General features: G+C 43.8%; 1 protein-coding gene across 2 annotated transcripts; it reads left to right on the plus strand.

The window, feature by feature from the left end:
- The first annotated feature begins 21,052 nt into the window (after window positions 1-21,052).
- LOC122929456 lies at window positions 21,053-50,564 on the plus strand. 2 transcript variants are annotated; one of them, XM_044283039.1, is made up of 7 exons: window positions 21,053-21,160; window positions 26,422-26,608; window positions 33,627-33,764; window positions 35,992-36,113; window positions 40,604-40,859; window positions 46,147-46,325; window positions 48,990-50,564. In XM_044283039.1, exons 2-6 carry the CDS (start codon window positions 26,440-26,442, stop codon window positions 46,320-46,322), a joined length of 861 nt encoding a protein of 286 aa, XP_044138974.1. In that variant the 5' UTR covers window positions 21,053-21,160; window positions 26,422-26,439; the 3' UTR covers window positions 46,323-46,325; window positions 48,990-50,564. The 2 variants fall into 2 exon arrangements, with proteins under 2 accessions (XP_044138974.1, XP_044138975.1); XM_044283040.1 differs by having other exon boundaries at window positions 48,993-50,564.
- The last annotated feature ends 21,525 nt before the right edge of the window (window positions 50,565-72,089 follow it).

The following is a 72,089-nucleotide window of genomic DNA, read 5'->3' on the forward strand; positions in this document are numbered from 1 at the left end:
TTCTGACTCAGATTGTTGTAATAGTGACTTATCCCTAGTGAGACCTCTATGCCTGGCCTGTATAAGCAGATAATCACTGCGGACAATCCTTATCAGATAGCTTGAACTCACCAACACCGAGTTTATCCAAGAAAGTTGCTTTATTCTGTAGCCCAGATACAGAGTACAGCAGAAACAGAAGGATTTTGTAGTTGTGCAGTGTTGTAGGTGGTCAAAAGATGATGCTTTTACAAACTAGCATGAAATACAAGTGTATGTACCTGTTGAATCCCAGGAGCAGAATGAAGACACAGGAAGTGAGGTACACAGAAGGGGTGGAGCAAGGAAATGAATGACAGATAAAGCAGAAAACAAAGTGCATAACCAAAAACGGCCACTAGATGGGAGCATATGACAACATATGAATATATGAATAGTTCAACGAAACAAAACTATATAGATTTAACTGCGTAGCAGCACACTCCCCGTCGGGCATTGAAAATGTCACTATATAAACATAACAGTACTGTAGTTATACGATTGCAAATAAACAACGGTATTTGCTTGATGTCCGAGGACCTGAAAAACATAAGAGAAGAGAGCAGGCATATAATGCAACATCAAACATTTAAGGCTTCAAGTGAATGAATTAAAGTTCAAACACTTCTTGCTTGAAGTTTCAGGTAAGATTCCGCAGCCTAGGCAATAAGTTCATTCTCCAAAGGGTAAGAGCAGAACACGTTCTGTGATAGGCCTGATGAAAGTCTATACAGTCCCTTGTCTTGCAACTCTCACCTCCACCTTGCGTACCTTGCCCCTTTCATGGTAGTGCCGTATGAGCAGAGTGGTAAAATGGTGATGAGCAGGTATTAGGAGAGGATTTTGTTCTTGTTCTCCCAATTCAGCCTTGTTTTATCGTCCACCAACTCTTAACATGTCATTATTGTCAATGAATGGTTTCAGGTTAGCAATTGGACTGTTTTTTGGAATGTCCCTCTTGTCACGGATACATTTAATTTCAGAGCCAAAGACATCCTGTTGTACACTGCGTATTATTATCATTTCACCTTTAGCAATGTCCTTTGTCGAAAGAGGCTTTTGACACGCATGCCAACCTTGACATTGAACATCCGTGGGCTTTGTGTGAAAGCAGTATGCAATATGGACTAACCTTGCGATGGTGCCTACAAGCTTTATCCACTTGGAAAAACGTTCAAAGCGTTTACAGCCCAAGATGAGTCTTTGTTCAGTTCTAGTGATGAGGGTCGTAACTTCAGGACGAATATCTGGATCCTTGTCAGGTTCTAGAAGACTAAAGACGTCAGCTGTGGTCTCTTCTGTGTGATCCAGCAGGAATTCAGGACCTGTTAACCAGGAAGAATTGGCAAATACACTTGCAGACACTGGCCTAGTAGCATGATCTGCAGGATTATTTCAGATGGGACCTAATGCCATTGTTCAGATTTAGATGATTTCCTGATTCTTTCTACACAGTTGCTAACAGACATAGAAACGTTTAGTCTGGTTGTATATGTAGCCCAAAACAACCTTACTGTCTGTGTAGAATTTGGTGTCATCTATCTGAAAGTCTAGCTGCGATTTCTACAGCTAGCACAGTCCCACAAAGTTCAAGCCTAGGAATTGTGTGCTCAGGCTTAGGTGCTAACTTAGCTTTCCCAAACAGAAACACTATGTGGGTTTGATTAGAAGAGTCTCTTACCTTGAGGTAGGCAACAGCCGCTATGGCCTCAGTAGATGCGTCTGAGAAGATGTGAAGCTATTTTCTCCGGCTCGTAGCAAGGGAAGCTGAGGTGTAGCAGGGTGGTATATGGATTCCATCTAAGGCGTGTAGAGATTGCTTCCAGGACTCCCACTTTGAAAGCTTGTCAGATGGCAGTGGAGCATTCCAATCTTTAATAGACTCTGAGACCTGTCTAAGTAAGGCTTTACCTTGTATGGTGATGGGAGCCACAAATCCCATTGGATCATATAGGCTGTTTACCACTGACAGTGTAACATCCCCATGCTTTCTTTGGTGTTTAAAGGATCCAGAACATACAAAGTCAGTCAGTAAAGGTTTTGCTTTGTGCAGTATTAAGTTACCTGGTTATACCAAGAGAAGGAAACTGTGTGTTGGGCACCTTACTCTAGCGGGCAGGAACCTCGGGAAAGCCGTTATATGTTTTGTCTATGTCTGTCATTATATGTAATTCATGCAGCACTTTGTATTTATTGGGTACCCAGAGCTGATTCCTTCACCCTCCTAGCGTAAGCCGAGGATGGCTTAACTTAAAGTAAGGGGGTATGTAACATCCCAGAGTATGTTACTAAACTCTATTTCCCCGCTACCACATGTCAGGCGTATATTTATTGTCATCTTGTGTAATCTAACACTGCATTCTCCATTATGTGCATTTTCTATACCTGTTTCATAAATTTGCTGTGATTTTCATGTTTACCAGAAGGTGGCAGCAATGTGTTTAGAGACAGTTTAGTATATCTAGACTGGAGTAGTACAGTCCAGTCTAGCTCTCCGCCCTCTTTGAGGAGGTGTGGAATGTTCCCACTTCCTGCCTCATGGGGAGGAAAGAAAGTTTTAGTTAGTGTACCAGCCACCCCGGCTAGGGGAAGGCTGTGTTAGTAGGAGCTCCCAGAAACAGGGATCCCAAGACAGGATCAAGCCTCGGCTGAGGCCAAGATCACTCTTCCCAGCCTGAGCCATCAGCCTCAGCTGGTTGACAAGAAAAGCAGCCACCTTCAGCCTCCAGACAGAAGCATTCCCTGTGAGCCAAGCTGTGAGTAACATTCCAGAGTCCAGGAGAAGCCAAATTCCTCCTCAGCTAGTCAGGTCCATTACAAGCAGAAGACAGACAGAGCAGAAGATAAATACTTGCCAGATTCTCCAGGCACATAGTATAGAAACAGAAGAGATATTGATCCCTGCCATACATTGCCTATACATGCTGGGACCTAAAGACTATTGCTGTAATTTGTATGGATTTAAAACTGCCATTCAGTAAAGACAAGTTGGATTATATTTCAAGTCTGGATCTCATTTACTGCTACCAAAGTTCCTCAGTTACTCCTATTAATAACACTCATTTTATTGCAAGTGAGCCAGGATCCAGGAGTCCAGCCGGACCAAGGTAGGAGACACCGTTGACACTACACAGAGACATTATCCCCCTCTGGCATTCCGCACCTGGTACGTGAGCTATAACATCTTAAAGGGCCCTGCTACAGTACCTGCACAAGCTGCAATTGGCATCACGAACAAATTATAGACTTATATACACATATCCTGACCCACTGCATCATTGGCCATTATACCAGTGTCCTGCTCATTGCAACAGAACACCACGCTTGGTAAATGGCTTGTCTGTAAGGCTGACTTAAAAGCTCAAAGTGTCATTTAATAAGTCCCACCGTAGGCCCAGTGTAACGGTCACGTACACACACACACAGGGGGGAGGATAGTGACCACTGCGCTCCACCCTCACCCCTGGCCCTGCCTACTTGCCTCACGAGTCCTGATGACAGGGGACAACTGGACGGCAGTCCCTAAGTACTAGCAATTACGGAAAAATTCATAATAAATTTACGATAGTAATTGGCGAAACCTAAGAACCGTTGTAAGGCCTTTAAGGATGAAGGTCTTACCCATTCCTTAATTGCTAGTATTGCTAGCCATTTTATAAGCAGATCCAGTTCTTCTTTAGCAGTAAGGTTGAGATCGGCAAGGTTTGACTACTGTCCAGAGAGCTACGGGGTCTGGAGATCAACAAGAATTAATGGAAAATAGAGATACAATTTCAAAATTTCACTTTTTTTCCAGATTTTCCATTTTTTTTTTTTTTTTACTTTTACAAAGCAAGGGTTAACAGCCAAACAAAACTCAATATTTATGGCCCTGATTCTGTAGTTTACAGAAACACCCCATATGTGGTCATAAACTACTGTACGGGCACACGGCAGGGCGCAGAAGGAAAGAAATGCCATACAGTTTTTGGAAGGCAGATTTTGCTGGACTGTTTTTTTTGACACCATGTCCCATTTGAAGCCCCCTGATGCAACCCTAGAGTAGAAACTCCATAAAAGTGACCCCATTTAAGAAACTACACCCCTCAAGGTATTCAAAACAGATTTTACAAACGTTGTTAACCTTTTAGGTGTTCCACAAGAGTTATTGGCAAATGGAGATGAAATTTCAGAATTTAAATTTTTTGGCAAATTTTTAATTTGAATCCATTTTTCCCAGTAACAAAGCAAGTGTTAACAGCCAAACAAAACTCAATATTTATGGCCCTGATTCTGTAGTTTACAGAAACACCCCATATGTGGTCGTAAACAGCAGTATGGGAACACGGCAGGGCGCAGAAGGAAAGGAATGCCATACGGTTTTTGGAAGGCAGATTCTGCTGGACTGTTTTTTTTTTTACACCATGTCCCATGTGAAGCCCCCCTGATGCACCCCTAGAGTAGAAACTCCAAAAAAGTGGCCCCATTTTAGAAACTACGGGATAGGGTGGCAGTATTGTTGGTACTAGTTTAGGGTACATATGCTTTTTGGTTGCTCTATATTACACTTTTTGTGGGGCAAGATAAGAAATATCTGTTTTGGCACCGTTTTTATTTTTTGTTATTTACAATATTCATCTGACAGGTTAGATCATGTGATATTTTTATAGACCAGGTTGTTACGGATGCGGCGAAACCTAATATGTATACTTTTTTTTATTTATGTAAGTTTTACACAATGATTTCATTTTTGAAGCAAAAAAAAAAAAATCATGTTTTAGTGTTTCCATAGTCTGAGAGCCATAATTTTTACAGTTTTTGGGCGATTACCTTGGGTAGGGTATGATTTTTGCGGGAGGAGATGACTGTTTTATTGGCACTATTTTGGGGTGCGTGGGACTTTTTGATCGCTTGCTATTACACTTTTTGTGATGTAAGGTGACCAAATTTTTTTTTATTTTGCAGTTTTTTTTGTTTTTTTTTACGGTGTTCATCTGAGGGGTTAGGTCATGTGATATTTTTATAGAGGCGGTCAATACGGACGAGGTGATACCTAATATGTATACTTTTTTTTATTTATGTAAGTTTTACACAATAATATCATTTTTGAAACAAAAAAAAAATCATGTTTTAGTGTCTCCATATTCTGAGAGCCATAGTTTTTTCAGTTTTTGGGCAATTATCTTAGGTAGGGTCTAATTTTTTGCGGGATGAGATGGTGGTTGGATTGGCACTATTTTGGGGTGCATATACATTTTTGATCACTTGCTATTACACTTTTTGTGATGTAAAGTGACAAAAAATGGTTTATTTAGCAGTTTTTTTTTTTTTTTTACGGTGTTCATCTAAGGGGTTAGGTCATGTGATATTTTTATAGAGCCGGGCGATACTAACGCGGCAATACCAAATATGTGTACTTTTTTTTATTTATATATGTTTTATACAATAACAGCTTTTTTAAAACAAAAAAAATTATGTTTTAGTGTCTCCATATTCTGAGTCATAGTTTTTTTGATTTTTTGGGCGATTGTCTCAGGTAGGGGCTAATTTTTTGCGGGATGAGGTGACGGTTAGATTGGTACTATTTTGGTGGGCAATCGCCTTTTTGATCGATTGCTGTTGTACTTTTTGTCATGTAAGGTGACAAAAAATTGTTTATTTAGCACAGTTTTTATTTTAAATTTTTTACGGTGTTCATCTGAGGGGTTAGGTCATGTGATATTTTTATAGAGCCAGTCAATACAGATGCAGCAATACCTAATATGCATACTCCCCCCCCCCCCCCCCTATTTCTTACCAATTTTTTTTTACTTTATTTGGAGAAAATTATGTTTTTGTTTATTTTTACTTGAAACTTTTAATTTTGGGGGGGGGGGAAACTTTATTTTTTAAACTTTTTTTTTTGTCTCACTTTGGGACTTGAACTTTTTGGGGTATATTCCTTTACAATGCATTTCAATACTTCTGCATTGGAATGCATTGGCTGTATGAGTAATACTGTGTGTATTACTCATACAGCTTCCGGGGCCTGTGAGATCCAGGGGGCTGGATCTCACAGGCTCTTCACCGGAAGGCAGCGCAGATGCCTCAAGAAAGGCATTGCGCTGCCTTCCATGCCATCGGGTCCCCCCCCACAGCCCCATGGGGACCCGATGGGCACCACCGCCGCACCAGGTAAAAGCCGCAAACCGCAGGTCTGACCCCCCCACGCATTTAGCCGAGGTGCCTGCTTAATGATTTGAGCAGGCACCTCGTTCCGATCACCGCCGGGCGGCGGTGATCGGAACAACACATGACGTTCTGGTACGTCATGGGTCCCTAAGGGGTTAAAAAGACGAACAGTGACTTAGACAGGTGAGGTAACACAGTACAATGTAGAGAAACTGTTTTGAACATTCACTTGAAGTGCAGTAAGCTTGTGCGACCATGTGCTTTCACAAGATGGCGGATGGCACTGAGCTTGATTGCAGATTAGGCACACACATATACACAGCAGGCTGTAGGAAGTCTATGCATCTTTTGACTGTTCTGACTCAGATTGTTGTAAGGGTCTATTCACACGTCCGTTGTTTGTTTCCTGATCTGTTCCGTTTTTTGCTGAACAGATCTGGACCAGATCTGGACCCATTCATTTTCAATGGGTCCTGAAAAAAAATCTGACATTGTGCTGTCCGTTTTTTTTCAGGACCCATTCAAAATGAATGGGTCCAGATCTGTTCAGCAAAAAACGGAGCAGATCAGGAAACAAACAACGGACGTGTGAATGGACCCTAATAGCGACTTATCCCTAGTGAGACCTCTATGCCTGGCCTGTATGAGCAGATAATCACTGAGGACAATCCTTATCAGATAGCTTGAACTCACCAACACCGAGTTTATCCAAGAAAGTTGCTTTTTTCTGTAACCCAGATACAGAATACAGCAGAAACAGAAGGATTTTGTAGTTGTGCGGTGTTGTAGGTGGTCAAAAGATGATGCTTTTATAAGCTAGCATGAAATACAAGTGTATGTACCTGTTGAATCCCAGGAGCAGACTGATAAGACAGGAAGTGAGGTACACAGAAGAAGGGGTGGAGCAAGGAAATGAATGACAGATAAAGCAGAAAACAAAGTGCATAACCAAAAACGGCCACTAGATGGGAGCATATGACAACATATGAATTTATGAATAGTTCAACGAAACAAAACTACATAGATTTAACTGCGTAGCAGCACAAGAATTTTCCACCAGAATTGTGGCAGAATTTGGGTACAAAATGTTGCATATCAGGCCTGCCCACTAAGCCGCATGCCCTTTTCAAGCAAGTCAGAAAGAGTTATAAAATTCTAGCTGCACCTATTTGCTCCACTTTTGTTGATCTATGCTACTGAGGAGGGGGTCAGGCCCCCCGAAATGCGTGTAGCTTTACCAGGAGCAGATTGGCCATAGACCTTACAGGGACATTTCCCGGTGGCCGATGGCCAGAGGGCCTCCCGAGCCCTCCTCACAGCCGGCCAGTGGAAGTTTATGGGGATGTAGTTTGTGCTGCTGGGGCAGTATTTTGTGATGGACTGTGGTATTTGGCACTGCTGGGGTGGTATAATGTGCCACAATATATGTTATTGCTGGCCCTGCCTTCCATCAATTTGGACCAGACTACAAAAATTTTAACATTTTCTCCAGGGCCACTTTAAGTTCCCAGTCCGCCCTTGAACTTGACCATTATTCCTGTGGCCTTAACCCCTTTAACCACAAGCTCATATAAAACAGGCTATAGCAGTGCTATAGCCCGCCCATTATTGCCAGAAGCCTCCGCATGGTAGAGACCAGGTACGTCACCGAATCTAATGAAAAAGCCTTTGTCCTGCGCGATCTGCTCCAATTCTCATATCAGAGGGGCTGCCTGAATGAAGAAGGGGATATGTCCAGGTTGAGCTCTGAACCCAGACAACCCCTTTAAACATATTGAGGTACTAGTACTGAGCCCAGTGAGTGACAGATTTGGATCAGTTGCGTATGTGAAAGAGCCTGCGCAGGTGCACAAGCAGCTTGTGTTTCCTTTTCCTCAGGGTATCACTGCACAGGCACAGTCCTCACTACTACGTATCGAAGGAAAGTGAAGCCAGCGCAGCCGCCCTGCAACCAGATGAACAGACTGTGAGTAATCAGACTTATTAGTGCATTGTTAATGGATCAACCACAGACCGGACCGTCCAGTTATCCTCCTATTATTACAAGCAAGCCGCAGCATTTATTTACAGCAGCGCACTGCTGATAGACTGAACCATATTAACAATTTTTACCATTTGCTTGTTCTTCTTAATTGCAGATTATATTCAAATATTCTGGTATATAGCCATATACAGTGATATATGGTATGTAAGGCACTAGATTTTATTTGTTTTTAACATTTTATTTACAACTGGTCTAATTATTACATCTTTTTGATACCCTTTTTTCCCTGAGGGCCGACCTTGTTATTATTTTAGATATTAAATATCGGGGGCCTATCCTCATTGGTCGGACTCCTGGCACCCCCACCTATCAGCTGTTTGAAGGTGCCACGTCTCAGATGAGCGCTGCGTCCTCTTCATACTATACCAAGCACAGCGTCGTACATTGTGTAGAGGTTATTCTTGGTATTGAAGATCCATCACTTAAATGGGACTGAGAAGCCTTGTGACCGATGGACCTGATGTCACTGGCCTCATAAATTATCCAAGGGGTTATCTAAGACCTATAATGCCCGGGCCCCTCGCAGAGGTTGTTCTTACCTCGTTCCCCGGCAACCGCTATGCTTCTGATGCCGACACGGCCACCGCTGCATCTCCCGCTGCATTATGGATGACGCTAGGGAGGCTCATTACCGTTGTGGCCTGCTATTGGCTACCCCTTACGACTACCCCTATCTTACGACTGGAAGATGCGGCGGCTATGACGGCATCAGAAGCAGTGCGTGCCAGGAAGCGAGGTAAGTACAACCTCTTTGAGGGGCCCGGGCATATGGGGGGGGGGGGCATTATACGTCTTAAATAACCCCTTTAATACTAAAATCCAGGAAAACCTCTATAAAATACCTTTTTAACCGCCTCCGGACTGCCTAACGCAGGATCACGGTCCGGAGGCGGCAGCGCTGCGCAGAGTCACGCAGAGCTATTATGCCCAGCCTTTCCGGTGGAAACCAGTCCAAGTTTCTGAAATTAAAAAATTTCTGGACCTCCTCCTCAACATGGGTCTAACCAAAAAGCATGAATTGCGGTCATATTGTTCCACGAACCCAATTCATCACATGCCCATGTTCTCTGCTGCCATGTCCAGGACACGATTTGAGGCCATCCTGCGTTTCCTGCACTTTAATGATAACACCACCTCCCGTCCCAGAGGACACCCAGCTTTTGACCAGCTCCACAAAATTCGGCCCCTCATAGACCACTTCAACCAGAAATTTGCAGATTTGTTTACCCCTGAGCAAAACATCTGCGTAGACGAGTCCCTTATACTTTTTACCGGGCGCCTTGGCTTCACACAATACATCCCAAGCAAGCGCGCCCGGTATGGGGTCAAATTGTATAAGATCTGTGAAAGGGCCACAGGCTATACCCACAAATTTCGGATCTATGAGGGAAAAGATTAGACCCTGGAGCCGGTCGGTTGCCCTGACTACCTGGGGAGCAGTGGGAAGACAGTCTGGGACTTGGTGTCACCCTTATTTGGCAAGGGGTACCATCTTTGTGTGGACAATTTCTACACAAGTGTGGCCCTCTTCAGGCATTTGTTTCTATTTTTATTTTTATTTTTTTTCAATTCAATCTTATTTTATTGTTTTCAAATGCAAGTTTACATCAATAGAAAACAGAACCATAGTACTCCATAAACAAACAATGGTCATCAAGCTTATCTCACAGTTAAGCATATTAAATATTGCAAACATCATATTGCAAATTTCGCAGGATGTCAATCAAAGAAATCTTAAATCAACAGGCGTATAAGTCAGCCCTTATAATATTCAACAACATGTCCTACCACATTTCAATATGTCATTACAACATTTCGATCTCTAGCCCACATAACTTACATATTGTCAACTGGTTGATCTTCCGTAGTTAGCCCTTCCCTTGAATTATGCTCCGTCATTCTCATGTCTCCATTTTTGAAAGCCCTACTATGAATTCTGTCGCCCATAGTGTTCATTGTGCCAATCTACCCATTTAGCCCAGTTCAAGGTAATTTTATCATGGGACAATGTCTCCCAACTCGTCAGCTCCTCAAGTTGACATATCTCCTGTACTTTATTTACCCACTCTCGTAAGCTGGGAACATTCGTTGAAAGCCAATATTTTGGTATGAGCAGTTTTGCTGCGGAGATCAGGTGAGCCGGCAGCGAGTGTTTGGCAAGTGTATAGTTGTGATCAGATAAAGGCATTTGTTTCTAGAACAGATTGGCTGCTGTGGCACCGCACGAACTAGTCGCGCGGGCTTCCCCCAACGGCTCGTTACCACCCGTCTTGCAAGGGGGAGAGGGATGCCTTGTGTAACCAAGAACTGCTCGCGGTGAAATGGAGAGACAAGCGTGACGTTTACATGCTCTCCTCCATTCACGCAGACACGACAATCCAAATTGAGCGAGCAACCCGTGTCATTGAAAAGCCCCTCTCAGTCCACGACTATAATTTGCTCATGGGAGGGGTGGACTTCAATGACCAGATGTTGGCTCCGTATTTAGTTTCCCGACGCACCAGATGCTGGTATAAGAAGGTTTCTGTATATTTAATTCAATTGGCTCTGTATAATAGTTTTGTTCTCTACAGTAAGCCTGGGAGAACAGGATCCTTCCTCAAATTTCAGGAAGAGATCATCGAGAACCTCCTGTATCCAGGAGGTTCCGTGGCCCCATCCACCAGTGTAGTTAGCCGTCTACACGAGCGACATTTCCCCAGTGTCGTTCCTGGTACCTCAACCCAACCGTCACCCCGAAAAAGATGTTGTGTCTGTAGCAGGAGTGGAATAAGGCGTGACACCCGCTATTTCTGTCCTGACTGCCCTGACCACCCTGCCCTATGCTTTGGAGAGTGTTTCCGGAAGTACCACACACAGGTACACCTAGCATAGGGATTGCATCTCAGAGGACAGGAACACAGGGCTATTAGGGCCCATTCACACACAGTTGCTGCAAACCTCTCCTTTCACCTGGGAAAAAGTGCATAACGCACTTCGCCACATCTTTGGGCGATTTGCGCTTTGCACATTGTCTTATGGCAGGCATGTCCAAAGTCCGGCCCGCGGGCCAATTGCGGCCCGCGGCCAGGAGTAAAACGGCCCCCCAGAGGTTTGATTGAATCGTTGGTATTCCGGCCCCCGGCCCCTCTCACAAGTCACCGCCAGCTCACCGGGAGCCCACAGCTTACAGGAAGAGGCTGCATCAGCAAAGGCCAAATCTCGCGGCGACGTCCGAGATCACGCGAGATTTGGTCTTTGCCTTCACAGAGAAGGAAAGCCGAGATCTCACAAAGTCCGAGATCTCGCGGGATTTGGGCTCAGGGAGAAGGAAAGCCCAAATCTCAGATGTCACGAGATCTCTGACGTCACGAGATCTCGGACATCGCGAGATCTCGGCTTTTCTTCTCTGTAGTAAGGCCAGAATATATATGTCTTACAGAATAGGTAGGATTATCTTTGTTTTACATTGTAAATTATGGGAACTATCTTATAAATGTCTACACTATGAGGCCCATATCTAAAGAGTTCTCCTCACAGTCTATAGATTGCACCCTTCTCAGGTTGGCCTCTCTGATTAGGTCAGTTACATAAATGGCTAGGCCAGGCCAGAAACCTAATTCCTCTGTCTTCTTACAGATTAATTTTCCTAACTAACTGCACATACACTATCTCACTATATACACTAAATCCCCAATACAGTTCAACCTCAACCTTGTTGCATAGTTTTCTACACAGAACCTATAAGAGAGAAAAGGAAACATGTCTAAGGGCTCTTTCACACCTGCGTTATTGTCTTCCGGCATAGAGTTCCGTCGTCGGGGCTCTATGCCGGAAGAATCCTGATCAGTTTTATCATAATGCATTCTGAATGGAGAGAAATCCGTTCAGGATGCATCAGGATGTCTTCAGTTCCGGACCAGAAGGTTTTTTGGCCGGAGAAAATACCGCAACATGCTGTGCTTTTTGCTCCGGCCAAAAATCCTGAACACTTGCCGCAAGGCCGGATCCGGAATTAATGCCCATTGAAAGGCATTGATCCGGATCCAGCCTTAAGCTAAACGTCGTTTTGGCGCATTGCCGGATCCGACGTTTAGCTTTTTCTGAATGGTTACCATGGCTTCCGGGACGCCTTTGAACCAGATCTAGCCTATCTGCTGCAGTCCAGATCTCAGTTTCACCCTTCACATTAGTGCAGCAATATTTTTTTCAGTTGAAATTAATACATTGTAAAATCTCAGTTAAAGGGAACCTGTCATCAACTTTATGCTAATCTCACTGAGGGCAGCATAAATTAGTGACAGAAATGCTGATTTCAGCGGTGTGCCCCTCATGAGCGAAAAGTAAGTGGTTGCTGAGAACCAGCATCATAATCATTGCAGCCCAGGCCTTGAAAAGAGTCAAATCTACCTGAGAAGAGTCATGGTTATTCCTAATCTCCTGCTCTCCCCGTCCATCTGCTGGTGATTGGCAGTTCTCTCCTAGAGAGAAAGGGAGACAACCAGGTAGAAGACTGTCAGTCATCAGCAGGTGGGCAGGAGAGCAGGAATTCATGAATAACCAGGACTCTTCTCAGGTGGCCGGGACTCTTTTCCAGGCCCAGTCTGCAATGATTGTGATGTTGGTTCTCGGCAATCACTTACTTTTAACTTATAAATGACAGACTGCTGAAATCAACTCACCTGTCTCTACTTTATTCTGCCTTTAGTATAGTATGGGCGGAATAAAGTTGATAACAGGTTCCCTTCAATGTCAGTTGGTCAATCAGTTATAAATATATTTGAACATATGAGTATACTTGGTGTTATGTTCCAGTTCACATTTTTGGAATTTAAAAGTTAACAGACAACCTTGTAATGTACTGTTTCCAACATATTTCTGCCTCCTGTTTTTTATATTGAAGGCAGAGTGATTTAACACCTGTTTAGATTTGTCATCCAAGTCACAAAATGAAAGGTATGCCGTTTGCAATAAAATTTGCATAAAATAGTTAATTTGCATGTAATTTTCATGGTTCAAAGAATGTTGGGCAAAATGGTCGGCCCTCGCACATGTTCAATTTATCAAATCTGGCCCTCCTCGAAAAAAGTTTGGACACCCCTGTCTTATGGGGAAGGAGAGGTTTGTCCTATAAAAGGTAAAAAAAACACCAGTAAGCAAAAAAAAGTTAACTTTCAGTTCCAAAAGTTAAATAAAGTTTATATGTTCTGTTCAAAGGTTATTATAAAGTTAATAAAATTATTGCGTTGCGGCCTGGACCTAGGCGGCAATAAAGTGTCACACATGTGGTATCTCTGTACTCAGGAGAAGTTGGGGAATGTGTTTTGGGGTGTCTTTTTACATATACCCATGCTGGGTGAGAGAAATACTGAGAAACACACAAGAAAGCAAATGTCAAACATTCAGAACTTACATACACTGAAGAAGTGCTGAGCACCCACTTAGGCTCCCCCTTAGGGCTCCTTGACACTTGCGGCAGGATGGATCCGGCAGGCTGGTCTCCCTGTCGGAGTCGTCCTTCCACTGTTTCGCCGTATGGCCGCTCTGTCCCCATTGACTATAATGGGGACGGGGGCTGAGCTCCAGCGCAGCACGGCGAAAGCCACTGGACTGAAAAGTCGGACATGCAGGACTTTTTAGTCCGGCGGCTTTCGCCGTGCACCGCCGTGCTGCGCCGGAGCTCAGCCCCCGTCCCCATTATAGTCAATGGGGACAGAGCGGCGGTCAGGCAGCTCGGCGAAACAGCGGATCCGACAGGGAGACCAGCCTGCCGGATCCGTCCTGCCGCGAGTGTGAAGGAGCCCTTAGATGTACACAGTGAAACGTATTTCAGGATACGGCTGTTGGTCAGTATCCACATTATGAGAGAAGTTTATAATCCAGTGTCTGGCACACAAAAATTGCTAATTTTTATGACAATAGTTGCGACTTTTACCTTTATACGCTGCTCTTGCCAATTCTGAGAAGTGGTTTAAAATTGGGGGGGGGGGCTTAGGTATGATAATTAGTTTCACAGCAAATTTATAATTGAGATTAATTTTTTTTAAAGTTGTCAAAAAAGTGCCAAAATCACTCCAATAGGGGAGTGGTGTAGGAAAAGTGACATAGCATTTCTAAACAAAAGTGTAAGGTTTAAAGATGCGTCAAATGTAGTAAACATTGTGCGACTTTTGATAAATTTGGCACACCTTTCCCCAAGTCAAAGCAAAACTCCCATCATGATACATTCCACCTCATGTTTTCTACATGTTAGACTTGATATATCTTTACTACGTCTGTATTGATTGTTTTATACATTCTGTGGCTGGTAGATGTTTATCTGACTGATGCCCTATACTCTGCACTTCACCTGGCATGTACAGTATGTGGGTGATTGGACCAGTAGCAGGAACGGTAATGGGTGAAGAAGCAGGATGGTACAATCAAAGGGCTGGCAGGATGGGCTACATGTGAAGAATGTGGGGAATAGCTGGGGAGAGTGCTGGAAAAGCAAGGAGGCAAAGTTGTGTGGGCAACAAACTTCAGAGAGGAGTCATGGTTAGGAGAAATCACTATAGCGGTCTGGGTCAGATAGAGAAGCAAATGACTAATCAGAGAAGATGTCACTTGTGAGTTATCAGATTTATCTATGTATTCACTTATTTTGCCAGAGTACTGAGCAGTGGCGTACATAGAGAAGTAAGGGCCCCATAGCAAGGATCAAACCAGGCCCCCCACACAGGACATAAGGGTTTCTGCCTAAGGCTGGGTTCAGACCTGAGCGTTTTACAGCGTGTTCCTACGCGCTGTAAAACGCTCAACAGGCAAGAACCAATGCTTCCCTATGGGAATGGTTCTCACCTGAGCGTTTTACAGTGCGTACGATCGCGCCATAAAACGCCCGATGCCCCAAGAAGTACAGGAGCTTCTTTGGTGCATCTTGTCGCGCGTTCCCGTACATAGACTTCAGCGGAAACGTGCAACAATGGGCGTTCGCTTGTCTCTGTATGCGCGATTGCAAACGCCCGTACAATCGTGCATACAGAACGTACGTTCAAGTACACTCAGGTCTGAACCCAGCGTAAGCCCTTTTCAATGACCCATTTTTCCACTGCTTAATTTGCTAAAAGTTGCACCTTTGGAGGGTGGAGTCCTGACCAAGTTTTCACCTCCAGGAGAAGAGGAGATAATCCCAACTAAGACTGCGCCCCCTCTTGCCCTGGGCCCCATAGCAGTCGCATGGTCTGCAGCTATGGTAGTTACGCCCCTGTCACTGGGGTAGAACTGGTGCTAATATCCATCTTTGTATGGTATTATTCATTCAGTAACAGTATGGTGGTATTCACTATGTGGTGGTAAGACGGGATCAGGGTTGAGCGAACACGAACTGTAAAGTTCGGGCTCGTACCGAATTTTAGGATTTTTGGACCCCGGGACCGAACCCAAACTTTTCAGTAAAAGTTCGGGTTCAAGTTCGGTGTTCGGCGAGTTAATTTTCGCTTTATGAAAGGCTGCAGAGCAGCCAATCAACAAGCGTTTAACTCGTGTGCCCTTAGAAGCCATCACAGCCATGCCTACTAATGGCATGGCTGTGATTGGCCAGTGCAGCATGAGACCCAGCCTCTATATAAGCTGGAGTCACGTAGCGCTGCATGTTACTCTGCTCTTATGAGTGTAGGGATAGGATGCTGCTGCTGTGAGGGAGAGAACAGGAAAGAATCTGTTATCAGAAGTGCTTGTTATATTCTTGGTTTAAAAAAACACCAATTTTTTTGCAAGACCCTACATCTGGGGCCTTTGCTGCATTTGTCACAGTCAAATACAACCAGTCAATACTGCAATTACATTGGACCGTGTAGTAATTGTATAAAATTCGCCTGGCACACTGTTGTGTGACCCCAAGAAATGTTTCCTCTTTATGACATCGGCACTGCCTTACTGTCAGTGAACTTACCGTAATTGTTGACTGTTGGCGGTTACATTGTCGCATGACAAAAACCATCTGTTAGTTTGGTGGGTGAACGCAAAGAATGAGGAGAGCGTCAAATAGGGGACGTGGCCCTGGTGCTGCTGGTAGAGCTACTGTTGGGCCTCTTTCAGACGGGTGCAATGCGGGAGGTGAACGCATTTATCATCTTAGCTGTCTGCAGCAACAGGACCTGTGGTGACGTCACTCCGGTTATCACATGGTCCATCACATGAGACATCACCATGGTAAAAGATCATGTGATGGATCATGTTTTTGACCGGAGTGACGTCACCACAGGTCCTATTGCTGCAGACAGCTAAGATCAAGACAGAAGGAGATGCCGGCTGCGCGATCAAGTGGATTAAGGTGAGTTAAATTATTTTTTATTTTTTTTAACCCCTCCAGTGCTATTTTACTATGCATTCTGTATTCAGAATGCTACTATTTTCCCTTATAACCATGTTATAAGTGAAAATAATACAATCTTCAGAACATCAATCCCAAGCCCAAACTTCTGTGAATAAGTTCGGGTTTGGGTACTAAACATGCACGATTTTTCTCACGCGCATGCAAAACGCATTACAATGTTTTGCACTCGCGCGGAAAAATCACGAGTGTTCCCGCACATTTTTCCGCAACGGCCGTGTGAAAGAGGCCTTGCAGGGAGAGGACGTGGTCGATTTGTGCCAGCTACATGCACAAGTGAAACACCTTCCTCAGGTGCGAGTAGGCAGAACCCTCAGCGTTATTTGGTAGGGCCGAATGCGGCTCTATGAATGGTGAGGCCATAACAAGTACAGGCGATAGTAGATTGGGTGGCTGACAGTGCCTCCAGTTCCTTCACATTGTCTCCTGCTGAAAGATCAGAGTTGGCACCTGCAGCCCATGTCCTTTAGTCCTTCACCTCACCCCCTTGCAAATCAGCCAAGCAGTCTGAGCCCCAAGTCATGGAGCAGTCTCTTCTGCTTTTTAATGACTCTGCTAGCAGGGTTTCCCAGGGCCACCCACATAGCCCTACCCTAGCCACATCAACCGCCTCCTCAACCTCCTATTCTATATGGACCTTGTCCTCCTAGATCAAGATTATAATTTTTTATTTTTGTGTATTTTAACCACATTTTATGCCATTTGCAGCCCTCTAGCCCTTTCCATGACTTTTTTAGAGCCATTTTAGTGCTCCAAAGTTCGGGTCCCCATTGACTTCAATGGGGTTCGGGGTTAAGTTCAGGTCAAGTTCGGGTCCCGAACTTGAACTTTTTTGTGAAATTCCCCTGAACCCGAACATCCAGGTGTCCGCTCAACTCTAGACAGGATCATGAAGTGTCGGTTTTATAACAGTGCAACTGTATGACTATTATTTAAAGGTATACAATCATACAGAGATTTGTTTTTTTTTTCTGAAAGGGTAAATTGTTTGGGAACAGGTTTTATGCATATAGGCTACAAAGTAGTATCCAGGCATTGTTTACTGCTAAACCAGCAAATCTAGAATTATGCTATAAATATTTTAAGGGCTTTCTCTCTCAAGCAAGGCGGCGGTGACAGATTTCTTTGCAGACAACAGGATTAAAGTCCAAATTGAAGCTATATTTTATGACACTCTGGCAATTTACAGGCAAACCCAGTTATAATGCACTAGTGACGGTGAAGCTCCAGCACCACAAAACATAAACCAAACAAAATAAACTCCTGCCCATCTGGGCTCTAACTAATACAAATTAGTTTCTAGATCACCTACTGAGCGCAGGTCACACACAAATAATCTCTAGGCAGCAAGGCAGCCCACTTCCAAGACTTTTCCAGGCATAACTCTCTCAGACTGACAGCCTGGGATGTGCTTTTATTTTCCCCTAATGATCCCCGCTGGCTGCACCTGGGGATCCCTCAGGCTGCGGGAAAACCTGCCCTAGAACGGGGGTGGACTGGGGAGGTCCCACTACAAAACCTATCTTCCCAGTCCAAATAAAATCCAGCCCTTGAACTGTTCACAAAACTGTCTCAGCAACCTACACCTTGCTGAAACCACTTTAGCTTTCTGGATTTTACTTACCTCACCCAGTTGAGGAACCTGGGTTAGATATACACCCCTTCCAGGACTTTTCCATACACTTTACCACAATATGCTATAAAAGTCCCATTGAGAAATAAAAAACTTCCCTAACTTTTATTTTTTACATGAACATGCCGCCTAGAAATGATGCAATGCCTTACCAACATCCCTATTTGCATAACCATACCCGGAAATATTCCCTCCTGGCATTTTTTTGTACAGGTGACATACCTATCCATGCATCTATTGCAAACCACTTACTCATGAACATGGAACATTTTTATTGGCTCACTTTATGGATATTTTTTTATAAACACATGCTATGATTAAGGACCCATCTTAATGGATTTATTTATTATTATTTATTATACACACTTATATAGCGCTACTAATTCCCCAGCGCTTTACATTATCATCCAACTGTCCCCAAAGGTCCCTATCAGTATGTCTTTGGAGTGTGGGAAGAAACCGGAGTACCCGGAGGAAACCCATGCAAACACGGGGAGAACATACAAACTCAATGCAGATGTTGCCCTTGGTCGGATTTGAACCTAGGACCCCAGTGCTGCAAGGCAACAGTGCCAACCACTGAGCCACCGTGCTGCCTTTAATGGATTCTATTAAAGCTTGAATTACTTTGATTCCAAGTGCTGGCCAGACTTTTTTTTTTTTTTACCAAGCTAATATTGTGACATTATCCTTTTTCACCATTTATGATAACAGCACAAGGTACAACTGCAGTAATAACATAGGTAATTTTATATAAGTTAAATCTTCTGATTTATTGTATTTGTGTACTAAGTAGCATGGTATGGACAGTTTAGGGTTAACCCATGGTTTCTCCTCTTAGATTGCCAAGAGATGGAACTAGGTCTGCCCCCTGGTTAGTCAGTGAGTAGCATGAGTCTAGCTGAAGAACAGGGTACATGATACATGATCATGATCCTTAGAGCTAGGTCCAAGCTCAGAGAACCTTTATCTCGGAGACTTCTATAGCCAAGGAACCTACTTTACGATCAAAACTGCTCCAGAGAAAAGGAAATTCAGAGGGTCCAGAATCTACAAGCTCATGCATTGGAGTCACTTAGCAAGGTATTGTTCATGTTTAAGGCAGAGAGACCTTACTGCTGTGAGAGGGAACATTGCTAGCACACCCTTCTGCGCTTTGAGATGAGTTGGCCATCTGCACGCTCAGACCACGAATTAGAAGAAGCATTTAATAAAACATCATTGCATTGCTAAGGTTATGAAGAGAGAGATACTGTACTTTAGGGAGAATCAGAAAGGAGTACTACAACCTCCATCCTGCTGTCTATACATTGCTATCGGGGAAGGAATTACACAGCAATCGACTTGGAACTGTACCTTGTCGCTGTCACTTTAGTAAAGTGAGACTTATTTATATTCACCAACTGGTCTGGTTACTTACCGCACCATTTGCAAGCCATGGCACTTGCTCCCCTGCCTTTGCCAAACATCAAGAGCACCCCAACTACCACCGGGCAGGAGCCCAACACCGGTGTGCCGCCGAGGGAAGAAAGGGTGCACCCTCTTGTCACTGTGAACTAAGTACTACAACCACCCTCAGGGCCCCAACCACTACTCCTTTTCACCACACACTGCTCTGTGGGTCACTGCACAATAGCTTATTTTAGTTTTTAAGCTCACCACCCTTACAGACGAGCTTCATACACTTTTGTATCCTCATCCAGAATAGTCCTCATGGTTCCTTTAAATTGTGCAGCAACAGATCCAAGAGGTCTTGCAGCATTGGGGTCTGCTGACCAAGGGCAAGGAATTTATATGTTCTCCCGTATTTGTGTGGGTTTTCTCCGGGTACTCCAATTTACTGTCACACCCCCCAAAACTTTCTAATGTATATTACCAAACCCTCAACAATATCGCTGAATTTTAGTCGTACTTAGCCTCCAAACGTTATCTAGTGGAATAGGTGCTTCATAAAGTGGCGCTCATTCTTTTTTTTTTTTCAGTTTTCAAAACCGTTTATTTTTCTGAACACCGTATTTATACCAGACATACGGCATAAATACACTGATAAATCTCCTGCTTCTCTTCACACAGTGTATTATAAAACTGGCTCCCTGTAGCCGCCACTAGGGGGAGCTCAGCGCATAGGAATTTATACAGTTACTATTTATATCAAAGAAAGCTGTAAAAACTCTGCCCTGAGCTCCCCCTAGTGGAGGATGATGGAAAATGCTGTGAATCTACAATATATCAGGAATGGGAGAAACAGTAAAGTGCTGGCACCTTTTCCCCTTTCCCCAGAGGCGATCTCTGCCTCTATGGTAGATATGCCACTGGTTTCTGCTCCACCGGGAAAAAGGAATGGACTTTCAACTTTTAAAAAAGTTGCAATTAATAAGTCTAACTATGAATGAAGCTTTGCCCACAAAATATCTGTCTGCACCCGACGCAAAGCACAAAAAAAGTTTCAAATGCTTCATAAATTTTTCACAAAGCTTCGCCAACAACAAAACAGCCAACTATCACTCCACAGTTTTTGCGCACTGGGTTTTATATGTTACACCCAATGAGGGAGATTTATCAACAGTAGTGCAAAGGATTCTGATTGGTTGCTATGGGCAGCTAAGCCAGTTTTCCTTTACACCAATTTTGATAAATCTCCACCATTGCCCAGTCTGGAAAATACAAATGTCTTTATCTGCTGACAGTAAGCACAGAATTGAAAAATTATAACCCCTTGAAATGCAAATTACATTAGAATTGTGCTTGACTTTCACAATATAGTGATTAATTTTTCTTGACTGTCAAACCCTCTAATAATTGAGGCTACACTCATCAGCAGCTGAGCTGGAGGCGGACATGAATTGTGGAAGAAATATGCAATACCTGGAAATCTGTAACACCCACATGTCTCAGTGAGAATAAATAGTCCTAGAGACACAGCAACTGAGGAATCCAGGGTGCGAGGACTGAGGAGGAACAGGTAAGTGGCTGGGCAAGTCTGTGATACAATCTGGTTTCAGACAAGAATGAAATCTGATTTTAACGCTTGATGCCTTATCTCCCACAACATCTGGTGTCAGGGGAGATTCAGGTGGCCCCCATACACATTAGGTGGTTGTCCATTAGGTGGTTTGGTTTATACACAACTAATGTATATGGCCAGCTTAAAACTTTCAAAAAAGCAGACCCCCCCCCCCCCCTCCCACACTTTGTCTTGTACTTACCACCAAAACAACTCCATAACTGATTTGAAAGGCTGCAGGGCCTGTTCTGGGTCCCGTAGGGCATGTGCATCTCCCGGCTCTTAATGAGTCAATGTTCAATTGCCTCAATCTCTGCCAGCCAATGTTTGGTCACCTTAGAGTATTTAAGGCACCTTTCCGTGCCTGAGCTTTAGGCGCCTAGCTTGCTGGTTTACCAAACTATCTCTTATACCAATTCTGATTACCACTGCCTGCCGTGACTTCTGTCTGTTTATTGTATTGACCCTCTGCTGCCTGCCCTGACCTTGGATTGTTTCACGGATATGCACTGTCTGCCTGCCCAGACCTTGGCCTGCTTTTGTCTACGAGTATTAATCTAAATTCCAGCAGAAAAAAAAATCTAAAATCACAATTTTAATGATATACCTTAAAAAGGGTCCTGAATGGACCTTCTATACCAATCCAAAACAAAAAATACATACAAGTTATGTGACTAATATATTACATCCAGAGACTTGATAATACACTTGGGGTATGGGAGTAAATTATCCCTATATCTACCCCTATCCTAGAACCTCAGCCCAGGGAAGACTCCTAATGGTGGAGGCCCCCTGTCCACGTTCCTAGACTATTATCCCTAAGTTGTCCCTAGAAGGGTAAAAACAGGAAATAAACTGGAGTGCCCCAGGTATGAGGTGAGGATAATGAGGTACCGATGATACAACTATGAGCTGGATGCAAAAGACAAAGTACAAACACAAAGAAAAATACAGATAGTCAGGGTTGACATTATAGTCACACACCTGGGTTACCTCGACGTGTTTCCCCCTAGACAGTGCTATGGGATCATCAGGAGGTATGATAAAACACTAATAGTCTATACAATACTAATGTAACACGATATATACTAGCTTATAGCCAGGTTACATAGTCAAATTCAGGTCCGGGGGGCGCGTAACTAGTCTACGAGTATTGTGTGATTCCTCAGGGCTTCACCCCGGGGTCTCTGACCCCCCCCAAGGTTCAGCTGACAACTACACCAGGACTATTCCACGAGGTAGGAGCCTGGTGGCTCTCCTCTAGCTAATTAATTTTGTAGCCCAGGACACAATGAACAAGGGATTGATTTTGTCCCAAGGATTTATGGCGCATTACAAGATCTAAAGATAGACAGTATAGGGGGGGGGGCAGGTCTCAGATAACATCAATTTAGAGACCATGAATCCTTCACACAGCTTATCTGTCCGTATGTCATCCGTTTTTTTTTTTTTTTTTGCGGATCCATTGTAACAGCGCCTATCCTTGTCTGGAAAACGGACAAGAATAGGACATGTTCTATTTTTTTTGCGGGGATACGAAACGGACATACTGAGCATTTTCTGCTGACCCATTGAAATGAATGGTTCCGCATCCTATCTGCAAAAAAAATGGAACGGACACGGAAACAAAATACGTTCATGTACATGTAGCCTTAGCCATTAAAAAAACTTATTTTGTTTTTCTTTATGAGAGCAATAAGCCAGTTTTCTACTGGCTCACACAGTACCAGACTATTTCTTTATAAATATATTGGGGGTCATTTATCAAGCTGGCGTAAAGTGGAACTGGCTTAGTTGCCAATAGCAACCAATAAGATTAATTTTGGACAGCTCCTCCAGAAAATGAAAGGAAGAATCTGATTGGTTGCTGTGGGCAACTAAGCCGGTTCTACTTTACACCAGTTTGATAAATGACCCCCGTATACCTTTAGTTACACACCTTCTACATACTTACCTCTGCTGCAGGCACTCCTACCCCCTCACCAAAGCAGATGCCTGGATTAAGTTACAACAGCTAGTAAGAAGCCTTGGCTGTTGTAACTTAAAGGGATTCTGTCACCTGCCCTAAGCCAAAAAACGATTTTAAAGCAGCCATGCAGCACAGCTTACCTGGATTAGGCTGTGCTCCTTTATCTTGAAATCCGTCCAGCAGTTACTTCAAAAAACGACTTTGATCGATATGTAAATGTGTCCTGAAGGTGCCCAGAGGGGCGTTTTTTTCTTCTTAGTGAGCCCAGTACCGCCCCTATTTCAGTGCCCAGCCCGCCTTCCTTGTACTTCCTAACCGCCGCCCCCAGCCTGCCACAGCCTCTCCTGCCTCTCCTCCCCCTCCCTCACACCGAACGAAATCTCGCACAGGCGCAGTACCCACTGAGGGCTGCGCCTGTGCGATCATCAGGAGACTGAGGGCGGCAGCTTCATCTTCGTCACTGGGCATGCGCCGAGCCCAGTGACGTCCGATATTAGCTCTTTCCCTCAGTCAGCCTGGTAGGATGCGCAGAGGATTGCCGATCGGCTGATGCACCCTGCGCTTTCTCCAGTCTGCCTGCCACAGTGAAGACGGCCAGCGATTTCTTTCCCCACCCTCCCTTCAGGAAAGAAATAAGTATTTGTTGGGGCGAATTAGGTCTTATTATATTAAGTAAAGGCAGGCAGACTGGAGAAAGCGCAGGGTGCATCAGCCGATCGGCAATCCTCTGCGCTTCCTACCAGGCTGACTGAGGGAAAGAGCTAACATCGGACGTCACTGGGCTCGGCGCATGCCCAGTGACGAAGATGAAGCTGCCGTCCTCAGTCTCCTGATGATCGCACAGGCGCAGCCCTCAGTGGGTACTGCGCCTGTGTGAGACTTCGTTCGGCGTGAGGGAGGGGGAGGAGAGGCTGTGGCAGGCTGGGGGCGGCGGTTAGGAAGTACAAGGAAGGCGGGCTGGGCACTGAAATAGGGGCGGTACTGGGCTCACTAGGAAGAAAAAAACGCCCCTCTGGGCACCTTCAGGACGCATTTCCTTATTGATCAAAGTCGTTTTTTGAAGTAACTGCTGGACGGATTTCAAGATAAAGGAGCACAGCCTAATCCAGGTAAGCTGTGCTGCATGGCTGCTTTAAAATCGTTTTTTGGCTGAGGGCAGGTGACAGAATCCCTTTAAAGTGGACTTGACACCAAAAAATTCAGATTGATAAACAATATATTTTTGGCGGAAAAGATTCAGTAAATCCTGTAATTTAGACATTTATATGTCTGCTTTTCTACCTTCTGTGAACAGCCTTGGTGCAGGGAGCAGTTATCAGTAATTGATGGTATTGTGTGTATAAGTGTGCATTAGAGATATCTGTCAGTCACTGATAACACCTCCTCCTGTACCGATACTTTTCACAGGGCTGCGGATGTAAATGTAAAAATTACTGAATTTTTTACCACAAAGTTTTATTGAATCTTTTCCCACAAATATATATATATATATATATATATATATATATATATAAATCTATTAAAATCTGCTGAGTTTCTTCTGCTTTTTATGGTGCTTTCACATTGCATTGCATTGAATTTTTTGGTGACAGGGGTTGTGTCACTTCAGCCAATAGCATTTATCATGTAGAGAAAGTTAATACAAGGCACCTACTAATGTACTGTCATTGTCCATATTGCTTCCTTTGTTGGCTGGATTCATTTTTCCATCAAATTATACACTGCTTGTATCCAGGGGTTACGACCACTTAGTAATCCAGCAGCGGTGGCCATGCTTGCACACTATAGGAAAAGGTGCCAGCTTCTCTGGTGCCTGGGAACGCGAGAGTGCGCCTTGGCTGGAGCTATTTCCGATAGTGTGCAAGCACAACCACCGCTGATGGATTGCAGGGTGGTTGTTACCGTGTATAATGCAATGGGAAAATGAATCCAGCCAGCAAAGGAGACAATATGGACAATCACAATACATTAGTAAGTGCCTTACTGCAATTTTGCAGAACAGGTGCGGACCCATTCAATGGCGCCGCAAAAGATGTGGACATCACACTGTGTTCTGTCTGCATCCACACTTCCGTTCCGGTGCCCCACAATTTTTTATTATTTTTTTAACATGTCCTATTCTTGTCCACTGACAAGAAAAGGCATTTCTATTATAGTGCCGGCCATGTGCAGTCCGCAAAATGCGGAACGCACATGGCTGGTCTCAGTGTATTGCGGACATGTAAATGGACCCTAAAGCAGCAGAGGTGGGAGAGGTTGGAGGAAGGCAAGATCTCAATTTGCATTTTGCACCCCTTTCCACATGCCTACCTTAGGGCTCATGCACACAAACGTATTTCCTTTCGGTGTCCGTTCCGTTTTTTTTGCAGACCATTCATTTCCATGGGTCTGCAAAAAAACAGAAGTTACTCCGTGTGCATTCCGTTTCCGTATGTATGTTCCACAAATAGATAGAACATGTCGTATTATTGTCTGCATTAAGGGCCAGCTTCTCCGTTCCGCAAAATACAGAATGCACACAGACATCATCCGTATTTTTTGCGGACCGCAAAATACATACGGTTGTGTGCATGAGCCCTTACTGTGCCTTCCCGTGGTTTCACAGATTATATGAGTATATGCAAGGAAATAATCATATGGGAGAGCGGAAGGTTATAGTCACCTGCGGCTGATTTATTACAGAAATTGAGGTGACTGAAAATTAAAATCATCTGAAGGGTTTTGGTGGTAAGAACACTGATTTCTGTAAGCCCTGTTCAGATGAATGAAAAATTCTGCAACAACTCTGCCACATGTGAATATACACTTACAAATACATAGACGCTCTGTGTAGCCCTGTATAGGATTTGTTGTTCACTGCTGTGTGCAAATACAAGGGATCCTTAGGGCTCATGCACACAAACGTATTTTCTTCCCGTGTCCATTCCGGGTTTTTTGCAGACCATATGCGGACCATTCATTTTAATGGGTCCACAAATAAAACGGAAGTTACTCCGTGTGCATTCCGTTTGTCCGTATTTCCGTTCTGCAAAAAAATAGAACATGTCCTATTATTGTCCGTTGCTCCGTTCTGCAAAATACGGAATGCACACGGACGTCATCCATATTTTTTGCAGATCCGTTTTTTTCAGACCGCAAAATACATATGGTCGTGTGCATGAGCCCTTAGGGGGGCCATTTGATTTGAAAGATCATATAAGGCCACCGGCTTCATAACTCTATATAACGTTTCCTTTTTTATGTGTTTCAGACCAGAGAGAATCCAGACATGACACCAATGATGAATAATTACTATTTTCAATATCAGTTTCCTGTAAAGCCAATCATTTACCCAACCCCTCCATACATGAGCATTGAGAGGGATGGGATTGAAGTGGTCCGGTTTCCTGTGAGGAGCCGCAAATTGATGGATATGATCAAAAAATTTGATCCAAATGGTAAGAAATTATATAATAATTCACAGGCTTTAAAAAGGGGTATAACAATGGAGAAGAAATGATAGCGGCACTCACCCGGGTGTAGCAAAAAGATGTCTTTAATCCAGAAAAGACGAGTACAAAGTATCAGCAGGCTGGGGCGGATACAGGCGTGTGTGCTGAGTGCTCAGCTGGCGACGGCCGTTTCGTGCACCTTGCACTTCCTCTGGTCTCTGATCACGGCTGGAGACGCTGGCAGTGCCGCCTCATTTCTCTATTGTACCTTTAAAAAGGGGTATTCCAAAGGGATCATGTTAATTACAACCAGGGTTGGAGTGGGTTAAAATAACAAAGCATCAGTACTCGCCTCACCGACACATCAGAGAGTAAAATAGCCATACATCAGAATATATTGCGGTTTTATTTTTTTTCTGTGACATTACATATAGGGGGTCATTTATTAAGACCAGCGTTTTAGACACCGGTCTTAATAACCCCGTGTGCTGGCGGTCCACTCTTCAGCTGATTGTATCACTTTATACAAGGCCAAACCACTGGAGCAAGGGATGCTCAACCTGCGGCCCTCCAGCTGTTGTAAAACTACACCGCCCACCATGCCCTGCTATAGGCTGATAGTGGTAGGCTGCCCAGGCATGCTGGGAGTTGTAGTTTTGCAACAGTTGGAGGGCCGCAGGTTGGGCATCCCTGCTCTAGAATGTACAATTCTTGAGATTTGTAAAAAAAAAAAAGCAAATATGGCATCATCACATGGCCTATATTAGGCTAGTTTCACACCAGGGTTATTATTTTCCGGTATTGAGATCCGTCATAGGGTCTCAGTACTCGAAAAAAAAAACGCTTCCCTTTTGTCCCCATTCATTGTCAATGGGGACAAAACGTAACTGAACAGAACGTTCCGTTCTCATACCGGAGAGCAAATCGCAGCATGCTGCAGTTTGCTTTCCTTCCTGGGATGCGGAGCAAGACCCGCAATGCAAGTCAATGGGGACGGATCCGTTTTCTCGGACACAATAGAAAACGGATCCGTCCTCTATTGACTTTCAATGGAGTTCATGACGGATCCGTCTTGGCTATGTTACAGATAATACAACCGTCCCCGTTCATAACGGATGCAGATGGTTGTATTATCAGTAACGGAAGCGTTTTTGCTGGATCCGGTAGTGTGAAAGTAGCCTTAGCCAATAGAAGCTCACAGGTCCTTCATTCACTGCCTAGCTGACATGCACACAGTCACATGGTCCTTATTGGCCAGTAGAAGCTCGCAGGTCCTTCAGTCTTCTCCTCACTGACAGAAACACCAGTGGGGTTACTTATCAAACTGGCGTAAAGTAGAACTGGCTTAGTTGCCCATAGCAACCAATCAGACTCCACCTTTCATTTTTGACAGCTCCTTTGGCAAATGAAAGGAGGAATCTGATTGGTTGCTACAGGCATCTAAGCCAGTTTACAACGTTTGATAAATGACCCACAGGTTTCCATAAAAACCCAGCCATTTTTATTCACTGTTGAAAGGCCCCTGTGAATGTCACATTGTTATGGGGGGCACTGTGGACATCGCTGTCACGGGGGGCACTGTGGACATCGCTGTCACGGGGGGCACTGTGGACATCGCTGTTATTGGAGGCACTGTGGATATCGCTGTTATTGGGGGCACTGTGGATATCACTGTTATTGGGGGCACTGTGGATATCTTTTAATCTGTAGAGGACCCAGGACCAGCGCCGTACATGCCAGCGATGCGATTGGCTAGAACAACGGTACAGCCAATGGCACTGCTACAGCAGCAGAGGGAACCAGAAGAATCCCTCTGCATGCAGTCATTGTAGCTGAAGACTGCATGCAGAGTGTACCTGTGCCCCTCTGTGCTGTATCTACTGGGACTGCTGGGACTTGTGGTTCACCACCACTGCCTTTTTCTTTTTTCTTTTATTCTTTCTTCCCGGAGCAGAAGTTCCATATCCCTAATCCCCCCTTTCTCAATCTCAAGCCCTAATTCCTGTCCCTATACCAACCCCCCCTCTCCCCCCTCCCCCCGTCTGATTTTGCATCCAGCGAACAATTTTTGTCACTGTTATCTGGCTTTTCTTCCTGCTCTGCACCACTTTTTCTGTGTGCAAGCTGTGAACACCAAGCGCTGATCAGTCCGTAATCCACTGTTCAGCACCTGGGATTTTTTTGGTGCAGATATTTTTTTTGCAGAATTTGCAAATTTAATGGTGGCCCAAACCAATTTATACACCCAACAATTCATTGTTATGAACCCTACATCGCCATACACTAGACCCCTAGGTTGGACTGCAGTAAATGCAGCAGAGATGATGAAGTTTTAGGGACTCGTGCTGCATATGGGCGTAGTAAAGAAGCCAAACGTTAGACAAAATTGGAGTTCGGACATTTTCTACCAGACTCCAATTTACAGTAAGATCATGACCCGGAAGCGATTTGAGTCAATTCGGAAATTCCTACACTACAATGACAATTCACAATGCCCACCCCGAAACGACCTGACATTTGACCGTTCAAGTTTAGGCCCGTCAATGACCACTTTAACACCAGGTTTGCTGAGGTGTACAACCCAGATAAAAATGTCTGTGTAGATGAGTCCCTAATACTTTTCAAAGAGAGGATTAGATTCCGCCAGTACCTGACTAGCAAACGGGCAAGGTATGGCATTAAGATTTACAAACTTTGTGAGAGTAGCACTGGGTACACCCACAAGTTCCGCATTTACGAAGAAAAAGATTCCCGGACAGAACCCCCAGAATGCGCCCCCATCCTAGGAGTTGGTGGGAAGATTGTGTGGGACTTACTGCACCCACTTCTAGATAAGGGTTACTACCTCTATGTGGATAACTATTATACCAGCATACCCCTATTCATGTCCCTAACTGCCAGAGGTACTGTGGCTTGCGGCACAGTGCACAAAAATCCGAGAGGCCTCTGTAGATCCCTGGTAGGGCAACCACTGAGAATGGGTGAAAGTAGGGCTCTCCTCCATGAGAACATGCTGACGGTAAAGTACAAGGACAAGAGGGACGTCCTTGTACTGACCACCATTCACACTAACGCCAACTCCCCTGCTCCTGTACAAGGTACCACAACCACTACCCCCAAACCAGTTTGCATCCTGGACTTCAATAGGCACATGGGAGGGGTGGATTTTTAAGATCACGTTCTGAAGCCCTACAGTGCCACACAAAAAACGAAAGTGTGGTACAAAAAGTTAGCCGTACACACTGTACAGGTGGCAATGTGCAATGCGTACGTGCTATTTCAGTCTGCAGGCCACACAGGAACTTTCCTTCAGTTCCAAGAGGTGGTTATCAAGGGTCCCAGTACTTCAGGAAGTCATGGTATCCATGTTGTACCAGGGCAACATTTTCCAGGTTAATTTCCCCAGACAGCAAGGAAGGGAAGGATCCAAAAAAAGATGCAGGGTGTGTTCCAAAAGGGGGATAAGAAAAGACACCATTTACCACTGCGAAACCTGGCCTGTGCATGCAGGAGTGTTTTAAAATCTACCTTTCTTCCATGGAATATAAATTTAATGTCATCCATGATGTAGCCTGTAGTTTCACCACCTTATATCTCTGATTTAGCCCACATAGCTTACACATCCACTTTTCACCAACCACTACATATTAATTTCTGTGAAACACCTGTTAGGGTAAAAGTGCCCTTTCCACTCCTTAAAATGTAGGAAAATCAGGAATTTTTTTAATGCGTCGTGGCACCTAAAATCCATGTCTGCCAATTCAGGCCTGCCAGCAAAATCCATATTTTGCTGTTTGCCTGCTGTGCGCCCATACAGCAAGCAACAAACACAAATGGGGTGTTTCCTGAATTGGGAGAAAATGGGGAACACATACTGGGGTGCATTTTCTTCTTTAACCCCTTGTGAAAGTGAAAAATTGGGGTCTGCTAGTAATTTTTCATTTTCACAAATGTGTGGTTTGAAATCCTTTAACAAGTGTTTCTGCCTTCTGTGAGACACCTGTTTGCTGAAAAGTACCCTTTCTACCACTTAAAATGTTTGTACGGGGGTGCTCATTCAAAATTAGGGTCACTTCTTGGGGTTTTTAATTTCTAGGGGCCTCAGGAATTTTTTTAATGCGATAACTATGGCAGCTAAAATCCATGTCTGCCAATTCAGGTCAGCAAAATCTATATTTTGCTTTTTGACTCTAGAGCCCTGCTGTGCACCCATACATCATTATGGGGTGTTTTCGTATTTGGGGGTTGGGGGGGTTGGGTAACAAAATGTGGGGTGCATCTGGTCCTGTTACCCTTTGGGGAAGTGAAAAATATGGGCATAAAGCTACTTTTTCTAGAACAAAAAATGTAATTTTTCATTTTCACTGCCAAGTGTTTCCTAATTCTAGGAAACACCTTTGAGGTCAAAGTGCTCAGTACAAACCTTGAAAGATTCCTTGAGGGGTGTAGTTTACAAAATAGGGTTACTTTTTGGGGGTTTCTACTGTAGGGCCACCTCAGGGTGTCTTCATCTGCGACAACGCTCCCAATTACCATTCCAGCTAAATCCGCTCTCCTAAAGCCACATGGTGCTCCTTCCACTCTGAAGCCTGCTGTACGCCCATACATCAGTTTTTAAGCACATATGGGGTGTTTCTGTAAACTCCAGATTCAGGGTAATAGATTTAGAGTTTTGTTTGGCTGTTAACCCTTGATGTGTTGCAGGAAAAATTGATTACAATTTCAAATCTGCTAAAAAAAAGTTACATTTTGAAATGTCATTCCCATTTTCCATTCTCGTGAGACACCTAAAGGGTTAACAAAGTTAGTTAAATCAGTTTTTAATAGCTTAATAGGTGTTGTTTCTAAAATGGGGTGATTTTATGGGTAGTTTCTAATATGTAAGCCCCATAAAGTGACTTCATAACTGAACTGGTCCTTAAAAAATTGGGTTTTGGAAATTTTCTTAAACATTTTAAGATTTGCTTCTAAACTTCTAAGCCTTCTAACGTCCCCAAAAAATTAAAATGTAATTTTCAAAATGATCCAAACATGAATTAGACATATGGGGAATGTAAAGTAATAACTATTTTTGGAGGTATTACTATTTTAAAAAGTAGAGAAATAGAAATGTGAAAATTTGCTATATTTTTTGTAAATTTTGTATTATTTTTTTATAAATAAAAATGAAATATTTTGACTCAAATTGACCACTGTCATGAAGTATAATATGTGACGAGAAAACAATCTCAGAGTGTACTGGTTAAGTAAAAGCGTTTTAAAGTTATCACCACATAAAGTGACATGTCAGATTTGCTAAAAATGGCCTGGTCCTTAAAGAGGACCTTTCACCTGTAAAAACAATGTAAACTAAGTATGCAGACATGTAGAGCGGCGCCCGGGGATCTCACTGCACTTATTATTATCCCCGGGCGCCGCTCCGTTCTCCCGTTATGCCCTCCGGTATCTTCGCTCTGTAAGTTATAGTAGGCGGAGTCTGCCCTTGTCCTGTGGGCGTCTCCTTCTCCTAAGGTTGCAGCGCTGGCCAATCGCAGCGCACAGCTCACAGCCTGGGGAAAAAAACCCTCTGATTGGCCAGCGCTGCAAGCTAGGAGACGCCCACAGGACAAGGGCAGACTCCGCCTACTATAACTTACAGAGCGAAGATACCGGAGGGCATAACGGGAGAACGGAGCGGCACCCGGGGATAATAGTAAGTGCAGTGAGACCCCCGGGCGCCGCTCTACATGTCTGTATACTTAGTTCACATTGTTTTTACAGGTGAAAGGTCCTCTTTAAGGACCAGGCCATTTTTAGCAAATCTGACATGTGTCACTTCCGTTCTGTTATTAAACAAAATATATCTGTATGCGGATCGGAAACGGAAACAGTAACTTATTAATCACCAAACACATGAGCAATATGGGCTGGGCATAGCATTGCTACAGTATGGATCCGCAAAATACGGATGGGTTTCATGTGTGTTCCGCATTTTTGGCGGACCCATTGACTTGAATGGGGCCTCGGACCGTGATTTGCAGACAGTAATAGGACATGAACTACTTTTTTGCGGAACGGAAACGTACCGCCCGTTGTTTTTGCAGACCCTTTGAAATGAATGGTTCCGTATACGGACCGTTTATGGAACACAAACAACAGAACGGAAACAGAAAAAAAAAAAAACATTTGCATGCATGAGGCCTTAGGCCACGTTCACATCACTGTTTTGTTTTCCGTTCTGAACTATCAGGATAATAGAACATTTAAATAAATGTATCCTTTATTTTTTGCGGACCCAGTGACTTGAATGGGGCCTCGGACTGTGATTTGCAGACAGTAATAGGACATGCACTACAGCTGGGTTTTATGAGCGTTCTGCATTTTTTGCAGACCCATTGACTTGAATGGGGCCTCGGATAGTGATTTGCAGATCACTGTCACATAGGACATGCACTACTTTTTTGCGGAACGGAAATACGGAAATGTACCTTCCGTTGTTTTTGCAGACCTTTTGAAATGAATGGTTCCCTATACGGTCCGCAAAAAAAAATGGAAGCGGAAAGAAAATACGTTCCTGTGCATGAGCCCTTAGAAAGAGGATAGTCAGTGTCTGCTTCTTCTCACCCAGGAGATACCATGACATAGAACTTTCCTGGCATGAGAGGTGCAAAAGAAAGACCTTCTGGGCAGCAATGCTGGACCTAGCAGAAAGGGCTGAGCTCAGGATAGCTGGTAAGGGGGGCAGGCATCTTGACATCGAGCTAGGCGAATAGTAATACAAAGATTTGACCCCATACAGTTTGCATTAACAAGTGGGCATTTTTTGGGCCACATTAAAGATCCGATCAGTCAACCAATGAGCGCTGACTGTGTTCACATGGGGCATGAGCGTTTGTCGGAACATTTATTCAGCCCATGTAAATGGACCTTAAAACGTTAACCTATAGGGCCATCACCAAGTTTACTGTATGGGGCCCCAATATTTCTGATGGCGGCCCAGCCTGTAACATTCGACAAAGTCATGATCACATGTGTTTGTTTTTAGATATCACTTACATTGTAGATGGCAGTTTCTTTGAAAGTTTACCAAATGATGCCACCTTCATTCAAGATACTTCACGTAAATATTTTGTCATAAATGGTGAAAGTGTGCGGGCAAAGTGGATGCAGCAACCTAACAAAGGTATGGACTGCATGTCTTTTTTAAGCCTTTACAGTGGCAATTTAATATTTTCCTAGGTCATCAGTGCTATTTCCCAGACTGTTTTGTAGAAGGTGTAAAATATAATAAGTCATACTCACCTCCATCGATCCTCTGCTGCTCCCGTTCCGTCACTCCCTAGATCCCTGATGGTCTCTGCTTCCTGGTCCCTCTCAACACACAGGAAATGCCTGTTCAGCCAATCAGTGTCTGAGGCAGGTCACGGTTACAGCCTGTGATTGGCTGAGCTGGCATTTCCTGTTTGTCGAGAGGTAACAGGAAACAGAAACCAAAGAGAACCTAGAGAGTGACGGAACGTGAGCAGCTAGAGATAGTAGAGGTGCGCCTTTTTTTATGCCACTCTGAGCCTTTTAATTCCTTAGAGAGGACCTTTTACCACTCCTGAGAGTCCTGAACTGCCTGTTTTAATAGCGTCATGCATTCCCCATGTAATAAGCCTGGAGCATCTATTCTTATGTCTCTATGTTGTGGCATTCTTTTATTACTGGATGAATTGCTAGCAGTCTGCAGTAAGGGTACAGAGGGGAAGTAACAAGTTAGGGGTGTAACTGGCCAGCTAAGACCTGTCCTAGGTTGCTAATATACAGTAGCTTATATGTTTATACAGCTAGACCTGCCAATAACCTTAATACAGTTCCTATGTAAGTGTGTTAAAGACAAAAGCAGAGTTAAGCAGAGATAAAAAAAATAAAAATAAAAAAAACTTACCTCTCTGCTCCTCACCGCCCGCGATCCTCTTCCTCCTGGTGTCAGCTGTGCTCTGAACTGGCGCGCACAGGGTGACGTCACAAAGCGCCTCACACTGTGCGCAGCCCTGCCCAGCTGACAGCCGAGGACCAGGAAGTTGTAAGTATATAGCATTCACCGCTTCCTGGTCCTCTGGTACTAATGAGCGCTTTAGTATTCACCGGCCAGCAGGCTTGATTAGGGTGTGCCCAGGCACACCCATTGTGCACGCCTATGGTTAGTATTGTGATTAGAACTGTATACTGAACCAGTTATATGTGTGTTTACTTACAGTTCCACCAAATTACAAATTGCGACCAAATTCCATACAAATTGCATACAACCATACCAGATCCTACTCAACCAATCTGCAAATAGTTACTGCAAACTGCAAACCAAGTTGAACAAGTAGAACTATTAGTTAGACCTCAGATATGCCGCTGAGAGAGATCATAAAGTGCTTAAATAACTAAAAGTGAGAGTACAGATACTGAAGAGAGAAATATATCCACCATTTTTTGTGGAATGACAAGATTGAACAGTTGAACCACCATCTTATGCATACCACCATTTTGTGATACTTTATTCAACACGTGTTTTGTACATGGACTATCTGCTGCGGAGACGACAGTGTTATATATGAAGAAAAGGTGAAGTTAATAAAGAAGTTATTTCGAGAACTTGGTGTGCTCTAGAACGTCGCTAGAGGAATTACAGAGTAATAGACAGTCTGGTTAGACTAAAAGTCAGAGATATCAGAAATCTTCTAATGCCACAGCGCAAAAGGCACTTCATAGTGCTGCACCTGCCACAAAAGGTGTGTCCCTGCACAATCTGAAAATGGCAGTATTGATTGGATAGAGTCAGACTGTGCAGGGACACACCCCAACTGGTTACCACCCCTCTGTACCCTTACTGCAGACTGCTAGCAATTTATTCATAACTTCTAGCAGGAATAATAAAGGATCGGCACAACATAGAGCCATAAGAATAGATGTTCCAGAATTGTTATTACATGGGGAATGCATGAAGCTATTAAAATAGGCATGTCAGGAGAGGTGAAAGGTCCATTTTAGCAACCGCAGGCTGTCTTTTGATGGTTAGTGGTGCAGGTAGGTACCTACTCTAAGGACGAGCTGTTACTAACAGTTCCTGATCTTAGAGCATACACCCGATTATGGTTGCGATCGGGGAAGCTCTGATCCCAGCCATATAACCCTTTGAGTGCCACAGTTTGTGACCACAGCATGATCAAAGGGATCTTCCCTCCTTGATTAGAGGACCCAGTGACCCGATCAGAGACTGCAGTCAGCACCTTGGTGTAATCTATGATGCCACTTTCCTAGATAATCAAATCATGTTATTTTTTTAGAATTGCACATTTATGTATGATACTATTATCGCAATCCATATTTTCATACTGTTTACACGGTACAAACATTTTCTACATTTACTATCCTAGCACCAAAATTCAAGATCACTTTCCACGAAACAAGAGAAAAGGGTGTTATCACCATACAAGTCAAAGACCAGGACCTGTATCTATCATATAAACCTAACCCAGACAAGCAGCTCAAAGTGTTGGTGAGGTTTTTTTTGTTATATCTTCATAAATCCTCATCTGTCTGACTTTCGCCGTCCTCCATATATATATTAAAGAGGGAGATTTATCGTTCAGTTTTCTGACCGAAAAAAAAAAAGCTGCAAACGCTGTGTTCAGGGGTGCACCACCAATGAGGCCTGCTGAGGCAATCTCCTCAGGCAGCACCTGGTAGGGGCAAGATGGGGGCAGCAGAAGGACCATAGGCAATGAGCGCTTTCATTGTGGCAAAGGGATTAGGTTAAGAAATTGGCATGGGGGGGCACCATTTAAGTTTCCTCCTCAGGCAGCAGAAAGGCTAGGTGCACCCCTGCCTGTGTTTGCGACTTTTTAAAATGCCACTTTCAACAAATTTATTTATTTATTTGAGTACCAAAATAATTTTTAGAAATTCTTTTTCCTTTTTTTAGGTTTAGGGCTCATGCACACGGCCGTTGCCCCGCCGTGGCCATATTGCAGCCCGCATACCTCGGGTCCGCAATACAGGGGGCACCAGCCGTGTGCACCCCGCATCACGGATGCGGACCCTTTCACTTCAATGGGTCCGAAAACCCGGAAATGCGGTGCGGCAGCACGGATCTGAACCCCACTGAAGCACTACAGAGTGCTTCCATGGTCTTCCTGGCCGTGCCTCCGCACCGCCAAAAAGTACTTTTTGGCGGTGCGGACCGTTGGATGAGGGGGGGGGGGTCGGGGACATGTGCACGAGCCCTTAATTTGGAGGAAAAAACTCCCAATTTTTTTTTCTTAAATATTAAGGCTCCATTAACACATCCGCAATTTTGCGGAACGGAATTGCGGACCCATTCATTTCTATGGTCTTCCGGGTCCACAATTCCGTTGCCGAAAAAAATAGAACATGTCTTATTCTTGTCTGCAATTGCGGACAAGAATAGGCATATTCTATTAGTGCTGGCGATGTGTGGTCCGCAAAATGAGGAACCCACATTGCAGTGTGAATGGACCCTAAAAATGACACAAAAATTAAATTATTGCAATGAGTTCCCTATTTTGTGATCGTTTTCATACAGAACATGTATAGGTTTGAGAGAACGGGCGAATATGGTGACTGTTTCTGTCAGTGACTGCATTTTTATTTTATTTTTTACAGAGAAGGCAGAAGCGGTAATAAACCGCTCCGGTCTTCTCCTCAGGGTCCCTGCTGTGTCTGTCAGCCGGGACCCAACCTGCTCCTGCTAGATTGCTGATCTTTCCTGGGATTAAAGAGCTGCCTGCATGTCTATATACGTGCTATCTGCCCGGGGCATGTGCAGATAGGATGTATACACAGTGGGCAGTCAGGAAGGGGTTAAGGACGGAATCAAAACAGAACCCTTTAGAGGCATTCCGTTTTGCTCCGTCCTAATACATTTCTATGGATACAAATAATGGTTCCGTTATGTATGATGGGGGGAAAAAAAAAGTCCTGCCATACATACATAACGGAACAAAACGTAACTGTTACTTGTGCTGTAGGGATTCGCTCTGGTAGGCAGGGTAAGCGGACGCAATACAGAGGCAAAACCACGGTTGAAAAGCAAAAGTCAGTGTTTATTCACACAGAAAGGCAGAAAAGAAACACAATACATGGCAGGGCCCTGGTGTTCATTTACACCGCAAGAATCCTGGTGTTAATTCTCACAGCAAAAGTCTACAGAACTCAAAAACACGTCACCTGGCAGCCCACAGCAGGCCTTAGGGCGCCTGGCCACCAGCCTTGCAGTATGGCAGAACCCCTCAGCTCCACTCTCACCTGGAGGTTCATTCCACCTCAAGCTGAGCTGCTGGCTGGGATTTTAAACCCCAGCCCAAAACCTGGCCTGGACGTGGGGGACAGCCACCCACCCTGCTCTTTGGCTGCTCCCAATAAGAACCGGCCCGGATCGGCTTTACAGCCACACTAAGATAAAACAGTGTCAGCGAGCACTAGCTGCGTCCGACACACAAAATGACCTGTTCTTATCTCACCGAGGCCAGAAACCTCGGTGACACGTACCTTCCGTGAATGACGGACCCTTGCACCTTCCTACAGTGCCCATAGAAACGTATTAGGACAGAGCAAAACGGAATGCCTCTAAACGGCTCCATTTTGCATTCCGTCCTTAAAGTCTGTTATATTCCGTTATAACTCTGCTATAACAGAACATTATAACGGAATTACAAACGCATATGCGCTCCCGCCCTAAGATGTATTTTTCCCTTAAGAAATAGTCCGAGCCATGACACCCCACACAGCATTATGTGGCCAGCAACATGGTGTGCAATAGGGGTGTACAACATGGTGTGCAATAGGGGTGCACAACATGGTGTGCAATAGGGGTGTACAACATGGTGGGCAATAGGGGTGTACAACATGGTGTGCAATAGGGGTGTACAACATGGTGTGCAATAGGGGTGTACAACATGGTGTGCAATAGGGGTGTACAACATGGTGTGCAATAGGGGTGTACAACATGGTGTGCAATAGGGGTGTACAACATGGTGTGCAATAGAGGTGTACAACATGGTGTGCAATAGAGGTGTACAACATGGTGTGCAATAGGGGTGTACAACATGGTGTGCAATAGAGGTGTACAACATGGTGTGCAATAGGGGTGTACAACATGGTGTGCAATAGAGGTGTACAACATGGTGTGCAATAGAGGTGTACAACATGGTGTGCACAACATGGTGTGCAATAGGGGTGTAGAACATGGTGTGCAATAGGGGTGTACAACATGGTGTGCAATAGGGGTGTACAACATGGTGTGCAATAGGGGTGTACAACATGGTGTGCAATGAGGTCGTACAAAAAACAAACAAAAAATTGGGCCCATTCACATGACTTTTTTGGCGCTGTTTTTCATGCATTTGCAGCGCCAATAAATTCCTCTAAAAAGCCTCCCATTAAAAGAACTTAAAAATAGAGTAGAAAAAAAAGCAGCAACCTCTATCTTGGCACAGAATCCACGCTAATTCTCCCATTGAAATGAATGGGAAGCGAAAAAAAAAATGCTCCAAAAAACGCACAGAAAATCAGTGTGGATTCCAGCGTGTTTTCTAAATCCCTCATGTGAACGTACTCCAAGACTAAAATGTTCTCCTCTGGTTAAATGCAAAATATTGCATAAGAGTGTACAGTAACAACCGTAACCTCTGGATAGGTCATCAGTATCTGATTGGTGTGGGGTCCGACACCTGGGACCCCCACCGATCAGCTGCTTGAGAATGCACTGGCGCTTGCACTAGCGCACGGCATTCTCTCAGCTCACCAAGCACAGCGCCGTACATTGTATAGCGCCTGTGCTTGGTATCACAGCTCAGCCCCATTCACATGAATGTGACATCACTGGCCTAGGCCTAGGAAAAGTGAGAAAAGGTTGTGGCGCTACTGCGAGCAATACTGCCTTCACAAACAGCTGACTGTCAGGGGTCCCAGGTGTCGGACCCCCACCGATCATAAACTGATATGTATTTTGCAGTCTGCTAAAAAAGTGCTCCGTAAGAATTCCATTTCCGTATTTCCGTTCCGTGGAAAGATAGAACATGTCCTATTATTGCCCGCAAATCACTTTCCGTGGCTTCATTCAAGTCAATGGGTCCGCAAAAAAAAACAGAACACATACGGAAATGCATCTATATCCGTTCCGTTTTTTGCGGAACCATCTATTGAAAATGTTATGCCCAGCCCAATTTTTTCTATGTAATTACTGTATACTGTATATGGCATACGGAAAAACGGAATGGAAAGGAAACGGAAACACAACGGAACTCAAAAACGGAACAAAGGATCCGTGAAAAATGGACCGCAGAAAACTATAAAAGCCATACGTTCGTGTGAACTAGGCCTTAAAGTCTGGTTAGTCCTGTTAATGAGAACACATAGGGGTGGGGGCACCATGCTTCTCACGTGGGCAGAGTAATCTGTGTTTATAAGGGGCTGCCCGCCTTGGTCTTGGAGGGGGTGTATACCCGTACTAGTAACTGCCCCTGTGCAAGGTCGGGTTGTGCTTGAGTCAAGCACTGCAATGGAGCAGAGGCCATAGGTGAATGGAGAGCGTCCATTGGGTGAAGAGATGGGTCTCCCCGCAGATAGAGAGCAGCTGAGAAGCTGGTAGGAGTGATAGTACTAAAAGCTGTGTGTGACCCCAGGGCTAGATGTACATCAGGTGGAGAGATCACCAGACACCGAGTCTGGGTGGAAAGCCCCATGGCGCCATACCCTCCTTTGGCACCATTTCCATCTGTGAGTAGGACCGTCAAACTGTGCCCAAGTTATCACTGACAGACTGTTTCACCACCTTGTGCCCGTTCTACTGTGCTGGCGATTTTCAGTAAGGTGTACCTGATCATGTCATTGCCAACCCACCATGATACCCCCCATCGCCCACCCGTAATCCTTACCACTTCTTACACTAGAAAGAGGTGGACAAGATTATTAATACACAGATTTTTTCCTTGTCCATTGAGCTAACCATTTCTCATTCTCATTCAGCCATTAGGACAGAAGAGTCTTGATTTCGATAAGCCTGAGACCAAAGAGTTTTTCTTCTACCTCAGTAATGTCAACAAAATAGAGTATTCAATCGAGTCAGCGAAGCAACCGGGCTGTTTCATTAGCACCTCTACTGATGAGAACGTCCATGTCACGGTGGAGCCTGCCTCCAACACTCTCCGCAAAGAGTTAAAATTTGATGCAAATAAGGAACGTAGTAACATTAAGTGCAGACCGAACAGAGTGAGAAAATACAGTAAGTTACTGACGTCTGATTCTTTGTGTTCAATTATTCTGTATTGGTGTGTGCTAGATTTAAAGGGCAACTTCATTCACTTTGCAAGTCCTCCAGCATGCACGTTTTTCAGTTTTCTTTTTTTTTTTGCGTTGTTTTTTTAGAACTCGCTTTTATGTTTTGTTTTTAAAGTCAGTCATTTTCTTACAGGAAAGTATGTTCCCCCCTCTGTTGATCAATATGGAAAAAGCTACGGTTAAAAAAAACACATAATGCAGAAACACAACACACATTGACATATGCTTTTTTTTAAGCAGTACCAAAAACAATGGATGTCTATAGCACAAAAATGTCAGAAATTGAAGCAAAAAATGTCATAACTCAAGCAGACTGCCATTTAAAAAAAATGCCACTGGCGCAATAAAAACGCAAGTGAAGAAAACACGACAAAAAAAAGGTTTAATAAAGCATTTAATAATTCCCATAGACTTACAGCCCCGATCTGGAGGTTCTGAACGTTTTATGCCATTTTTTGGGGTAAAAAAGTTGCAAATTTTAGCTTATTCCAACACCTTCACCACTTTTCCAAAAGGTGGGCAGGAGTGCAGTGACCGACTGAATTAAAGGGGTTGTCCGGGCTTTTGATATTGATGACCTATCCTCACGATAGGTCATCAATATCAGATCGGCGGGGGTCAGACACCTGGCACCCCCGCTGATCAGCTGTTTGAGGAGACGGCGCGCACGGTGTGTACGTGCCGTCACTCTTCCTACTCTCTGCTGTATGTCTATGGGAAGAGAGAAGGGAGTGAGAGGAAGAGTGAATGGAGATGGCACGTGCGCACTGCGTCTCCTCATACAGCTGATCGGTGGGGGTGCCGGGTGTCGGATCCCAGCCAATCTAATATTGATGTCCCATCCTGAGGATAGCTCATCAATAGAAAAAGGCCGGACCACCCCTTTAAGGCTACATGCACACGAACGTGCTGTCCGCATATTTTACAGCCCCATTGAAGTTAATGGGTCTGCATCCCAGCCGCCAAAATGGCAGCTCAGATGTGGACCAAAATAACGGCTGTGTGCATGAGGCCTAATACTGTAGTTGATCATGCAAAGGAGTTAATGGTTAAAGGTCTGCAGCACAGGCACGGAGCCCTTATGTTCGTGTGAATGAGCCCTTAGGGTGTCTGCAAATGATGCACGTATTTTCACCGCACATAATCTGCAGCATAATACAGTACCAACAAAGTGGAAAAAACAGAACAAAAACTAAGTAAATAGTGCAGCTTTGGGCATTTCGGTAGGGATTTCATGCGTATTTTCTGCACACAAATCTGCACCATGTGCAGCCACCCTTAGCGCTTATTAACACAGTCAGTGTTTGGTCAGTGATTTTGAGCCCAAATCAGGTGCGGTTATAAACACAGAATGTCACGGTTCTATAGGGACAGTGCAGCCCTAGGCTCCACCCACTCCTCTATCCCCACCTACTTGCACAGTCCGTCCTAACCCACGGTGCGCAGCTGGACGGCAGTCCCAAGCTTAAGTACGTGCAGGGGTCTACAGGGAGGGAACAAGGTGGGAGAAAACAAAAGACTAAGACAGAAACGTAAGCTACCAGGCCGGGTAGTAACCAGACAAGCAAATAACCAACCATAAGCAAAACCAGAATAAAATGGAAGCCGAGGTGAAGTACCAGGAGGTCACGTCAGTACAAAGGAATAACACAGGATCAAGAGTCAAATACAAGCCAAGGTCGAGTTCGCTAACCCTGGGTACACACCTGAGCGTTTCGCAAACGCGCGTTTTTATGCGCGATTTTGCCACGCGTATTTATGCGCGTTTTTGTAATAGTAAACTCGCGTTTGACGCGCGTTTGGGTGATTGACAGCAGTGTTGTCCAAAGAGTCTATGGCCCAAACGCGCGTCAAACGCGCCAAAAAAAGCTCCTGAACTTGCTTATGCGTCGGGCGTTTTACAGCGCGATCGTACGCGCTGTAAAACGCCCAGGTGAGAACCATTCCCATAGGGAATCATTGGTTTCTCTGTGTTGAGCGTTTGACAGCGCGTAGGAACGCGCTGTAAAACGCTCAGGTGTGAACTTAGGGTAAATCAGACATGCAGGAAACTGCTCGTGGAGTAGTAAGACCAATCACAGGCAACTTGTGGCCAGACTCAATGATCACGTGACCCTGCGTCAGCCCCAACCAAAATCCTGAGTGCACTCGTCCCTGCCCCTGCTCGTTGCCTAGGGGATGGAGGCCGCCGGCCGCGCTGAGGAAGCGTACGCCATGGGTCCTCCCTACCCTCTTGTTGCCAGGGAGAGGAGGACACCGGCCCACGTCCGATGCTGGCTCCTCCTCCCTCTTTATCAGCGGGACGCCGGCGGTGCTGCAAGGAGGGAGAACATGTTACACAGAACAGGTGCAGATCTTTCCCTTATGGCCTCATGCACACGACCGTTTTTTTTTTAAGGTCCGCAAAAATGTGATCCGTAGGTCCGTGATCCGTGACCGTTTTTTTCGTCCGTGGGTCTTCCTTGATTTTTTGAGGATCCACGGACATGAAAAATGAAAAAAAAATCTAAGTCAAGTTTGCCATTGAAATGATAGGAAAAAACGGACACGGATCACGGACACGGACGTGGATGACAATCTTGTGTGCATCCGTGTTTTTTCACGGACCCATTGACTTGAATAGGTCCGTGAACCGTTGGCCGTGAAAAAAATTAGGACAGGTCATATTTTTTTCACGGCCAGGAAAAACGGATCACGGATGCGGCTGCCAAACGGTGCATTTTCCGATTTTTCCACGGACCCATTGAAAGTCAATGGGTCAGCGAAAAAAAACGGAAGACGGCACAACGGCCACGGATGCACACAACGGTCGTGTGGATGAGGCCTATGTCTGTGGAGGCTCCAATCTAATCTTTGGCAGTAGCCCCAGAAAGTCTAGGGTGTGCCCTGGTAAAAATATAACAACATTTGCAAATCCAGGTGCACTCTGCGGTCTTACTAAACCCTCATACTGATTAGTTAAAATTGAGAGATTAGCCAACATATCCTACTGTGGAGGACATGTCTGAGCCTGAGCACCGCGCCAAGGTTTCTCAAGTAGCTCGGGTCCTACCACTCACCTACCTGAGCCATATGGGCAATACCAGGAGCCAGTGGGCAAATTACAGGAGCGTAAGGTCCTTGTGGTCCGCTGCGGGCATCCTCCATTGTATGCGTTTTTGCTGGGGATCGCAATTAGCAACGGGCCACAAGTGCAGGATTTGCTCCCCTGTACTCACATGCACACCTGCATATCGGTTTGAGCACTTCCTGCTTGTTTAACACCACGCCATTTTTTCTGTGCCCTGTTAAGGCCTTGCCCACACTTCTGTTTTTCACGGACACATGCTGTCTGCTTTTATTTTTTTAAGGACAGCATACTGATCGATTTACTTTAATATGTTTTCCACATTTCCGTGATTTGCTGCGGTCTGCAAAAAATCCACGGATGCATGCACTACTTTCATCAGTGCCCCGGACTGCACACATACATTGATGTCGATGGGTCCGTGAAAATCATCCGGTCCGTATACGGAACCATTCATTTCAATGTGTCCGTTCAAAGATAGAACATGTCCTATTATTGCCAATTGCAAATTCAAGTCAATGGGGCTGTAAATAAAATGGAACGGATACGGAATGCATCCGTATGTCTTCAGTATCCGTTGTGTTTTTGCGGAACCATCTATTGAAAATGTTATGCCCAGCCCAATTTTTCTATGTAATTACTGCATACTGTATATGCCATGCTTCCATTTCCGATCTGCAAAAAACGGAAACCAAACGGAAAAAAGGAACAGAAGAGGAACCAATACTGAAACAAAAAACGGAAAAACAGATCCGTTTAAAACGGACCGCAAAACACTATAAAAGCCATACGGTCGTGCGCAGGAGGCCTAAGTAGGATTCTCTCACCGTTGATAATGGGATTTGTAAGTATCCCACTTTTACGAGTTCCACGCAGGGTCCAACGACAACCAAGAAACCTTTCCTATTATGTACAGAAGGGAGCCGTGGCCAGTGCAGCATTTTGTTCTGGAAGACCACCAACATCCATTAAAATCAATTGATGCCTATTGATATCAGTGGGCACCAATTAAAGGGGGTTACCCACCATATGACATTCCATTAATATCTGATAGGTGAGGATCCTGCCACGTCTGGAACTCCCCATAGGAGTCCCAAGACCCCTGCTCTGCCAGGATTAGAAAAACACGGCTGCTTTCTTTGATAAACCGGACCACGCCAGTCCACAGGTTGTATTTGGTATTGCAGTACCAGATGTAACCTATGTACCGGTGTGGCGCTCATTCTGCAACCCTTTGTCTCTTATACACTTGAATGGAGAGAGCTACGGACTTGTACGGTCACCTCCCCCACTCTATCTCAAGCCTGAACGTGATGATGCCCTCACTTGGGGGTGACCACTGTGACCACTGTTCCTCCACATGAGTCAGGTGCTGCATCTAGGCAAAGATTGAATAAAGAAGCTCTCTCCATTCAAGTTCCATGGACTCTATCTATAGTAGGTATGCTCATCCTGACAAATCCTATAAAACTCTGACTGGTCCAGAATATTGGGGACATTGGACCTTGATATGTCAGGTTATCTGTGGTGGTGGGTGTAGACCTTATGATGGATGGAAGACCCCAGTGTAAATGTACGATTTATTCCTTGTGATCACCATCACACACTTGGCTGAGGTAATAGCCATGATGATGATCTTCAGAGAAGACTTTCCATTCCCTGCCTTTTCCACTAGTCAGAAATGTCATACTGTTTTCTGTTCCTGGGAGAGCTGGATTATTTTATCCTGCAGTAAGGCTACTTTTACACTTGCGGCAGGACGGATCCGACGTGCTGTTCACCATGTCGGATCCGTCCTGGGACTATTTCGCCGTGCCGCCGGACCGCCGCTCCGTCCCCATTGACTATAATGGGGACGGGGTGGAGCTCCGGCGCAGCACGGCGGTGCACGGTGAAAGGCCGCCGGACTAAAATTACTGCATGTCATGCTTTTTAGTCCGGCGGCTTTCGCCGTGCACCGCTGTGCTGCACCGGAGCTCCGCCCCATCCCTATTATAGTCAATGGGGACGGAGCGGTGGTCCGGCGGCACGGCGAAATAGCCGCAGGACGGATCCGACATGGTGAACCGCCTGTCGGATCCGTCCTGCCGCAAGTGTGAAAGTAGCCTTAGTGGTGCTCCTGCCAATATGACATTGTCACCATAGACCTTTCTTTCTTTCTTAGGAGATGATACCTTTTACTGGTACAATGACAGGCCCTTCCAGGACAAATTCCAGTCCATTCTAGCCCGAGACAACTATATCATGGACGCAACTTCCCTGGCGCTGGACAGATCATACAGATGGCCCAGACAGGACAATCTCTACCAGAGCTACCAACTGGGCTGGAGATGCATGTAAAAGGTCAGTCCAACATTGGAGCACAATAGATGTTTATGCTGGAAATTGACCTGACGGTGACCACAATATTTTAACTGGATTTTCATGGTGGATTTTGAGAAGGGATTTTATTGACACCCCTCCCTTAATAAAACAGGTGTTTAATTGCATAATCAGCTAAATTGTTAGCCATCTAGCATGCTATGCATTATACAAAAAAATGGCTGCTTTCTTTAAAAAAAATGGCGCCACTGTCCACAAACTGTCCACGGGTTGTATGTAATATTGTAGAAGAGCTGCAATACCATACACCACCCATGGACAGGTGGGGCGCTGTTTCTAAAAGAAAGCAAACATGTTTTTCTAATTCTGTATAACTGTAGGGCGCTAATACACACACGTTAGCGGGCACGTTTGTGCTTTTGGACATATATAATCTATATTGGGGGCCCGGGAATTAGCGGGGCATGTTTTAGACATTGGATAACTGCTTTAAAGATGCAACACAATCTATTTTCTGCAACATTTTGATACATTTGTCGCAAATGACGGCAACTTTGCCTCTATCAAAACGGACTTGAAAAATCCCCTCTTGGCGTATACAGAGTAAGGCCTCGTACACACCATATTGTGCATGAGGCTCCATATTACAGAGCTGTAGGTACTCTGTGTGCTGCTATATGGTGCTTCAAAGCAGAATACCGACATAATACTGGAATCATTCATTTTACTTGGATGAAATACATGACACAAAAAACCTTCATATGAAATCGGAGGAATATGGAAGCACAATATGGGTCTCGTATTGAAGGGGTCGTGCACTAATTTCCAGACCTCTCAGACTGGCAGGACCCGCGTTGGTGATCATAGTTACCTGATCCCCGGAGCTGGATTCCAGCTTCTTCACTCCTCGGTCTACACTATATTGACTCGGGTCCCTCCATGTAAACTTCCAATTTGACGCTGCTGCAGCCAATCACTGGCCACAGCGGTGATCTGTTTGTGTCACATGACCATTTGAAATGATGCAAGTCGAGCATCAGCATCAAAAGGAAGTTTACATGGAGGAACCAGAGACAAGCAGCAGATTCCAGGGAGCGAACGAGCCAGGACCTAAGGCCGGGGATCAGGTAAGTATGATCACCAATGCTGGTCCCGCCAGTCTGAGAGGTCTGAAAATTAGAGTACAACCCCTTAAAGAGACACTGTCTCCTGGATTTCACTTACTGAGCTAGAAATGCAAATGAGCTCTTAACAAGCTCTGCCTCTAATGCCCCCAGATGTAAGGCAGCTATCCTATAAGTCAGTGTTCAGCTCTTAAAATAAGCCTTGAGACATGACTTGGATATTAAATAAGCCAGCATGTATGGCCTATAAGTCTCCTCACACTGATTAAGGTGCTCTCTCCATAAGGAGAGTTAGTTCCCCCCTTGCTCGGACACAGGCCTCCTACTCAGTTAAACCAGTACCCTCTGCTCTGCACTGATGAGGGGCAATCACCCCGAAACAGCTGTCTGCAGATGAGATGCTGGCTTATTTAATATCCAAGTCATGTCTCAAGGCTTATTTTAAGAGCTGAACACTGACTTATAGGATAGCTGCCTTACATCTGGTGGCATTAGAGGCAAAGCTTGTTAAGAGCTCATTTGCATTTCTTCCCTCCCAGAATTCCAGAGGAGCATGTATGGCCTGTAAGTCTCCTCACACTGATTAAGGTGCTCTCTCCCTAAGGAGAGTTAGTTCCCCCCCTTGCACTAACTGAGCTATTAATATCACCACATCAGTCTCCATGATTTACATTAAAATATACTAGTATTACTGCCCTATGTCTTGTAATTTGTCTATAAAATCGCTTTTATTAATATGCTAATTACCTCAATAAGGTTATTTATATGGGACTGAATATCGAGGAGGTGATGTTATTTACATGGGACTGTATGTTGAAGTCTGCCCCATAGAAATGAATGGGAGCATGGGTCGCGCATGTGCGGTGCATTCCCATTCACTTCTATGGCAGCAGCGCTTGGTAGTGGACGGACCCCGGAAAATCTGGGGTCCTCCAGCCACAGCACTCCCCGCTTCGTTCTCGTTGTAGGTGCGGGTCCCAGCGGTGGGACCCGCACCTATCAGACAATAATGCCCCCATTTTCTGAGATGGGAATATCCCTTTAATCATCTGGCTGTGTCCAGGTACTTTTAGGTTCCTCCTGGTCACTGGTGCTTGTGAAGTACATTGGCTAATTTAGCTCCAACCTCCACTAGACTTTCTCTATATTCAGACGTAGACTAACTGGTCTGTGCTGTGCTGCAACAACATTGTTCTTGATCTGTGTGCTCCCTTAGCCTGGCCACAGCCAAGGGGCTAATATGGCAGCTACATGGTGGACTAGGCCTGTTGTGCTCCTACGCTAACTTCCTCAACTTCTCTACAGAATTCATACTTCCTATTAGCATACCCCAGCTATATATATAAGTGATGCCAGCACCACCTAGGGGCGAATGGATGTAATGACACACTAACAGCCTGGTAATAGGAATTACAGGAATATACAGCAATACATTTTGATAAGCAAATACAAAAGTTTGAAGTGCCCACGACCATCACTGAGTGGGACACTGCAATATCTTATTCTGATATTTACCCAGCAAGTATATAAACTCTAACCATGTCTACATTTTTCTTGACAGCAGTAAAGTCTGAATCCACATAATCCCATGAGTGGAATCCAGTCTTCAGCCGGCAGAGCCACAGGAATGATTCATTTTTCTTGACGCCATGTGGATAAATTTTCTTCTTTCTTGCTCAGGCAACCAACCAACCTCAGGGTTGGCAGTACAACAGGCAACTGAATACCGCACAGCTGCTGCCCATCACCCTAAAGGTCCCTTTACATATATGACAGAGAAGCGTTCCTTCCTGACAATCTGCTGCTCCCTGGTGGAAGAGCGAGCTGCAATTATATGCACAGATCTCCTCCAGAGTATAGCATATATTACGCTACTTTCACACTAGCGTTAATATTTTCTGGTATTGAGATCCGTCATAGGGTCTCAATACTGGAAAAAATGCTTCCGTTTTGTCCCCATTCATTGTCAACGGGGACAAAACGTAACTGAACAGAACGGAGTGCTCCAAAATGCATTCCGTTCCGTTCTCATACCGGAGAGCAAACCACAGCATTTCTGACACAATCCGATACAATAGAAAACGAGTCTGTCCCCATTGACTTTCAACGGAGTTCATGACGGATCTGTCTTGGGTATGTTAAAGATAATACAACCGGATCCGTTCATAACGGATGCAGATGGTTGTATTATCAGTAACAAAAGCGTTTTTGCAGCAAAAATACTAGTGTGAAAGTAGCCTTAGAGGCGTAGGTAATTGTGCAGATCATCGCTAACAAGCGTTTGAATGAACTCTCGTTACCGATGATCTGGCAGTGTAATACTTCTGCCGATTACCCCAAACGCTCATTCATCGGGCAAATGGAATCCATCAGCACGTTTAAAAATCATCGTTTGCCGGCGGCAGATCGTGCTGTGTCATCACATTCTGCTGCTGGCAAACAATAATTCACTTGTTAGTGATTATCTTTTGGATTCTCGGCCAGTGTAGAGGGACCTTTACTCTTTTCTCATTTATATTTCCAGAAATTTGGCCAAGTCTCGTATGACTCAAGGTGTACAATAAAACTGATGCCACCGCTGCACTACATCTCCCAACATTTAACTTGCCAAACAGTATACATTTTGCAATATCTAGTTATGGATTTTCATATTTCTGATTGTCACCACCACCATGAAGGTGGTCAGAGGACTGACAGGAGAAGATGCTGGTATCTGGTATAGCTTTTATGTAAAGCCATTAGTAGTCACTTACATGCTGTGTATCAGGTGCCATGACTGTTATGTAGATATAATTATATTTAATAAACTGCTGTTTTTTTTTTTTTATCATACTTTGTTTTATTGACATTAAACCTGTTGTCTTCTGTTACACTGTTATGTGATGATGATGATTATATCAGCAAGGGTAAATTCAGATGTCACCTTGTCACAGATTTCTTGTGGATTTGCTAAACATTTGGGGGTTCATTTATTATCCAGAAATATGCCTATATTAGGTGTAGCTCTGGCACAGACTGCAGTGCAAGAGGAGGGAAACTTACAATTGACCCCCTTAAATACTCTTTCTCATAATTGGTTTCACCTGTGTATGTAGGTCAGGGGTCACTGAGCTTACCAAGCCAATTTGAGTTCCAATAATTAGTTCTAAAGGTTTTGGAATCAATAAAATGACAACAGTGCCCAAATTTATGCACCTACCTAATTTTGTTTAAACAATTATAGCACACTTTCTGTAAATCCAATAAACTTCATTTCACTTCTCAAATATCACTGTGTGTGTCTCCTATATGATAGATTTAACTGACATTTTTTATCGTAACAACCAACGATTTATACAGGAAAATCATGACGATTAACAAGGTTGCCCAAACTTTCGCATCCCACTGTATATCTTCTCGGACTGTGGGCTTTAGACAAGACTTTACATAAAGGCAACCCCCTCCCCCTCTCTGGTTTTGACGATTCTTTCTAAACAGACTGTAAACCCTGTACATTAACTGCCCAGTCATAGCTATCATCCAGCCATGTCTCAGTTATTCCCACTATGTCATAGTCCTCCTCACACATCACTAATTCCAGTTCCCCAGTTTTATTAGTCAGGCTTATGGCATTAGTATACATACATACATACATTTGAGAGGTTTATGTATATTTTTTACCCTACACCTTTCCTTCTGAACTGTTCTAGTCCCTCCTTCCATTCCTCCCCCAGTCCCACTACCTTGCCCCTGGTCTCTATCTGCACTATCTTCCCTTCATATAATGTAATTTCCCTCCCCCCCCCAGTCCCTAGTTTAAACACTCCTCCAACCTTCTAGCCATCTTCTTCCCCAACACAGCTGCCTTTTCCCCATTAAGGTGCAGCCAATCCCTACGAAAGAGCCTGTAGCTGATAGAGAAGTCGGCCCGGTTCTCCAGGAACCCAAACCCCTCCTTCCTACACCAGTTCTTGAGCCACTTGTTAATCTCCCTAATCTCCCGCTGCCTTTCTTGTGTGCCCCATGGTACAGGTAGTATTTCGGAAAATACTACCTTTTGAGGTCCTTGCCCTAAGCTTTTGACCTAAATCCCTGAAATCATTTTTAAGGACTCTCCACCTATCCCTAACTTTGTCATTGGTTCCGATATGGACCATGACCGATGGATCTTCTCCAGCCCCTCCCAGTTACTAAAGTAATAACTGGAATGGGTGGACTATAGTACCCAGAAAGATTATCAAAATTATGGTTATTCACTTTATGAAAAAGACGACTGAGGGGAGATCTAATTACTATGTATAAATATATCAGGGGTCAGTACAGAGATCTATCCCATCATCTACTTATAAAGAAGGTTTGTACACAAACATAGAAGAGGATTCTTTACGGTAAGAGCAGTGAGACTATGGAGCTCTCTGCCTGAGGAGGTGGTGATGGAGAATTTACTAGAAGAGTTCAAGAAGGGCCTGGATGTATTTCTGGAGTGTAATAATATTACAGGCTATAGCTACTAGAGAGGGGTCGTTGATCCAGTGAGTTATTCTGATTGCCTGATTAGAGTTGGGAAGGAATTTTTTCCCCTAAAGTTAGAAAAATTGGCTTTTACCTTTTTTTTTTTTTTTTTTTTTGCCTTCCTCTGGATCAACTTGCAGGATAACAGGCCGGACTGGGTGTACAGATGTCCTTTTTCAGCCTTATAAACTATGTTATAATGATATTTCCACGTATTTGAAAACCATAGCTTTGTGGTAAAACCACCTGTTGACTTAGGGTTCAACTGCAACGCAGCAGCAGTGGCACAGTACCCGAATAGTATAGAGTAGGGTATTTGGATTTAGCCTTAAAAAAGAATTCCAGTTAATTACTTCTGATGGGCCATCCATATCTGATTAGTGGGGGTCTGACACCTCTGCTTATCAGCTATTCTGGAGTAGCTCCGGTGCTGGAAGACAGCAGTAGAACTACATAGCTCCATCCACTACAAAATTGATGGGCGCTGTATATTTCCGGTGCCAACTTCTGACAACAGGGGTACCCCAAAACAATTGATCGGCGAAGGTGCTGGGTTTTGGACCCCTGACAACCAGATATTGATGGTACATCAGTAGTACAATCCAGGAATAACCCTAAAATAGGGATTATGGGGACTTTTATTTTTTGTTTCTATAAGTATTTGGGTTTTTCAAGATCGGATTTAAAGGGATTATCCAACCCGATGTTGTTCTTGGTCATAAATTCAGAATCAAACGTAGGACATCAGCGCTGCAAGGCACCAGTGCTAACCACTGAGCCACCGGGCTGCCCAACTAGTTGAGTTGACTTTTCAGGTACCAACAGTAGAGGGTGGCATTTGTCAGGAAAGAGATCTATGAGGGGGAGAAGAGAAGGGTGAAGATTATAAATGGAGAACATGAAGGAGCTCCACCAAAGAGAGTGGAAATAAGGACATAGCTATAGGGGGTGCAAAGTTAGCAGTCGCACCGCTGCCGATTGAGTTCTAAAGACCTCTCTGCCACATAAGACACCAGTATTACTAAGGCTACATTGACATGTGTCACGCGACATCTAGGGTACAACTACACTTCAACACATGTGTTGTTCAATGTTCATGTCGCACAACATATTTTGTAATGCTAATCTATGATGTTGCCCTGCAATATGAGACCTCTTGCGACATGACAGTCACTAAAAAATCCATCTTGGATTGATATTTTTCTGACTGTCGTGTTGCCGTCGCAGCATGTCTAGCATTACAAAATCTGTTGCGCGAAATTGGTTCGACAAAATATTGCATAACACAAGTCGTCTTGTAGATGTAGCCTAATGGCACACAATTGCTTTTGTACTAATACCCAGGAGCTTTGTTTCACCTCTTGGTGAAAAGAGCTTGGACTGAGGCCTGCCATATTTGATGACCGTGATCAGAACCCACCAGTTTAGTCAGGACTGGCTCACCATTTAGTGTGTATAGTGGTTCCCCGACTCTCCACCCGTCGTAGATGGCGGAAAATTTTCTAAATCCATGCCACCTTAAAGGGAAATTCTAGGACTGGATCCCTTTTAAAGAAAGCCCCCTAGCATATCGTAAACAACAATACTCACCTGCTTCCTGCTGCTGTGTTCTGGCGCTCTGGCTCTGTTTGGCTATCTTCCACTGCCCAGCTTTAAATGAGATGGTCCATATCGGAACCAATGACAAAGTTAGGGATAGGTGGAGAGTCCTTAAAAATGATTTCAGGGATTTAGGTCAAAAGCTTAGGGCAAGGACCTCAAAAGGTAGTATTTTCCGAAATACTACCTGTACCATGGGGCACACAAGAAAGGCAGCGGGAGATTAGGGAGATTAACAAGTGGCTCAAGAACTGGTGTAGGAAGGAGGGGTTTGGGTTCCTGGAGAACCGGGCCGACTTCTCTATCAGCTACAGGCTCTTTCGTAGGGATTGGCTGCACCTTAATGGGGAAAAGGCAGCTGTGTTGGGGAAGAAGATGGCTAGAAGGTTGGAGGAGTGTTTAAACTAGGGACTGGGGGGGGGAGGGAAATTACATTATATGAAGGGAAGATAGTGCAGATAGAGACCAGGGGCAAGGTAGTGGGACTGGGGGAGGAATGGAAGGAGGGACTAGAACAGTTCAGAAGGAAAGGTGTAGGGTAAAAAATATACATAAACCTCTCAAATGTATGTATGTATGTATACTAATGCCATAAGCCTGACTAATAAAACTGGGGAACTGGAATTAGTGATGTGTGAGGAGGACTATGACATAGTGGGAATAACTGAGACATGGCTGGATGATAGCTATGACTGGGCAGTTAATGTACAGGGTTTACAGTCTGTTTAGAAAGAATCGTCAAAACCGGAGAGGGGGAGGGGGTTGCCTTTATGTAAAGTCTTGTCTAAAGCCCACAGTCCGAGAAGATATACAGTGGGATGCGAAAGTTTGGGCAACCTTGTTAATCGTCATGATTTTCCTGTATAAATCGTTGGTTGTTACGATAAAAAATGTCAGTTAAATCTATCATATAGGAGACACACACAGTGATATTTGAGAAGTGAAATGAAGTTTATTGGATTTACAGAAAGTGTGCTATAATTGTTTAAACAAAATTAGGTAGGTGCATAAATTTGGGCACTGTTGTCATTTTATTGATTCCAAAACCTTTAGAACTAATTATTGGAACTCAAATTGGCTTGGTAAGCTCAGTGACCCCTGACCTACACACACAGGTGAAACCAATTATGAGAAAGAGTATTTAAGGGGGTCAATTGTAAGTTTCCCTCCTCTTTTAATTTTCTCTGAAGAGTAGCAACATGGGGGTCTCAAAACAACTCTCAAATGACCTGAAGACAAGGATTGTTCACCATCATGGTTTAGGGGAAGGATACAGAAAGCTGTCTCAGAGATTTCTGCTGTCTGTTTCCACAGTTAGGAACATATTGAGGAAATGGAAGACCACAGGCTCAGTTCAAGTTAAGGCTTGAAGTGGCAGACCAAGAAAAATCTCAGCTAGACAGAAGCGACGAATGGTGAGAACAGTCAGAGTCAACCCACAGACCAGCACCAAAGACCTACAACATCATCTTGCTGCAGATGGAGTCACTGTGCATCGTTCTACCATTCGGCGCACTTTACACAAGGAGATGCTGTATGCGAGAGTGATGCAGAGGAAGCCTTTTCTCCGCTCACAGCACAAAATGTGCCGCTTGAGGTGGGCTAAAGCACATTTGGACAAGACAGCTTCATTTTGGAATAAGGTGCTGTGGACTGATGAAACTAAAATTGAGTTATTTGGCCATAACAAGGGGCGTTATGCATGGAGGGAAAAGAACACAGCATTCCAAGAAAAACACCTGCTACCTACAGTAAAATATGGTGGTGGTTCCATCATGCTGTGGGGCTGTGTGGCCGGTGCAGGGACTGGGAATCTTGTCAAAGTTGAGGGACGCATGGATTCCACTTAGTATCAGCAGATTCTGGAGACCAATGTCCAGGAATCAGTGACAAAGCTGAAGCTGCGCCGGGGCTGGATCTTTCAACAAGACAACGACCCTAAACACTGCTCAAAATCCACTAAGGCATTTATGCAGAGGAACAAAGTAGAATGTTCTGGAATGGCCATCTCAGTCCCCAGACCTGAATATAATTGAAAATCTGTGGTGTCCATGCTCGGAAGCCATCAAACCTGAATGAACTAAAGATGTTTTGTAAAGAGGAATGGTCCAAAATACCTTCAACCAGAATCCAGATTCTCATTGGAACCTACAGGAAGCGTTTAGAGGCTGTAATTTCTGCAAAAGGAGGATCTACTAAATATTGATTTCATTTATTTTTTGTGGTGCCCAAATTTATGCACCTGCCTAATTTTGTTTAAACAATTATAGCACACTTTCTGTAAATCCAATAAACTTCATTTCACTTCTCAAATATCACTGTGTGTGTCTCCTATATAATATATTTAACTGACATTTTTTATTGTAACAACCAACGATTTATACAGGAAAATCATGACGATTAACAAGGTTGCCCAAACTTTCGCATCCCACTGTTAGTGTGGGACATGAACATGTGAAGTCACTGTGGGCAGAAATACATGGAGGCCAAAACAATAATAAAATACTAATTGGAGTTTACTATAAACCACCTAATATACCAGAGTCCACAGAAAATCTACTACTAAATGAGATAGACGAGGCGGCAAATCATAATGAGGTGGTTATTATGGGGGACTTCAACTACCCAGATATAGACTGGGAAACTGGAACTTGTATATCTCATAAAGGAAACAGGTTCTTGGCAATAACCAAGGACAATTACCTCTCCCAACTGGTTCAGGACTCAACTAGAGGGACGGCCATACTGGATTTAGTATTAACCAATAGGCCTGACAGAACAACAGCCGTGGAGGTTGGGGGACACCTGGGAAATAGTGACCATAAAGTAATAAAATTCCAACTATCATTCAAATGAGCGTTTCTATAGGAAGGAACAAAAATACTAAAAAAGCTAAATTTAGCCAACCAAGGCTACTTTCACACTGCCTTTTCTGGGTCCGCCTGTGAGATCCGTTTCAAGGCTCTCACAAGCGGCCCAAAACGGATCAGTTCAGTCCCAATGCATTCTGAATGGATAAGGATCTGTTCAGAATGCATCAGTTTGCCTCTATTCAGCCTCCATTCCGCTCTGGAGGCGGACACCAAAACGCTGTTTGCAGTGTTTTGATGTCAGTCTGATGAAACTGAGCCAAATGGATCAGTCCTGACTTACAATGTAAGTCAATGGGGATGGATCCGTTTTTACTGACACAATATGGTGCAATTGAAAATGGATCCGCTTCCCAATGACTTTCAATGTAAGTCAAAACTGATCCATTTGCATTATTATGAACACGGTAGTGCAAACGGATCCGTTCTGAACGGATACAAGCGTTTGCATTATAGGTGCGGATCCGTCTGTGCAGATACCAGATGGATCCGCACCTAAACACAGGTGTGAAAGTAGCCTAAGAGAGGCCATAGGCCTAACTAACTGGGACAAAGTCCTCAAAAATAAAAATACAGCCACAAAATGGGATATCTTTAAAAGCATCCTAAAATCTCATTGTGAGAGGTACATACCTTATGGGAATAAAAGGTTAAAGAACAAAAAGAAACCAATGTGGATAAACAGAACTGTAAAGAAAGCAATAAATGAAAAAAAGAAAGCATATAAATCACTAAAACAGGAGGGTAGCACGGAAGCACTGAAAAACTAAGGAAAAAAATAGAACACGTAAAAAACTAATAAAAGCGGCCAAACTAGAGACCGAGAGATTAATTGCCAAAGAGAGTAAAACTAACCCTAAAATGTTCTTCAATTATATAAATGTTAAAAAGTATAAATCTAAAGGTGTCGGCCCATTAAAGAGTAATGAGGGGGGAGTCGCAGAGAGCGACAAGGAGAAAGCAAAGCTATTAAATATTTTTTTCTCCAATGTATTCACTGAGGAAAATAATAGTCAGATGAAATGCTGAATGTAAAAATAAATTCCCCATTAAAAGTGTCCTGTCTGACCCAGGAAGAAGTACAACAGCGACTTAAAAAGATTAAAATAGACAAATCGCCAGGACCGGATAACATATACCCCCGTATCCTAAGGGAATTAAGTAATGTCATAGCCAGACCCTTATTTCTGATATTTGCAGACTCTATACTGACAGGGAATGTCCCACAGGATTGGCGCATAGAAAATGTGATGCCAGTATTCAAAAAGGGTCTAAAAACAGAGTCTGGAAACTATAGGCCGGTAAGTTTAACATCTGTTGTGGGTAAACTGAGAGATCCCATGTTAGAGCATCTCAACGGAAATAAGCTAATAACGCCATATCAGCATGGCTTCATGAGGGATCGGTCATGCCAAACTAATTTAATCAGTTTCTATGAGGAGGTAAGTTCTAGACTTGACAGTGGCGAATCAATGGATGTCGTATATCTGGACTTCTCCAAAGCATTTGACACTGTACCTGTGACCGCCAGCTCTGTGAGAAGGTCTGTTAGACGTTCTTCGCTACCTCTTGCATGACTTTCTTTGTTTTGGTTTCACTTTGTCATCTCCTTTCCTTCTCCCAGCTGTCACCTATTTGCACTGATTGTCTCCCTTTACTTTCCCTCCCATACTGCCTCACTTTGCGGTTTATACTTCTTCGTGGATGTTCACTGCTGGAGGCTGCTTCTCCTGATTCCTCAGATAAGTCTGCTTCCTTTATTAGTGTTTCCTTGCTGGCTTGAATGTAGGTGACCCTGACTCTGTCCGTATTAAGTGCAGGGAGTCGGTGGTCGTGTCCTCTCACTATTATAGGGTTTTCAGGTGTCACCTAGTATAAAGACCTTTGCATGGGCATAGCAGTCAGGGAGAGCTCTAGGTGTTTTATAGGGCTCACCCATATGCTCCTTAGTTTGGGATCAAGCCAGTCGGATGTTTATTTATAAGTTACAGCTTTATGCAACACCACCTGTGACAGTACCACATAAAAGGTTAGTGTATAAAATGAGAACGCTCGGACTGGGAGAAAACGTCTGTATGTGGGTAAGTAACTGGCTGAGGGATAGAAAACAGAGGGTGGTTATTAACGGTACACACTCAGATTGGGTCACTGTCACTAGTGGGGTACCTCAGGGGTCAGTACTGGGCCCTATTCTCTTCAATATATGTATTAATGATCTTGTAGAAGGCTTGCATAGTAAAGTATCAATTTTTGCAGATTACACTAAACTGTGTAAAGTAATTAACACTGAAGAGGACAGTATACTACAGTCGTGGCCAAAAGTTTTGAGAATGACACAAATATTAGTTTTCACAAAGTTTGCTGCTAAACTGCTTTTAGATCTTTGTTTCAGTTGTTTCTGTGATGTAGTGAAATATAATTACACACACTCAGGGCTTTTTTTCTCAGCGAAAAGGTGGTGGAACTCACCCCCCCTCCCCTGGCCACACCCCTACCCACCCCTAGGACTGCCCCCTAAAACCGCCCATTTAGAGAACAGGGATGCAAGTAAAATTTGGGGGGGCTATAAAAGTCCAGCCCAGCAAAGAAACCCCCCAGATGGGGATGGCACTGTTAATGAGGGATCTGTGGATGGCACTGTTATGGGGGATCTGTGGATGGCATCCACAGATCCCCCATCCTATAACAGTGCCATCCACAGACCCCCTCACCCCATAACAGTGCCATCCACAGACCCCCCCACCCCATAACAGTGCCATCCACAGACCCCCCACCCCATAACAGTGCCATCCACAGACCCCCCACCCCATAACAGTGCCATCCACAGACCCCCCCCCCCCACCCCTTAAGGCCTCTTTCACACGGGCGTCAGTTTTTTTGCCCGGATAAGAGCCGGGTGCGTTGCGGGAAAATGCACGATTTTTCTGCGCGAGTGCAAAACATTGTCATGCGTTGCACTCGCGTGAGAAAAATCGCGCATGTTTGGTACCCAAACCCGAACTTCTTCATAGAAGTTCGGGCTTGGGATTGATGTTCTGAAGATTGTATCATTTTCCCTTATAACATGGTTATAAGGGAAAATAATAGCATTCTGAATACAGAATGCATAGTAAACCAGCGCTAGAGGGGTTAAAAAAAAATAAAAAATAATTTAACTCACCTTAGTCCACTTGCTCGCGAAGCCCAGCATCTCCTTGTGCCTCCTCTGCTGATGAACAGGACCTGGGGTGAGCTTCTCCATTAAATACAGGTTAAGGACCTTCGATGACGTCACTCCGGTCATCACATGGTACGTCACATGATCTTTTACCATGGTGATTCACCATGGTAAAAGACCATGTGATGACCGGAGTGACGTCATCGAAGGTCCTTAAGCTCTATTTAATGGAGCAGCTCACCCCAGGTCCTGTTCATCAGCAGAGGAGGCACAAGTTGATGCCGGGCTTCGCGAGCAAGTGGACTAAGGTGAGTTAAAGTATTTTTTATTTTTTTTTAACCCCTCTAGCGCTGGTTTACTATGCATTCTGTATTCAGAATGCTATTATTTTCCCTTATAACCATGTTATAAGGGAAAATAATAATGATCGGGTCTCCATCCCGATCGTCTCCTAGCAACCGTGCGTGCAAATCGCATGGCATCCGTACTTGCTTGCGGATGCCATCCGATTTTCACACACCCCATTCATTTCTATGGGGCCTGCGTCACGTTGAAATCGGACAATATAGAGCATGCTGCGATTTAAACTGAACGAACAAGTGATGTGTTAAAAACAACGCTCATGTGCACAGCCCCATAGAAATGAATGGGTCAGGATTTAGTGCGGGTGCCATATGTTCGCCGCACGGATCGCACCCGCACGGAAAAGTCGCCCGTGTGAAAGGGGCCTAACAGTGCCATCCACAGACCCCCCCACCCCATAACAGTGCCATCCACAGACCCCCCCACCCCATAACAGTGCCATCCACAGACCCCCCCTCTTAACAGTGCCATCCACAGACACCCCCCTTAACAGTGCATTCCACAGGCACCCCCCTTAACAGTGCATTCCACAGGCACCCCCCTTAACAGTGCCATCCACAGACCCCCCCACCCCATAACTGTACCATCCACAGACCCCCCTTAACAGTGCCATCCACAGACCCCCCCACCCCATAACAATGCCATCCACAGACCCCCCATTGCCGCTCCAGTACATACAGTTATAAAATGTGTAAAATTTATAATGATTCTTCTATTCATGCTGCCCCCTCTGTAGTACTGTATAACATTCAATATATCCATCCTACTCACAGGGCTACTGCAGGCCGGCCGGGCAGACGAGCGGCAGCGTCACTGACTGACGTCACGTGCCTGCGCCGCCGGCTTCATTCATAAAGTAGGCCGGGCAGGCACGTGACGTCAGTCAGTGACGCTGCCGCTCGTCTGCCCGGACGGCCAGCATTACGAGAACAGTAGCCCTTGTGAGTAGGATGGATATATTGAATGTTATACAGTACTACAGAGGGGGCAGCATGAATAGAAGAATCATTATTAATTTTACACATTCTATAACTGTACTGGAGCTGGGGGCGGGAGTACAGTGAACGCACCGGCCCCCAGCTCCTCCTCCCAGTCCCTCCCCGCTGATACATCGCAGCCTGCGATGCTGGAGCATGGCAGGCTGCGATGTCAAAAGGTGGCGGAGCGCCGTTCCGCCAGAAAAAAAGCCCTGCACACACTTCATACGTTTCAAAGGCTTTTAAGAGTCAGTATTTGCAGTGTTGGCTCTTATTTTTCAGGACCTCTGCAATTCGACTGGGCATGCTCTCAATCAACTTCTGGGCCAATTCCTGACTGATAGCATTCTTTCATAATCACTTCTTGGAGTTTGTCAGAATTAGTGGGCTTTTGTTTGTACACCCGCCTCTTGAGGATTGACCACAAGTTCTCAATGGGATTAAGATCTGGGGAGTTTCCAGGCCATGGACCCAAAATGTCAACGTTTTGGTCCCCGAGCCATTTAGTTATCACTTTTGCCTTATGGGACGGTGCTCCATCGTGCTGGAAAATGCATTGTTCTTCACCAAACTGTTGTTGGATTGTTGGAAGAAGTTGATGTTGGAGGGTGTTTTGGTACCATTCTTTATTCATGGCTGTTTTTGGGCAAAATTGTGAGTGAGCCCACTCCCTTGGATGAGAAGCAACCCCACACATGAATGGTCTCAGGATGCTTTACTGTTGGCATGACACAGGACTGATGGTAGCGCTCACCTTTTCTTCTCTGGACAAACCTTTTCCAGATGCCCCAAACAATCGGAAAGAGGCTTCATCGGAGAATATGACTTTGCCCCAGTCCTCAGCAGTCCATTCACCATATTTTCTGCAGAAGATCAATCTGTCTCTGATGTTTTTTTTGGAGAGAAGTGGCTTCTTTGCTGCCCTTCTTCACACCAGGCCATCTTCCAAAAGTCTTCGCCTCACTGCGAGCGCAGATACGCTCACACCTGCCTGCTGCCATTCCTGAGCAAGCTCTGCACTGGTGGCACTCCGATCCCGCAGCCGAATCCTCTTTAGGAGACGATCCTGGCGCTTGCTGGACTTTCTTGGACGCCCTGAAGCCTTCTTAACAAGAATTGAACCTCTTTCCTTGAAGTTCTCGATGATCCTATAAATTGTTGATTGAGGTGCAATCTTAGTAGCCACAATATCCTTGCCTGTGAAGCCATTTTTATGCAACGCAATGATGGCTGCACGCGTTTCTTTGTAAGTCACCATGGTTAACAATGGAAGAACAATGATTTCAAGCACTACCTTCCTTTTAACATGTCAAGTCTGCCATTTTAACCCAATCAGCCTGACATAATGATCTCCAGCCTTGTGCTCGTCAACATTCTCACCTGAGTTAAGACGATTACTGAAATTATCTCAGCAGGTCCTTTAATGACAGCAATGAATTGCAGTGGAAAGTTTTTGGGGGGATTAAGTTAATTTTCATGGCAAAGAAGGACTATGCAATTCATCTCATCACTCTTCATAACATTCTGGAGTATATGCAAATTGCTATTATAAAAACTTAAGCAGCAACTTTTCCAATTTCCAATATTTCTGTAATTCTCAAAACTTTTGCCCACGACTGTACTACAGAGCGATCTGGAAAGACTGGAGGCTTGGGCAGATAAGTGGCAGGTGAGGTTTAAGGCCTCATGCACACAACAGTATTTTTTCACTGTCCGCAAAACGGGGTTCCGTTGTTCCATGATCAGTTTCCGTTTTTGTTTTCGTTTGTCTTCCTTGATTTTTGGAGGATCACCAGACATGAAGGAAAGTGAAAAAAAATCTAATTCAAGTTTGCCTTGCAGATGATAGGAAAAAAATGGACACGGACGACAATCTTGTGTGCCTCCGTGTTTTTTCACAGACCCATTGACTTGAATGGGTCCACGAACCGTTTTCCGTGAAAAAAATAGGACAGGTCATATTTTTTTGATGGACTGGAAACACGGACACGGATGATAAACTGTGCATTATCCGAGTTTTCAACAGACCCATTGAAAGTCAATGGGTCCGCAGAAAATCACGGAAAACGGGACAACGGACACGGAACACAACAACTGTTGTATGCATGAGGCCTAACACTGACAAATGTAAAGTTATGCTCATGGGAAGGAATAATGCAAGTCACCCGTACATACTAAATGGTAAAACACTCGGTAACACTGACATGAAAAAGGATCTAGGAATTTTAATAAACAGCAAACTAAGCTGCAAAAAACAGTGTCAGGCAGCTGCTGACAAGGCCAATAAGATAATGAGTTGCATCAAAAGGGGCATAGATGCCCGTGATGAGAACATAGTCCTACCACTTTATAAATCATTTGTCAGACCACACATGGAGTACTGTGTACAGTTCTGGGCTCCTGTGAACAAGGCAAACATAGCAGAGCTGGAGAGGGTCCAGAGGAGGGCAACTAAAGTAATAACTGGAATGGGGCAACTACAGTACCCTGAAAGATTATCAAAATTAGGGTTATTCACTTTAGAAAAAAGACGACTGAGGGGAGATCTAATTACTATGTATAAATATATCAGGGGTCAGTACAGAGATCTCTCCCATCATCTATTTATCCCCAGGACTGTGACTGTGATGAGGGGACATCCTCTGCGTCTGGAGGAAAGAAGGTTTGTACACAAACATAGAAGAGGATTCTTTACGGTAAGAGCAGTGAGACTCTTGAACTGTCTGCCTGAGGAGGTGGTGATGGTGAGTACAATAAAGGAATTCATGAGGGGCCTGGATGTATTTCTGGAGTGTAATAATATTACAGGCTATAGCTACTAGAGAGGGGTCGTTGATCCAGGGAGTTATTCTGATTGCCTGATTGGAGTCGGGAAGGAATTTTTTATTCCCCTAAAGTAAGGAAAATTGGCTTCTACCTCACGTTTTTTTTTTTGTTTTTTTTTTGCCTTCCTCTGGATCAGCTTGCAGGATGACAGGTCGAACTGGATGGTCTTTTTTCAGCCTTATGCACTATGTTACTTCAGTTGTCCTCCTGTGAACCCTCCAGCTCTCTTATGTCTGCCTTGTTCACAGGAGCCCAGGACTGTACACAGTACTCCATGTGTGGTCTGACTAGTAATTTGTAAAGTGGCAGGACTATGTTCTCATCACAGGCATCTATTCCCCTTTTGATGCAACCCATTATCTTATTGGCCTTGGCAGCAGTTGCCTGACACTGGTTTCTACATTAGTTTGACATGACCAATCCCTCATGAAGCCATGCTGATATGGAGATATTTGCTTATTTTCATTGAGGTACTCAAAGATAGCATCTCTTAGAAAACAGTTTACCCACGACAGATGTAAAACTTACCGGCCTATAGTTTCCGGGCTTTGTTTATGGACCCTTTTTGAATATTGGCACCACATTTGGTATGCGCCAATTCTGTGGAACACTCCCTGTCAGTATAGAGTCCTTAAATATCAGAATCAAGGGTCTGGCTATGACATTACTTAATTCTCTTAGGGGTGTATGCCATCTGGTCCTGGTGATTTGTCTATCTTTTTACGACGCTGCTGTACTTCTTTCAGACAGGGTACTTTTAATGGGGAATTTACTTTTACATACTGCATTTCATCTGACAGTTGATTTTCTTCAGTGAATATAGTGGAGAAAAAAAATATTTAATAGCATTGCTTTCTCCTCATCGCTCTCTGCAAATCCCACCTCATTAATCTGTAAAGGGCCGACACCTTCAGATTTATACTTTTTAACATTACCATTTATATAAGGGCTTATGCACACGGCTGTTGCCCGGCCATGGTCGTATTGCGGCCGCATCCAGTGGGTCCGCAATACACGGGCACCGGACGTGTGCACCACGCATCTCGGATGCGGACCCATTTACTTGAATGGGTCCGCAATCCGGGAAATGCAGTTCTATTTTTTTACCATGCGGACGGATCACAGACCCATTCAAGTTGAATGGGTCTCAATCCATACTGGCCGCCGCACAGATGTTGCCCGTGTATTGGGGATTGCAAATTGCCATGTCCCATGCATGAGCCCTAATTGAAGAACATTTTAGGGTTAGTTTTACTCTCTTTGGCAATTAATCTCTCGGTATCTAGTTTGGCTGCTTTTATTTCTCTTTTACATATTCAGTTTTGTTCAACGCTTTCTCACTACCCTCCTGTTTTAGTGATTTAATTGCTTTCTTTTTGTCATTTATTGCTTTCTTTACAATTCTATTTATCCACATAGTTTTTTTCTTGTTCCTTAACCTTTTATTCTCATAAGGTATGTATATCTCACAATTAGATTTTAGGATGGTTTTAAAAATATCCAATTTTATGGCTGTATTTTAATTTTTGAGGACATTGTCCAAGTTACCGTAGTTAGGCCTATGGTCTCTCTTAATTGGTAAAATGTATCATTTTTGTTTGCAAGTTTGGTATTTTTTTTCCTCCCTGAAGAAACACTCCTTTGAATGACAATTGGAAGGTTATTTCTTTATGGTCACTATTTCCCAGGTGTCCCCCAACCTGCACACCTGTTGTTCTGTCAGGTCTATTTGTTAATACTAAGTCCAGTATGGCCGTCCCTCTAGTCTGTTGGGAAAAGTAATTGTCTTTGGTTATTGCCAAGAACCTGCTTCCTTTATGAAATGTACAGGTTTCAGTTTCCCAGTCTATATCTGGGTATTTGAAGTCCCCCATAATAATGACCTAATATTATCTGCCGCTTTGTCTATCTTGTTTAGGCTACATGCACACGATCGTATGTGTTTTGCGGGCGGGAAAAAAACCGGATGACGTTCTTTTGCGGAGCAACAGAACGGACATACTGATGCGGACAGCACACGGTGTGCTGTCCGCGTTTTTTGCGGACCGATTGAAATGAATGGGTCCGCATCCTATCCGCAAAAAAAAACGGATTGGGCACGGAAACAAAATACGGTCGTGTGCATGAGGCCTTAGAAGTAGATTTTCTGTGGACTCTGGTATATTCGGTGGCTTATAATAAACTCCTATTAGTTTTTTATTATTGTTTTTGCCTCCATGTATTTCTGCCCACAGTGACTCCACATGTTCATGTCCCTCACTTATATCTTCCCGGAGTGGGGGCTTTAGACAGGACTTTACATAAAGGCAGACCCTCCCCCTCTATGGTTTTTTCAATTCTTTCTAAACAGACTGTAACCCTGTATGTTACCCGTCCAGTCATAGCGATCATCCAGCCATATTTCAGTTACTCCCACTATGGCATAGTTATGATTTATAAAAAAAAAAAGCAAACAATAGAGCTGAGAAATGGGGATCATTCTAAATTAAAGTGGTATTATACCTACTAGAAATGGAAAAATAGAAGCTATTTGCGCACATTTTTCATTAACCCCTTAGGGACTTAGGACGTACCGGTACGCCATGTTTGCCGAGTCCTTAAGGACCCAGGACACGTCCTAACATTAAAACGGCATTGCGGGGCGGCGGTGGTTAATCGCAACAGGATGTCCGCTGAAATCATTCAGCGGGCATCCTGTCACAGTGCCGGGGGGTTGTCAATTCAGACCTGCTGTTTGCGGCTTTTACCTTATCCGGCGGGCAGTGGGTGGTCTACAAAACCCATCATCATTCCAATTATGCATTAGAAAAACAACTAGATACAAGATGGCCTTCGGTGAATCTACTACACTCTCAGAGACAGGTATTACCGCCCCATTTAAAAAACTCAATTACCATTAGGGACACGATGATAGCTTGGAAGGAGACTTGATAACTTTCCGAAAGGTCCTACCTACAATCTAGGGAAGTTAACCTGTGGCGACACCCAGAGTTCCCTCAAGGCACTCAGAATAAAATGTTCCAAACCTGGAAGGAACGGGGTATTGCTATTCTCCTAGATGTACTTCAGGTGCCAGAGAAAAGATATTTGACATTCTCAGCATTGTCTACCAAATATAACCTAAGTGCAGGCCATTACCTAGCCTACCAACAGGTTATCAGTTTCTGCAAACATAGGTTACTGGATGTATCGCAGGAATGCACTAACTCATCAGTAAATTTCTCTATGAGACAGGGTGGTGTAAAATATTCACTATCGGATATTTCAGCATGCTCAGGGATTCTTGCGACAGAAAGATGTCCAATACGCTATTTAAAAAATAGGCAAAAAAAAAAACTAGACATGACGCTTTCTTCTGAGGATATCTTGCAGGGATGGAACAGGGTATTGTAAGGCGGTTCCGTGTGAGAGGTGGAGAGGGTCTCGCTTTCGTCTGATCCACCAGGCCGTATATGCATTCAACATAGTTAGAAAGAAGGCAGACCAAAACTACATCACGGCATGTCCAAAGTGTGATATGAAGGGCGCGGACCTGGTCCATTGTAGTTGGTCATGTCCCAAGGTACAAGGATACTGGGAGATGATTGTTGGATGCATAGCAAAGACATGGGGGATCTCACCGACCCTCTCTCCGGAGATTGTCCTTTTTCATATCTTTAATGATACACATAAACCCAATTTGATCATAGATGTGGCCCTTTTGGTCTGCCTGAGATGCCTTCTGAGGCAATGGTTAGAAAAACAATTCCCTTCACTTCAAGAGGTTTTATCTCAAATATCTTATTTCACGTATATTGACAAATTAGATATAGAAACTCAAAAAGACAAAAAAAAAAAGGTTTTCAATAAATGGAGGCGCTTTATAGTAAACCATGTCACACAGGCGGACATCACGAAAATCGTGCAGACCTTTCAGTACACAGAATGGTATGCCACAGAGGCTCTAAGAGGTACCTTGGGAAAGCTCAAAATAGGTGATTAATGTATAGGGACCTTGGCTTTGATTTTGAATTTGAGTCAGTAAAATGTGGGAAATTTTGATGAAATAACAGACATCCTAGGGGGTTAGGGAGGGTGGGGGGTGGGAAAGGTGTTCTTTTTTTTAGTTTAAGTTTAAGTTTAACTTTTGTTCTTATATCTCCGAAACGATATTGATTTTGTCATTGATTTATTTGAGATAGAAAATGATTTGTGCACATTTTGCTATGTGGCTTTTGCTTATCGTTAACTCTCTGAAAGTGCATTAAATAAAAAATATAGTACCAATCTAACCGTCACCTCATCCTGCAAAACATGAACCCTACCTGAGACAATCGGCCAAAAAATAAAAAAAATATGGCTCAGAATATGGAGACACTAAAACATCATTTTTTTTGTTTCAAAAATGATATTATTGTGTTAAACTTACATGAATAAAAAAAAAGTATACATATTAGGTATCGCCGCATCCATATCGACCGGATCTATAAAAATATCACATGACCTAACCCCTCAGATAAACACTGTAAAAAATAAAAACTGTGCTAAATAAACAATTTTTTTTGTCACCTTACATCACAAAAAGTGTAATAGCAAGCAATCAAAAAGTCATATGCACCCCAAAATAGTGCCAATAAAACCGTCATCTCATCCCGCAAAAATCATACCCTACCCAAGGTAATTGCCCCAAAAACTGAAAAATTATGGCTCTCAAACTATGGGAACACTAAAACATGATTTTTTTTTGCTCCAAAAATGAAATCATTGTGTAAAACTTACATAATAAAAAAAAGTATACATATTAGGTATCGCAGCGTCCATAATAACTTGCTCTATAAAAATATCACATGACCTAACCCTTCAGGTGTATACCGTAAAAAAATAAAAATAAAAACTGTGTAAAAAAAGCTATTTTTTGTCACCTTACATCACAAAAAGTGTAATAGCAAGCGATCAAAAAGTGACACACACCCCAAAATAGTGCCAATAAAACCATCATCTCATTCCACAAAAATCATACCCTACCCAAGGTAATCGCCCAAAAACTGAAAAAATGATGGCTCTCAGACTATGGAAACACTAATACATGATTTTTTTTTTTGTTTAAAAAAATAAATCATTGTGTAAAACTTACATAAATAAAAAAAAGCATACATATTAGGTATCGCCGCATCCATGACAACCTGGTCTATAAAAATATCACATGATCTAACCTGTCAGAGATGAATGTTGTAAATAACAAAAAATAAAAACGGTGCCAATCAGCTATTTCTTGTTACCTTGCCTCACAAAAAGTGTAATATAGAGCAACCAAAAATCATATGTACCCTAAACTAGTATCAACAAAACTGCCACCCTATCCCGTAGTCTCTAAAATGGGGTCACTTTCTTGGAGTTTCTACTCTAGGAGTGCATCAGGGGGGCTTGAAATGGGACATGGTGTCAAAAAAAACAGTCCAGCAAAATCTGCCTTCCAAAAACCGTATGGCATTCCTTTCCTTCTGCGCCCTGCCGTGTGCCCGTACAGCAGTTTTACGACCACATATGGGGTGTTTCTGTACTACACAGAATCAGTGCCATAAATATTGAGTTTTGTTTGGCTGTTAACCCTTGCTTTGTTACTGGGAAAAATGTATTAAAATTTAAAATTTGCCCAAAAATTTAAATTCTGAAATTGTATCTCTATTTTCCATTAATTCTTGTGGAACACCTAAAGGGTTAACAACATTTGAAAAATCAGTTTTGAATATTTTGAGGGTTGTAGTTTCTAGAATGGGGTCATTTTTGGGTGGTTTCTATTATGCAAGCCTCGCAAAGTGACTTCAGACCTGAACTGGTCCCTAAAATTGTCTTTTTTGAAAATGTCTGAAAAATTTCAAGATTGGCTTCTAAACTTCTAAGCCTTGTTACATCCCAAAAAAATAAAATATTCCCAAAATGATCCAAACATGAAGTAGACATATGGGGAATGTAAAGTAATAACTATTTTTTGGAGGTATTACCATGTATTATAAAAGTAGAGAAATAAAAATTTTTGGTAAATGTTTTTATTTTTTTAAATAACATTTTATTTTTTTTATGACAGAAGCAGTTCAGAAGCAAAATATGGTTTTACACAGAGCTGGAATACACGAGTCAAAATAATGACCATTAGCATAAAAAATCTAATTTGTACTTGAATCTCTGAGATTGTGGGAACTTTTGGTTGTAACCACGAGCTCAATAAACATCTAAATGCCACCACCAAAGCTCCATCCAGTAACTTGGGTATCACCAATGTATCCGGGAATACATGAAACAAGACCACCAGAGGTTCAAGTGGCAGATCTATTTGCCATATTCTTCGTATCCAAGCCAATGTTTCCTTCCAGAATATTTCTACCTGTGGGCATTCCCAGACACAATGGTTCAGATCCGCTTAAGGTAGATGGCACTTAGGACAGTCTGTTATCCTATCAGAGAGGTTGTTTTTGAAAGGAATGTTAAAGGCATATATCGCCCTGTGTAATAGTTTCAAGTGGGACTCTCTCCACTTTTCACACGTAACTGCTCTCCTTACTCTCTCCCTTCCTCCCAAGAGTTTATCCCCACAATCACTAGAGTTCAAAAATGCTTTCCATCCCTGGAATCTTTTGCTAAACATTTTATCATCCCCCTTTTCTCTCAAAATTCTGTATACCCCAGAGAGTGATATTTTAATTTCCTTTTATTTCAACAGGTTGTCAAAAGGGTTAGAAACATACTCATATTGCAAGTCCCTCAATCTGGACCTGCAAAAATTAATGGCCTGATAATATTGCAAAAATTGCTCCCTAGATAACCCAAATTTTCCATGAAGTTCTTCCAATGACGCATACCTAGGTTCTGCCTCATGAATTATATGCGACATGTTGTGGATGCCTAACCCTCTCCAAGCTTGGAACAACTTGTTTGATTTACCTGAAACAAAATCGGGATGGTTCCACAATGGCATATGTTTAGATGTCAGGAAAGACAGGCCAAAGAGTTTTCTCGTCTCCTTCCAGGTGACCACCGTATCTCTTATCACTACTGAATTCTTTATATTCGGAGGTAAGGAGCTCAACCTGGAATGTAGTAGGGATCCAAGGTCCCATCCTCCTGCCAATTCCTTTTCCAGACTACAATTGGAATAATATGATGTTTTATTCAGCCAGTCTCTACAATGTCTGAAAAGACATGCCAAGTTGTAGCTCCTCACATCCGGCAATCTTAACCCTCCCTTGTTTATGGGGGCCCACAGTTGTTTTAGGGCTATACGTGGTTTCTTCCCAGACCAGATTAATTGAGTAAAGGCCTTATTAATACCTACCACGTCCGAATGCCTAAGTAAAATTGGCATAGTCTGCATGGGGTACAGCAGTTTCGGGAAACTAATCATCTTGATTAGAAGACACCTACCTATTACTGACAATGGTAACGATTGCCACCTCTTCAGTTCCTGCTTCACCTGTATGAATAGTGGTGGGTAGTTAAGGTTATATAGAGAATGCGGCGTACGTCCCATCTTAATCCCTAGGTACGTGATGTGACTTGTAACCAAGGATACCAGGCAGTCTCCTTGGACGAATTCTCTCCTACGGGGTCCCACCCCTAAAGTCATCAGTTCACATTTGCTTTGATTCATTTTGAAGCCTGAGAAGGAGCCAAAGTTCCTCATGACATCTAAAATGTTTTTAACATCCCTTTGCGGGTTTGACAAGAACATGATGATGTCATCTGCGAACAGTGAGAGTTTAATCTCCTGTTTGCCTATACGAATACCCTCATAGACATCTGTGGACTCCAGCAGTCTAGCTAATGGTTCAAGTGCAATATTAAATAATAAAGGAGATAATGGGCATCCCTGTCTCGTCCCCTTTAAAAGTGGAAAAGAGGTGGATAAAAATCCTGGTATAGCAATCTGCGCCCTGGGGGATCTATATAGAGTAGCGACATAAGTCCTAAAGACTCCTGTAATCTGCATTCTGTCCATAACATTTCCCAACCAACTCCAGCTTATATTATCGAAGGCTTTCTCAGCATCAATAGTTAACAAGGCAGGTGTAAGCATATTGTTCTCCTTCCTGTTAACATGATCCAGCACAGATAGAACCTTACGGATGTTGAACACCGCCGATCTCCCCTTCACAAACCCTAGTTGAGATTTTCCAATCAGAGATGGTAAAATATCAGCCAACCTGTCCGCCATTATTTTGGAAAATATTTTGACATCCACATTTATAAGGGATATGGGACGGTAGGATGCAGGCTGAAAGGGGTCCTTCCCAGGTTTGGGCAATAATTTGATATGCGCTAAGTTGCTTGTGTCTGTTAGGTCTCGGCCGCCTAATATATTATTGTAATTTTCTACAAGTATCTGTGTTATATCTTCTCTAAGG

Source organism: Bufo gargarizans, chromosome 2, assembly GCF_014858855.1.
Source record: "Bufo gargarizans isolate SCDJY-AF-19 chromosome 2, ASM1485885v1, whole genome shotgun sequence".
In the NCBI taxonomy this organism is placed as follows: Eukaryota; Metazoa; Chordata; class Amphibia; order Anura; family Bufonidae; genus Bufo; species Bufo gargarizans.

Excerpts from the sequence above, each read along its gene's own strand:
- LOC122929456 (XM_044283039.1), top strand. The coding sequence starts at position 26,440 with ATGACACCAATGATGAATAATTACTATTTTCAATATCAGTTTCCTGTA. Across the intron at positions 33,765-35,991 it reads GATGCAGCAACCTAACAAAG|CACCAAAATTCAAGATCACT; the intron begins GTATGGACTGCA and ends TTACTATCCTAG. Across the intron at positions 36,114-40,603 it reads ACAAGCAGCTCAAAGTGTTG|CCATTAGGACAGAAGAGTCT; the intron begins GTGAGGTTTTTT and ends ATTCTCATTCAG.